At 39.8% G+C, this 59596-nt stretch overlaps 1 protein-coding gene across 1 annotated transcript; it reads right to left on the bottom strand.

The window, feature by feature from the left end:
* Positions 1–8278: 8278 nt before the first annotated feature.
* DCDC2 (doublecortin domain containing 2) lies at positions 8279–58412 on the bottom strand. Its single transcript, XM_068200161.1, is given in 11 exon segments — positions 8279–9046; positions 10323–10510; positions 10513–10660; positions 23524–23580; positions 23583–23626; positions 37642–37828; positions 39303–39357; positions 40190–40333; positions 44469–44600; positions 44720–44796; positions 58323–58412. Coding segments are annotated over 11 exon segments (1164 nt in total). The 5' UTR covers positions 58347–58412; the 3' UTR covers positions 8279–8938.
* Between the last annotated feature and the right edge of the window lie 1184 nt (positions 58413–59596).

The following is a 59596-nucleotide window of genomic DNA, read 5'->3' on the forward strand; positions in this document are numbered from 1 at the left end:
TAATTGGGGTGGGCAGTGTCAACTGGCCAATGAGGGAGGCAATCTAATGTAGATTGGTAGTAGTGCTACAGAGCATCATGGGTTAAGTCCTCCCTATCAGCTTAGATGGGGAAAATTCTATGATACAGTCTTCATAGCAAGGCTTTGGGGATTTCCCTGAGGGGAGGAGTCAGAGGATTCCACAGGAGACTTTACCATCTTATGCCACAGGAGAAGCAATAAGAGCTTGGTCCCTTGCAGTGAAAACCAATTAAAGAGAGACGATTGCAGCACATGCAGCCAGCCTGTCTTTAGCTTAAAATCAAAACAGAATAGATGGCAAAGAGTTTGCTCTGATCTCCAGGTGATCATGTAACTGGAAAGTGATAAATTGAGTTTGTTGGTTTAAACATGTCTTGTGTTTGACCGTAGGTCTTACATTAGATGTAGACAGATCTTTGCCCTGACATGGAGCATTGTCTGAGTCCTCTGCCCTTCCTCTGCCCCTCCAGCAGCAGTGACTGCCCTCTGAGGAGTGCCTCAGCATGGCTTTCTGAACTAAACTCGCTGCTCTTCAGGCACCATATGTGTTTAGCCAAAAGTATGACAGGAAAACATTCTCCAGACCACACAGAAGTTCACCTGCCTGAACCACTGGCATAAACCTTGAAGGCCCCAGCTCAAAAGCAGCTCCAGACCTGATAGCCAGATTGTTTTGTCTCTGCAGATACATTCATGGCATCTGTGTTGAGAAGGCTCTGGTCTCTAGTTGTCTGGTGTATTGCCAAGTCTCCTCTTGCAGGCTGTCTGCGAGCAAGCGAACAAGCAGGCATACATAAGGCAGGTCCCAAACCTCTCTCCAGGAAGAGTGCAGACCAGCCCATCAAGTCCTTATCTTTAAAACACCCAGCTGTGGATCACAGATGTAGGTTTAGAAGAAACTCAAAGTGTACACTAAAATATCTCCAGATCTGCTCTGTAAAGAGGCTGCTGGCCATGTTTCCTGTGCACATCAGGCCTGTACTGAGGCAGACTCACAGTGCCTCAGTGAACTGAGGCACACAGTGCTGAAGTGCAGAGAACAGAGGTGTCAAGGACTGCAGTCTGCATCCCATGTGGAAGGGAACTAACTTAGCACTGGCTCACTGGTCCCCTGCTTCTCTGCAGGGCTGAGCAGTTAAAAAACCAAAGCTGCTGGGAGCATCACATGGAGGCCAATACCCACGGACACATACACCATTGACATATGTGTCACATATTTTGGTACAGGAGCCCTCATAAGGCAGTGTTCTGTGTAGTTTTTTCACCTGCTGGAAGCTTCCAGAGGAGTAGGCATTTGTCTGAGAGTAGTGGCAAATACCACTAAGTCAGCAAACCATGATCTGCTTCCCACATGCACCAGCCTGGCACCTGCCCAGCCCCAGCAGCCATGCTCAGGGCCCTCTGCAGCACCAGGGACAGCAGCAGAACACCCAAGTGTAGACAGATGCTAGTGAGTGAAAAAAGTCTTAACACCAATATTAAGGTCTTTAACTACCCACCCCCCACTAAAACAAACAAACATACAAACAACCTACTCCTTTATGCAGAAAAACATCTGCTTCAGTTTCTCCACAGAAAATTATACTTGGGAAGTTTCTTCCAGGGAAAGGCTCTAATCCCCATGAGCAAGCACAATGCTACTACAACAGAGTCTGCCTCCCTTCGCACACACTCGGGACCATCTGCAAGCAGCAGATGTGCCTGAGGGTGAGGCCCCCAGACAGAGGCACCCAAGAGGCTTAGCTACCTTACCTTCCTTGTCCTGGGATAAGCCACCTACAATCACAGGGTCAGGGTACTTTGAACTATGAACTCTTTGCTCATCTTGAACTAGGCCTTATGCTGCATGTAAAGGAGAAATACTCTTTACCTATGCCTTTCACTGCAGAAGGAGACTACTTTTAAATAGTGAATGCAAATCCTAGCCCTTGTCTCATCAAGGTAATTTCTGGTTTTTGCTAACTCTGTGGGGTTCAGTGGGAACAATAAGAGAATGATGGGAAGGTGTAAAGCTCTGGTTACTCTAAGGATGCCAGCCTTGAATTAACAATTTATAAGGGAGAATGTGGTACAGGCATTCTTTTTAGTAGTATCTTTTCTTCCAACCAAACTGGAAGAAGCAAAGACAGCAGAGAAGCCAAAGGATGAGGAGATTGTATGAAGTGATGAAACCACAACCCATGGCATCAGAGGAAGCAAGGGCAACGTCTTTGTGAGGATACCAAGCTGAGTATCCAAAGTGCAGTGGCAGTGTGACTGGTTATCTCTGATACCACCACCTCATCACTGACACAGGGGAGTTTAAATCACTCAAATCTCTAGTTAAATCAGAGGTCCTTCCCAATTAATACAAGGATAAAAGTCTATGTATTACTGAAGTCTGAACACATTTTCTTCTCTCAATAGTGGGAAAATTCACTCACCTATGTGAAGACAAACTTGAAGTACCACCCACCCCCTAAGTACTTGGTAATAAAATAAGAATTTCCTCCTATCTCAAGCACTGATTTTATTGAGCTCCTTGGTTCTACAACATTCAATTGATTAATCCACAAAACTGCTTCAGTTGAAGGCTGGACTGCTTATTTCTCCCTTCCTGGGGCTGGTTGTTCCCATCTTCTCCAGCAGGAGTCCAAAAGACTCACACCACTTTACCTCTTCCCAAGCTGACACAGTTTCCAGCCACTGGGATACTAACAATGTGGGAAAGTCTTGCTCAGCTAGAGAGTAAGGGGAAATTGGGAATTAATTTCTTAATGACAAGTATCTATAAAAATAATCTCATTTTTAAAAATTGCTTCAAAATAAATAGTGTAATATTGTGAGGCAATGGTGGTTTTAGCATTTGACAGGAATTGTCCTTCCACGTGTAGCATTTAAATTGGAATATGCATTTCTAGAAATTCTTTTTTCATTCTACTGTGTTGAATGGCCTTGGAGAAGAAGGAAACATAAATGGTTTCTTATTTAAAATATTAAAATCTGAACAGGATTTTTTTAGTTTCTGATAGAGATAGGATGAGAAAGAAGAAAACAAGAATAGCCCTAAACTAAGATCTGAAAGCAATGCAGTGAGTTTTAAGAAATGTACTTTCCCTTAGATCCTTATAAAACCTTTTGTTTAATGTCTCAACATTAAACACAGTACTCCACTATGGGGAAAAAGTCACATTATTCCGAATGGTGAGTACAAACTGCTCTTTGCTGCCAAGCAGAGAGGCCTTGATGGGCTGAAGAAAGGGGTTGGCAGGAACTGCCTGCAGCTCAACCAGGGCAAGAGCCAAGTACTGCACCCAGGTGTTACAAACCAGTTTAAACACAGAGGAGCCAAGAAAAAAATGTCTCTGTGAATAAAATGGATCAAACCCCAAAAGGCTCGAAATATACCCCAAAGCTTGATTAAAACCAAATGAAGTTATATGTTGTGCCAAAAAGTTGATCTATTTAATTTAATAGTAAAAGAGGCAAAGAGAAAGAAAAAGAAAGAAAGGAATAGAAAATGGGGGAGAGGGTGGGGATGACACAGGGAGAGAGTGACTTGGATTAGGTAGAAACATATCACCCTCCCAAGGGTCCCAACAACGTCTCCTTGCTCCCCTCCATCTGTGGTGAGGGTTCCCCACCTCCTGCTGCTGAAAAGTATAGAATTCAATGGATTAATGTACATTTGAGCTGGGTGGGAATGCCCACGTACCTCCCATGCAGGGAGCCAGTTTGACACTGTCCCTTGCAACCCTTGTGAATCTGTTGTGTCATGTTTCGGTGCTCTGGTGCAGGATCTGAAGACTACTTTGTGGAGGGTCCTTTGGTGGGCCATGACACCCCCTCTGCTGTCCTTCATGTGGATGTGGCTTTTCCTGGGGTGAAGGGGCCCCAGAGCTGAGCTCCTCTGCACAGCAGAGGATGGGTGCTCACTGCCTCTGGCTGGAGGCTTTTTTACCATGCAAAACCTTTCCTCTCCCCCTCCTTTGGTGTAGGGGTCTGTTTGAGTCTGGCAGCTGATAGTCGTGGGGCTGTGGTCTCCACCTCAAGGGTGCCAAGCTTGGTCCCTCAGTGAATGTATTCTTCCCCCAGCCTAGACCTGAGTCACTTTATCTTATTTCTATCAACGAGCAGTGCAGGGCCTTAGTCAGGGTATGATGGTCTTCTCTGCTGGTTTTATACAGTTTTGCTACAATAGGCAAAAGTAATTAATGAAGATGTTTAAGCCACAAATTACAATATTTCAGTCTCCAACACCAGGGAGGGACAAACCCTTGCAGCAACAGATGCTGGGGCACAGACAGCTCTGAAGCAGCCATGCAAACACCTGGGTCATGAAGGACCCCAGGATGAGCCCCAATTTGAAGGTGTCAAAGTGCCCTTGGGGCAAAGGCAGCTGATGGAACCCTGGGCTGCAGTAGGCAAAGCTCTGGGAGCAGGTGTGCAACTTGGCTCCCTGTGCAAGACAGACACTGGCCATACTGGAGAGAAGTCAATGAAGTCAATGTGCCAGTGCCTTCCTCAGCTCCATGCCAATGCTCATTGGAAGGTGGGTCAGTCAGAGCCAACAGCCACCAGATACAGCAGGAGGCACGGAGCAGTGCTGGCAGGAGGTATGCACTCCGTGATTTCCGTATGCAGAGCCTGGCCAGGGAGCTGCCAGCCTGCCAGCAGGGAGGGATGGGGGCACCTCCATGTCCTAGATCCCTTGGTCTAGGCTGGGGGACAGCCTGGCAGAGGTGCAAAGGGCTGCCTTTCACCCTCCTTGGGCTGTGCCCCCAGAATGTGCAGCCAGTGGAGTGAGCTGGTGTAGGAGGGGTGAGGGAGGGAGGAAAGGTCCTGCAGTGTTTCTGAAGGAGTGGAGAGGGTTGGGAACCACCTGGAACACCACCATATCCATGCTGGCAGTGCTGGGAGGAAAAACCTGCCTTACAGGGCAGAGAGCGCAGGAGGGCAGGGAGTCCCAGCTCTGCCACACAGGCTGTAGATACCGGGTGGAGGAGGCTCATCTGTGGCTTTCTAAGCACAGTCTGGTTCTTGCAGGACAGTCCCAAGCAATGTCCTCTGACAGCCCCATCTGACAATGCTGGGGGACTTTTCTGCTCACCAAGTTAATACTAAAGACCTTTCAGTATTTTGGTGTCATGTGTTGCACTCTAGACTTGTATTTTCTTTCTTGAATTGTCCAAATCCTGTCCACTTCCTTATGGCCCCCATAGCTTCCAGTAGCTCCCAGGCCAATATTTCCTTTTTACTTCAGTGTTTCAAGAATTCTGAGCTTGGTTCAGCAAAGCACTGAAGTGTACACACAACATAAGAAAATATGTCACTCTTTTTATGAGTTTATTACTAAGTTTTGATGTATATAAGATTATATAATCTTGTATAATTATAGCAAATTTCAGCTACAACCAATAATATTTTCCCATTGTTACATTATAAGACAATTAAACTATTAATATGCACATGAGTTATGTGTGCAGTGTGTGTGAGCGCATATCAAATGCCTTCAGTTTCAGCACTCACACACATCTGTAAGTTGATGGATACAAATGTGCATACACAGAATAATCTACAGAGAGCAGATGGCTCCACTGTCTATTGCCATATCCACAGCACTTCTTTTGATTAAAACTTAGATTGAAGGCTGTCAGACACCCAGAACAAAACATCCTTGAGTGCATCCCATTCAATCATTCTGATTGCAATTACTTAATAAACACACCCTTCCTGGAGATACGTCTATTTGGGGTAATCAATCAAAATACCCAAGCAACAATCCTCTCCCTATATTTTCAAATAATCAGAATACTCATACTGTTCCATTCTTCACACAGGTTTGTTTCACTGTACTTTATATGAGACTGAGAAGGGATTATATTTTCCTTATTTTCACCCATTCTTTTCCACAAACTAACTTTATTTTGGCTCTGACATGTCAAGGCACCAAAGCATTAGTTAAAATTCAATGAAAATTGCAGTCCTATGGGATTTAAGTCTATGCTTTAATGCTTTGCTGAAATTAGGATTCTCTGCAGGGAGACATGCAGAAGTTTGGTAATTTTCCCAGGAATTGACAGTAAACAGATAAAACTCTTGTCACCTGATGAGTACATTTGCCTGAACAGTACCCACATACCAATAACCCAGGCCTAATCTGAATTGTGACATTAAAAAACTCCCTGAGCAAGTTTAACTGCACCAATAGTCTTACATTTATAACTATGTATCAACTAAATTGTCAACATATTTTCTTTCACAGCTGCAATAGGAAAACTACCAAATCAGTTTTTTGTTGTTGTTTTGTTGGGGGTATTTTTTTTAAAAGTTTTAGTTATGGGAGAATCCTATCAGCTGCAAAATCACCAAATTTATGAAGTCAGTAACCCAAATACAGATTTAACATCAGACCTTGATATGAGAGAAAACACAGGAATATCAGTACTAGTTCTCTTTAATAGCAAATTATTTTTTAAAATAAAAGCAAAACAAGAAAAGAATTCTTAAAAAAACCCTCAGAATTGTTGTACATAAACTTAATAAAATAATATTACATAAACTTTACAAAATAATGTATTTCTCAGGTAAAACTGAGTTAAGCCATCACACACAGCAGATCATGACAGAGAAGCTATTAGCAAGACCACCTGTATCATTCCTGTTTAATTTCTACTAGAATTATTTGTTAGGCATAAACTAGTTTCCTTAAATATAAGAACCTGATACAAAATTCATGTTGACAGTGTTGCAAAGTGAATGTTAAAATGGTTACATCTCCATTTCCAAACAGTCTGATTTGCTTTTCTGAAGAAATGTATCGTGTCTTTCTTACAAGAGAACAGACGAGGAAACATTTTCAAAGTTGAGTAACACAAGAATTTCATATTCCTGTGAAGGAAAATTATAACATTACATTTCCCTAGAATTTAGTTTAATCCTTTAAATTATTCCTATTGATATCTGTAAGTCGAAAGACTTCCATTTCAGCATGGAAAATAAGAAACTTTTGGAGAAAGGAAAGAAATTATAGAAACTGCTGGCACTCGGAAGCTATAAATAGAAACCAACAATAAAGGCACCTGTGTAATTTTACCTCACTATCACCCACAGTTATTTTATCCATTCTGTTTCAGGCTTTTGTTGTTGCTGTTGGGGGGGAAGAGCTGGTTAGTTTTTACTTCTGGTTAATTATAAATGTCTTTTTAAATCCCAGAGAAATCAAATATATTTGAGCATAGGCTTAATTGCTATCATAAAAAAAAGGAAGTATGCATACTTTGCTGAAGAGCTTGGCTAAATTACGAGCTTATTTTGAACTGATCACAAATGCAATATTCCCTTCAATCTTTGGAAGACAGCTCAACAGAAGCAACAGGTTTCATAGTCAGAAGGTTTCTAGAAGGTTTCACAGAAAATTCAGAGATGCCACAGGGCAAACTGTTCTGTGATCATACATTTTTAACATGTCTTTTATACTTACATTGCTAAAGCACCTGAAGGATCTCTACAAATTTCTATTACATTGGAAAAATATATTTAATAACTAGTAGAAGAAGGAAAGATGTTTGTTTGAGTTTCAGTTATGACAAGTGGTTCTCCACATTCCTTAAACAGTGCTTCAAGTTCAATTTGTTCATAAATGTAATTCTTGTCTTAATGGCTTGAAATCAACAAAAATGACATTAACTTTCTTGTACTAATAATTTACTAGCATTACCAAAAAGGAAACCCACTATTTCTTTTGTATAATTAATAAAATTATGCTCAGGGCTGTATTTCTATGAACTACAAATTATTTCCATTACTAACAGAGAAATGATAAGAGCAATGGAATCAGTGTCATTAAGAGAACTAATACTGTGCATCAATCCCTTATTTACTAATGCATATTAAGCCACAGCCTATCAGGAGACGGTTTGCTCAATAGGATAATGACACACTTCCAACCATTAAGGCTATGCAAAGGGTTCATAAATGCAATAATTGTTCCTGACTTTTACAGAAAGCTGGGTGGGCTCATCCTGATGTCTCACATATTAAAATGACTCCATCAACAGCAATGGTTTCATGGAAATTTCAGTCTGAATCCAGGCATGTGGGGTTTTTTATTTCATTAATAAATTAAGCTTCACTTAGACTGAATTACAAATCCATTCAAATTCAAATTTTTAAACTACTTTACTATGTACTCTTCCTTTGTTTTTTTGTTCATGATGACAATAATTTACTATTTAGTGAATCATTTCAGGACAATCAACAAAATTTTCAGTTTTAAATGGAAACAAGCTGTCCACATGTATTCATAGTGCTAAATAAGTGCTATATATGCATGCAAAACCTAATAATTCTAATTAACATACTGAAAATAGACTATTTAGTAACATTGAACTGGTCCCTCATTATAGTAAACCATTTTCTGTGAGCATAAATCCATTAGTTGAGGAACATATTCTAGTTATATCTTAATGTTATACCTGGAAATTATACCTATCATGTGGAATTTTAGGGGAAAAACTACACATGTCCTAGTTTAAAGGTAAAAATTAGTTTCTTTTCATGAACAAATTGACAAAGAAATTTTGACATTGAATCTGGGTGGGTCTCTTTTCCTTTCCCTGGAACAGTTTCATTTTTGTGGTTGTTCTATTGCTGTTAAATATCTGATACCACAGAATAGTTCATTGATTTCTAATACTAGTATAAAGTACTCTTGTATTTCCCCCCCCAAATCCTATCATAAAATCTCATCCTGTAAAAATAATTCTATATGCTTCTAGTAGATATAAATGCTTGTTTTTCATCAGTCCATAGAGCATCATCATCTCATGACCCATTATGTGGGTACTCAACCTTCTTTCTTTACCAATCACAAAAAATAACACTTTATTTAAAGTGTTATCTTTTTTTCATTTTGTGCTCATTATATTTTTCTTCTTTATGCAACTGCTGCATAGTCATTGCTCTGGTCATTCTTTTCACTTTCTTGTGGGCTAGTGATTGTCACCCTTGGACTTGTGGATGTTTTTTCAAGACCAGGATCAACCTCAGGAAAAAGGACAGGCACTGCTAACGTCATCAGGTACCAAAGATTACACTTCATTTCAATACAGCATTAAACATGTCATATTAAAATTTCCACAAGGTATTCTTAATGTGAAAAAAAATGTTTTCCAAGAGTGATCATGTCAAAATTTTCATTTATTTTACAATAATATATCTTCCAAAGGAGAAAGCACTCACATTAGAGGTTCCCCCCTACAGTTCTTTCATCACGCATCCAGCTACCCACATATGCATTTAAAGTGAATGCTCACTCACTTTCTCAGTTTCCATAAAAAACTTCAACTTACCTAAAACAAACAAAAAAAAATTCAAATATATGAAGCACAGAATAAATTCAGAGACCAAGAAAATGTCATGTTACTCATCTCTCTCAAATGAAAACTATTCTTGTGTGTCATATAGGAACAGAAGAAAGCCCAGTTGCAAAGGGCAAGAAACCATTCCCAGTGTCACAGGAAGCAGAGGAAGAGACTGTTTTTCAGCAGCCTCTAGGCATGGAATGTGCAGCAATTTGCTCTGCCTCTGACACTCATGAATCACACTCTTCCCAGACCTGGATTCTCCACATCAGACAAAACACTTTGTTTCCCACACTCTGTGAGCTGGTCAGTTCATCTGACAGTCAGGGGAGTTCTCCTTATTTATATGGGTTGCATCCTTCCATCTAAGCCAACAGCATATTACCATGTATCCTAAATTAACAGGATATTTGCTTTTAAACTGACTAAAGCCCCTTGCTTTGAAAGACCTTGTTCATATCCACTGTATTTTTCAATTTCTAAGAAAAAGAGATGAAACTTCCACAAAGCAATGGCAAAAACTCTTTATGAAATGCAACTTTTGGGAAAGTCAATTAATCAAAATAATGAGACACTAGTATTATGAACACACCCTTCTGCTCTGTCCTAAAAGATAATGTAGTGTAGAAATATATAATGATTCTGCTTTTCTGGAAACTGCAATATTTTTTTTCATTACTTTTTTTCCAAAATTCAGCCTACTAAGGAAAGTTGGAGATGCAGATTCATCAAATAGTGAGAAACATCTGCTCTCTCAGTTGGAGGGCATATAATGTAATTACTGATGTAACTGATCTATATATAAGAAAAACAACTTTCCCACAAACTGAAGTTCTCATAAATGGTCTCAGGACTTTATCAGAAATTCACTAGTTAGAGACCAGATGAGAAGCATAAGGCTAAGATGAATGAGGAACAATAACATAAGAAAAACAGTTTGAAGGAATAAACACTCACCTGGTTCTGACTGCCAGAATCCTCTTTTATTTCTTCTTCAGGCTGAAGATCACCTTGGTAGTTCAAATGCTCCATTCCCTCACCATTTCCTTCATTGTTTTTGCCATTTAAATGGATAAGTTCCTTTTCCTCTGCCTTGTCAACATTCTGTGTTTCTCCTGCTTCATCTTCAAAATTTTCATTTAATATTTTTGGTTTTTTTCAACTTCAATTTTTTCTTTAACAGTTTCTCCGCTTTCCTCTCCAGTCACTTCTGGATATTCTCTTCCATATGCCTCCTCTCCCCTGTCATTTTCCTCTTCTACATTTTCTTCTTCATCTACAGTTTCTGCTGGTCTCTGGTGAAAGGAAAAGCAGCAGCATTATGAGGTATTTTAAAACAGAATGTTCCATGCAATTCTGAAACATGACAGACATCAAATTCCCAAATATATCATTACTGAGGAAGAAGTATGCCAGTTTGAGGTTTGTCTATGTGGACAGAAAATTATGTTCCTGTACTTACACCACATAATGCCCTTTTTTTCTTCATTTCCAAAATGTGTTGGTGAGATTTAAATTTATTACATAGAGTTTAATCCATTTGACCACACTCAAAACAACTGGAATGAGCTAAATTTAATAGACACAGCAACATCTTACTCTGTTCCATCAGTTCCAGGTTCTCTGACTTTCTAGCATTTAGTACTGTCATGGTTTGACACTGGCGCAATGCCAGCGCCCCCATGAAAATATACTTTTCTAAATAATTGCTGTGAGATGTGATCAGGAACAGAGCAGAGCAGGCCCATCTTAGTAACAAAGGAAAGAACTTTATTAAACTACTACTACTAGAAAAACTACAAACACTAAATCCTGGATGAAGACTTTCTAAAACACCCCTCCTCCTCCCACCTAATTTCTAAACAAACTTAACAGTGAGACACCACCCAGGATCTTGATCAAGTTGCTACCCTTCAAACATTCAAATACTCAATCTTTCAAGGGAGACAGGAGTCTCTCCTGTGCCACAGACTCCCCAGGAAACACAGTTGCCACCCTTGTGTTTCCATGTCACACATGGCAACCGCCCGGAGAAAATCTGCCATGGTGACACTCTCCTCTCCATGTCACAGTGCTCTCACCACCGGGCATGGACAGACTGCTCATAGGGCTCCTTTAAGGATGCTTTGCTATGGACCAAAAGAGACAACAGTTCAGTTTCTCATTTTGGGACTACAGTCCCCCCCATTTTCCCCTGGGGCTGAGGGTCCAAGAACAAAGGTCTTCTTCTCCTCTTCTTTTTCCTTGAAGATAGAGGGCTTCTCCACATTTTCTCTCTACTCCTCTGCTGGTAATCACTGAAACAGGTCTCCTGGCACACCAACGCACCACCCTAAGTGCAGCTTCTGTTAGGAGAATTTGGTTCAGTCTATGGCTAACAAGAGAAGTCCAGCCACAAGCCACTCCATCATCTCCTTCCAACTCAACAATTTCTTCTTCCATCATCTCGGATCCCAGACTGTCTCTCTTCTACTTCAAATCAAAGAGGAGTAATATTTTACAAAGCCTTCATTTCTCAGGAAAGGGTTAAAAGCTCAGACTCCCTGGACGGCTGATATCTCTGCCCAGCAGCCGACTCCCAAGGCCAAGGCTGGGCGCCTTCCCCCCCCCCCCCCTCTTTCTCCTCCACGCCGGCAAAGTTACAGGTACCGTCTGGACTCTCTATCTCTTCCCTCTTGGGGGGGGGAATGACAAAGACATCTCCGCTTCTCTCCACCCTTCCGTCCACAGGAGCTGGCTCAGTTCCAGTCCTTCTACCCCTCGGCTCACCTCGACCAGACCGCATGGCTTCCCCTCCCCCACCCAGCCCCATGGCTGGGCAGGGGAGGTCTGCACAGCACCTTGACCGGAACCAAAAAGAGCGAGCTCTTGGGAGTTCTTGCTTTTAACCCCCTGTGTTCTCAGAGGCGTATCCCTATCTTCAGTGGTCACTTCAGGTGCCAATATCCAAACTTGACCACTGATTGGTTTGACCCAACTTCCTGAAAAAAAAAATCACTTCCATGTCAAACCACGACAAGTACATACTTGTTTATAAAGTCCTGTCACAAGAAAATACCATGTATTACTAGCCCACAAACTGTTCCCCAAGAAGCATTTTACCTATGGACCAGGCCATGCCATGACCATCGGTCTTGTCTTCTTTGAATACACAGAAAAGTAGTTTGAGAGATGAGGTAGACCTACCACTGGTCACTTCCAAGATATCATTCTCCTTCCCAAAGATCCCTGTGTAGGGTGGATTGGTTACGTTTTGCTGGACATTTGCCAGCAATTTTTTCCGACACAGAATTGGACCAGCAGCCAGAAGGAACAAGAACTTGTGTCACCTTGTGGAAGAGTTATCAGAAACTCATTACAGATAAAGCTGCTGGCAGCATCATCTCATGACAGCTTGGGAGACAGATGCACAAATTGTCTGGTCTTTGTTATTTGCCTTCCAGTTTCAGCTTTGAAGAGTTACCTGAGTATTCAGTCCATCAATGCTCCCACCTGCTAAGATTACTTACTTGTGCTGAGGTATGAATGAAAATAAAATGAAAAAATCCCACAGGAGTGACAAGGTGTCTGCCTCCCCCCCAGCCTCATCAGACTCTAAATCTAAAGCAGACAAGCTGAGAGCAATAGATTATCTCTTAATCAAAACTGTTTGGAATTTTACTGTCCTCAGTATCTCCTTTATGCAAGCAGCTATCTGTGACAAAGAAGTAAGTTGTCTTCTAAAAATTTATTTTCCTCACTAATCATAACATTTCAAAAGCATTCTCTCATCATCTTCAATGTATTAATAAGAGCCAGTTCAGTAAGATCAAGAATTTATTGAAGCCTCTTGATGAAACATCTTAACTTTCCTTTGATATCTAATGAGCAACATAAGACAACTTTATTATGTCAGTGCACAATGCCATATTGGCACAGCTGCAAAAAGAACAAGTTATTGTGTTGCAATAATTCACAGAATATGGAATTACCAGGAATACTACACGGATACACAACCAGGTAAATAATGGCTCCATAAATGACTTTTGAAGTAGGGTCATTTCTATGTGTTTTTTATTCGAGCCTTTCTGACTCACTTTCATCTAGTAACGTCAAACTGGCCTTATTACTACTAAAATAAAACTTTAACAAGCCATGTCTTTACAGAAACCTTCAAAGAAGGCACCATCCAAAGCAAACTTGATCCAACCTTTGTACCCTGCAGCACATAAAGATAGCAAAGAATCTGTAGATCCATAAATTCTCAGAAGTTACCTGCTGCTCTTAGACATATTATCTACTATTTTTCTTTCAGTCTGCTAAGGAAATTAGCAGCTCTGGTTTCTGACCACAAACAGGGGAGGGTGGGACAAATTACATGCACCAGACACCACTAGCTAAAAGTGTGTTTGGTTTTACTTAATGACTCCTGCTTGCTATGACATTACACACAATAAATGAGGAGAGGATAAGAAAAGTCAACACATACTTTCTCAGTTAACTATTGTAGTCATCCAAGACATGACAATTTCCAGCTTTTTGGTAGTGAGTACAAGCAGAAGTGAATATATGCTCTTGCCTGCATGGCTTTAGTATGGTGGCTCATTCTGGTCTGCAGAAGTGTGTAGGCTTTATGCCATGGTGTAAACATGTATCCCAGTGCTTTAACTGGTTTCACTGCTGTGGAAGCAGTCTTTGGCATGGAAGCAAAATGGACATTTGAGGGAGAGTGACTTTCTAAGTGCTATACTATCTAGACTTATTTGACCATATCTGTCTAAAATAGGTGTGGATGCAAATTTCTGAAGTTAAATCTGAGCAACATAGAATATAAACACAGCATTATTGAACTGTACCCAGAAACTCACTGAAAGCTCACAGAGCATAGTACTGGCATGAAATAACTTTCAAATTTCAACTAATTTAACTTGACCAATCAAGCTAAATTGCAAGAAAAATAATAGTAGAAAACAAGATGAGTAGAACAACTCCCATCAGTGCATGTATAATGGTTTTATAGTAACTGAAAATTTCAAGATAACTGAGCATATTACTACAATGTGATTATTATTACAGACAAAAATAAAAAGCCACGTTTTCAACTAATAATTGGAAAGCAAAACACATTCTTCATTTAATCTCCTTTCAAGCTACACTACATAAGAACGGACATTTCAAACAAGTTAAAAATCAACACTGATTCAGAGCAAAAGACTTTTCACAAGGTAATCTGAAATGTAGTATGGTTCCCTCTGCATGCGGAGTCAAAGGTAGCCTTTCAAATGTGGATATGACCACTGACTGTGCATTTCAGACTGCACAGCAGACCTAAGACAGGACTGTAGGGAGGAAACTGAAGGCCAAAATCACCCACAAAATAGTACATTGCTCTTTACATAAAAAAGTGTGATACTTTCTACTGAGATCTTATTGACCTACTCGGTATGCATAAATTAGCATTCTCTATTTTAAGTACGCTTTCTTCACTAAGAGATATACTTAGAAAATTTTGGATTTTTCATATTTAGGGAATGTTTATCTGCATATATACATGCACAGAAGAAAACAGAAAAAGGGAGAAAACAGAAAAAAGGGAGAGGTCTTAATAGTGCAAAGCCTGTAAATTATGTACATGCTTAACTTTACCTTCTTGAACAGTTTCAGCGATAGCAGTGATCCTGAAATAGTGAACTAAAGCCTACATTGAAGTACTTGGTGGGTCAGGATGTAATTTAAAGTCCCCTGGAGTCATTGGGAACCTTTTCATTGAATTTGATGCAGTCCAGCCATACCTCCACCTACGACTGCACAAATTGCCTATTACATATGCACCAAAATTACCACAATCTGTGCTCCCTCAGTCAGAATAAACCAGGATGGGCATACTGAAAGCAAAACAGGTATGCTGACTGAGACCTACCTATACTTGCAGAAATTATCAGACTCAAGTCAGCAACAACCTTGTATACTGATGCAGAAGCAGTGACATTTCACATCTTATTTTTTAGCTTTTCATCAGTCACCTTTTAAATAATCAAAATATTCTCAGTCAGAACTTCCTGAATGGAATGAACTGGATGGATAGTCAAGACAGATGTGGGACTGCTCTTCTTGTTGCTCAGAAGTCAAGAGTTCGGCCTTTGGCCATTGTGTTGGCTCACAGGAAATTGTCCCTCATATCTGTGGTTCCTATAAAAGCTCAGGGCATCTCAAATGCAGAGAAACAGCTCTGGATATATCTCCAGGCCTGAGTGCCTCTATCACCTCTTTGTAACACAGTTATCATAAGGATATCAAGGATCGTAACAGAGAACAAAAGGCACATCAGAAATTCCTGTTGATGACAACCAGCCAGTTGTAGCCCAGTGTAACTGAACATGGATACTGTAATGAACTACAGAATAAATGTTCCTGCATTAGTTTAGTCCTGTCTACACACCTCAAAAAACAACAGCACAACTTGAACATGGACTGGAGAAGCATTCTATTCTTTAACATAATTTTCACAATCAAGTGAGTTCTAGCGCAGGGAGCTTTTCCAGTCACTGTGCTAGATTATCCCCATTCCTCCTATAGCTAGAACTAATCACAATAAGCTTTGTAATTTTGCCTTTTGAATGGCTGGAAGAAAATAGGATGTAACCTTCCTTTTTGCACTGCTGGCTTAATCTTTTAAGCGAAGATGATGCTTTTGCAGTTTCACGCTTGAAAGCACATTACTTAAAATAACTAGTTTTCAAGCCACACCTGTGTGAATGTGAGAACAGTTCTTTGCTTGTCATGGACTAGCAATAAAAAGACTCACTGACAAAAGACTTGTATATGTACATTGAAAAGCACATTCAACCAAAGACATGCAGAAAAACTGAAGCAGTTCTCAGCTTCTTGGACCCAGCTTGCCTTCTGGAAATCTCCTGACATAACTAACAGGTTGATGAGAAACAGACCCAGTTTCATTTTGCATTCAAGAAGTATGATTGCTTGACAGTATTTTTAATCTCAGCAAAAACAGAGTGTTTAAAACAGAAAGACGTATTCTAATTACACTCATCATGCTATCATTCATTAAGAGCTACATTACCAAATGCCATCATCACTCAAAAGCAGTAAGTCAGGAAATCTTCAGACATAGAAGCATTTGGCTTCTTTTCCTCTAGGGATGCTAATGCAAACCTCTCAGTAGGTTTGTACGTGACTGATACTGAAAAGTACAGTATCACAAGTCATTTAAGGCAGAAATTATTTTGTACCATTAATATAAAACATAATTTTGCTTTATTGAAGTAGTTTGGAAATGTTTACTTGGCTAATGGTCACAGCAGACAAACAATAAGGTAGACAGCAAAAAACTTAATGGTCATGAAGAGCAGCATGAATACATCTCACAAATGCAGCAACAGGAACACTTGACTTTGATTGCACCAAAGATCTCCAGAACAGAGTTCCCCTGCTCCTACTCAGGAATGTTTTGTAAGGGCACTGCACAGATTCCAACAGCGAAACATTTTGTTCCTGAACCAGAAAGTGTTGCTAAGTGACAGCAGCCCTCTTCTCTTCCACATCATTTACAAAACCCAGGCTCTTAAAAACAAGCAAATGGATAGTTAAGGTTCAACTGTCTTACACTTCCCACATAGTTCCCATATTTGCACAAAATGCACTGTTGTTCCTGAAGTCAAAAAGTCTTTATCCCCACGACATTTAAACTCCAACTTTTTTATGAGATGGGTGCCATTTTTTTACAGCACATACAGCACCTGAATCCACAGAGTCTAATTTTTCATAATGTCACAGCACCCAGAAGTCCAACTAGAATGAATGGAAACTAAAGAACTTGAAGTGTAGAAAAAACAGCTTTTCAAACTTAGTTCATTGGTTTCATTGTCTAGTAACTGGAAGCATACTTCATTCTTTAATCATAATGCAGCCATGATATAGAAGCCAGCATCTTTGAGCACTGCCCTCTGGGGGTCTCAGAATAAGAGGGATATAGACCTCTCCTATGAAGACAGACTCAGAGAGTTGGGGGTGTTCAGTCTGGAGAAGAGAAGGCTGCACAGAGACCTCACAGCACCTTCCAAGGCCTGAAAGGGGCCTTAGTGAAATCTGGAGAGGATCTTTTTACCAGGGCATGTGGCAACAGGCCCAAGGGGAATGACTTCAAACTGGCAGAGGGCAGAGCTGTATTGGCTATTAGGAAGAAGTTCTTTACTGTGAGGGTGGTGACAAACTGGAACAACTTGCCCAGAGAAGCTGCAGATGCCCCATCCTTGGAAGTGTTCCAGACCAGGATAATAAGGCTCTGAGCAACCTGATCTAGTGAAAGGTATCCCTGCCTGTAGTAGAGGGGTTGAAATGAGATGATTTTTAAGGTCCTTTTCAACCCAAACCATTCAAAGATTTTACGGTCTTTTCATAAAATTAGAAAAATATTTTCTAATATGCTACTAAATCAAAAACACTTTTTCCCATCTACTTCAGGGACCCTCACATTTATTTTTCCCCACAATATTTTGCATGCAAATTTTTCAATAAAATTTGCCTAAACTTCATTTCCTATAATAAAGTATGACCTGCTGAGCATACCTGCAGATATTGAGAAAATTGTTAAGCATTTTTAAAAGTGTCCTACTGAGACTGCAAAAATACAAGTTAAAGCAAGTAAGTTATGCAATTTGAGAAACTGCCTGCTCTAGGATTGCTGAAATTTTTGAAAACAGGGTTAGACAGAGGAAACTTTTTTCAAAGTGGTATCAAAACTAGTTTTCAAGAGATTTGCACTTCACTTAGAAAAAGTGAAGGCTCTTCAACTGTTGGCCATACAGGCCTTTAAAGACAAGGTCAGGCATTACTACTACAACTTCATAAATCACAGTCACCCAATGATGCCTTGAGAAGGTGCTCTCATACAGCCCAAGGTGTATCCATTAAGGCCTTTCAATAAATAGCTACTTTATTATTTAACTCTGTCTAGCCTCTGTTCTATGTCAGCCTTCTCAGAGCACCACAGAAACCAAGGAAAGATCTCCCTTCTCATTCTGAACTGCAAGGAACCAATCAGAGTAAGTTTCCCTATCTCACACAGACAAACAATAACAACATTAAGTGTAAATCAGTGGAGCTGAAAGAAGAACATGCAGTGAAAAATATTATCTGCTGGCTTGTCAGCACTCAAAATTCATAAGGCTTAAATTACAGCTGCATCATTTGTAGTGAAATTTGAGCATAAGAAGTTCTGCATGCAATCTTTCCAAATGCCATTTTGAAATCCTTACTGATTAAGTGCAAAATGTTTCCTCATAAAAAGTTGTAACCTTTTTCATCAAAGAATGTCACTTCAAGCAGTCAGCCTCTTGTAATGTTGAATCAACATAAACTTTAACATTTTGCCTTCGGCAATGAGCAAGATAAACATTTTATTCTGTTCACTGAGGTGAATCTTGGGTCTCTAAAGCAAAATGTGTACTCCATAATGACAACTGCAAATGAAAGGTGCAAATTTTCTGCTACTGATGATATACTCCAGCTCCAGCTCACCTAGGGGAGATACACAATCTCACATCACAGCCCAGGAAATGGGAAATAATGAATGGAGAACTGCATTAATCAGTGGACATGTCTGTAAAAGTGGAAAGTAAATGGATAACGAGAGAGCCAAGAATATGAACATCTACAGAAAAAGTCCAAACCAGTGCTAGATAAAGTTTTTACAAATAAACATAGAAGGAGAGAATCAGATAGGGATGAGGAATCTAGAGGGGGAAAATAACCCAAAGAACAAACCAAAACCCAAATGGAGTCTCTTTCTGCATCACATCTTAATAGCCAGTAATCATATACCCCATGGCGAAGCAGGCTGGCACAACAACATGCCTGAATTCCTTATGGGGTCATGCACTGGATTACTTCGGGTCTCATAACTCTCCTGCTTACTCCATCTCCCAAGGGCTTGGCATGGGAGAAGAACAACCATACTTTTGGAAATGAATAAACAAGTGCAAACTTGCAGTGTTATTTCAGTATCATCACTAGAAATTGCTGCTTTTATATTTTTCTGAAAGCTTCAAAAGTTAGAAATTTTTCTCTCAAAGTTACTTTGAATATATTTTCATTATTACCAGCAAATTCAAAGTAACACACTTAATTACTATCTCCAATAAAAAACTACTACTGTTTTGCTGTCTCCCTGTCAAGAACCACCTTATTCCCTTGCTATTTGCACAACTGATATCATAGTCTGTCATCAGTCACCATGAATGTTGACACAGTGATGCAAACAACCAACTTGGAGTAAGCCTGCATGTCAAAAGAAGAAACTAATCATTTTGCATTTGGGAGCTGAAGTCTTGGTAAAGAATATAGAACAGAAAGATCTGGTTTGGTTTAAGGCAAAATATTCATTTTTTTCTTCCTTGATGTTCAATTACATCTGTCAGCTAGTCTGGAGTAAAGCAAACCCTGTTCTTTTAATGTATTTTAGCTGGCAGATAGCATTTTACAGAATAGGACATAAGCAAGAGTCTAGCCAGTATAACGCTAGGTTTAGTTAATGGCTAATCTGGCATTTGTTCAACTGTGTATTTCAAAGAGTGAGACAGAGAAGGTGCATAAAAAGAAAAAAATATGAAGCTCTATCTTCACCATCTCATTTATGTGGCTGATGGAAATGATAGCCTATCAGAAGTGTCAGCATTCTAGTGAAAGCTGGCATGTAAATATTTACGCATTATGCATGATAGTCAAGCCCTAGCCGGCTGTCCTTTCCCATATTTCTAGCAATAACAGACACTGCAGTGCAGATAAGAAAAAGCTAAAAAGCTTTACATCATGTAATTTAAAACAATTTAAAATAGTCATTGATATGAACCTGAATATGCAAAATGCTAAATTCTTCTAAGGTTAGAGTGACCTTAGTTATCTGGGAATAAAAAGCACTCAGATACTCAGAGAGGACATGATACTCAGAAGGACATGGCTTCTTGTGAGATTACCAAGGAAACTATACATGAAGTTTTAACATTATATATAAACCATGGCTTTTTTTGTAATAAATTTGGGTCCTTTGTTTGGCTTTTATGGAAACATGGAAATCAGATCATTCATTGTGCATGACCGATTTTTTTAATATTTTCCCCATCAAGTACACCCGCCTGCAGTTCCTTGTCCAGATAGCAAAATCTGTTGGTAGCAAGTGAAAAATATTTCCATCTGAACATGATGAATGGACCTTGGTACATGAGCTTAGAGGTATTCAGCAAGTTCCTAGCACTGCAAGCATGTCAGCACATCCGATGCTCACTGGCAGCTGTGTGAACAGTTCCACTGCCAAACAGAGAAGTGGTAGTAGAGAGGTATTCCCCTTCCTAGGGATAGTCACCATTCATGGGCAGAGGCAAACTGGTGAGACACACAGAGCTACTGCCTGTGCTGTAGGATCTCTGTGGAGAAGTAAGGCAGCTGTCTCCAGGGTTGGATTTCAGATGAATTGCAGTTAGCCTAAAAACTAAGGCCTGACAACCCAATTTACACAGCCAAATGTTCTACACTACCCAGAGGAATTCTTTACACACCTCCAGAGGCCAATAAACAGACTAATAATTTCTGAGTTTGATTATTACATTGTCAAGACCAGAGTAGGATGTGCTTCAGAATGTCATAAGAAACAAAGATTAAGACAACAGCCGGCATGTTCTTGCCCAGTGTCAGTGCTATGAATATAACACAACACATCCTAATTATCATGACACCTCACCAAGACAACCACAATTAACAGGGCTGATGAGCCCAATGGTGTTCATTATAATAAGACTCTGAGGCTGGGGCAGATATGTGCTGTGAGAAGACACAGCTGTAGCATTCCTTCTATCAGTGACCTAGACAGTCATGTTGTTGTTGCCTCTATCACCTGATTCATGTGTCTTCAAGAACAATGCCTATAAAATAGCTGAGCAACATTCCTTCCCATTGAAGTGAATAAATAATGAGAATGATCCTTCTTAGCAACAGGAGCCTAAGATAAAATCTGTATTTTTTTAGATGGTATGGTGAAATAGAGATTTTTGGAGTTCATTTGAATTAACAAAATAAATTAAAACATTTAAATTTCAGTTTGTAGAATTATGTGTTGAATTTTAACCTTTTACTTGAGAAACCTCTGCCATAGTACAAAGGGCATAAGAAAATGCAAATCTCTGAAGCTTCTTGCATAAAGGACAATGCCAGAGAAGACCAGGAGATGCAAAGAACCCAGATAAAGGGGCTCCTCTGTCTCCAAGCTTATCAAGACTGACAGACCTACTCAGATAGGCACCAAAGGACCAAAAGCGCATGCACAGAGGAGAAAAGTTCAAGAGTTCAAATAGGAGGAAGACCACAATCTTCAGCCTCAGAGACCACCAGAGACCACCCGCGCGACCACCACAGCAAACCATGCATGCCCAGAAGGGCGTGGACCTATTTAGCATGAGAGGCGAGGACAGGCGGGGCCAGGGGTTGAATAGGCATGGGAAAGTTGTGCAATGTATTGCATATGGAACACCTTTGTGAATAAAGATGTGGGTCAGACTGAGGCTCGGGGCACAAGTTTTTGGAGAACTATCTCACTTGTGCCGGGCGCTGACATACATACCCACTTCATAACTATATCGAGTTGTGGAGTCTATTTATTTATTCCGCAAATTGCTTCAATGGTGTCAGTCTTCAAAGTGGCTAATAAGTTCATACAACATCTATTTCCCCTCAGGTATTGTTTTTAAAAGCAGAACACAAGCTAAAGGTATATATGTCTAGTATTCTTTCACACAATACAAATAAATTGAAAAAAATCAGCCAACTAAATAGTAAGCACTATTAAGTAAACAGCTAAATTGTGTCATAAGCTCTAGCCCGTAAACTTTTTAGTTTGTTGCTGTGCTGAAGTTTCTGCTGTTTCTAAATATCTCTCTTCTGCTGAGAAGGAGTCAAAGCTGGACAAATACTCTAGATGCAACCTCAGAGATCAAGAGAGATAATCAGTGACTTTGATGTGCTGGCTGTGCTTGTACTAGCCCAACTTGCATATTCCACCTCATCCCCACAGGGAACACTGCTGACTCAGCTTGCCAACCACAGGAGCTTCATGGCCCTTTCTGCAGCTCCTTTCTAGCCCATCTGTGTCAAGACTGAACTGAGAGTTAACTGCACTACAGGTGCCCAACTTTGTACCTCTCTTTCTTGTGGAACTTCATGAGGCTAAAGTCATCCTATATCCTTCAAGCTGTTGAGATTGCTCTGAAAGACAGCCCTGCATTCACTTAATAATGACAGCTGGGCCTGAATAAGGCTGTGTCCCACACCATCATCTGTGTTACCCATGAACATACTATAATGTCTCAGATCCAGTATCAAACCCTGAGGACCACCATATGTAAATAGGTGCCAGTCAAATCTCAACCAGCTGACCTTTTAAATCTCACCAAACTAGCCGGTTTTTCACCTATCCTTTAGCCCACAAATCCACTCCCTACCGTCATTAATGATATTTTCCTCCCCATACTTACCACACTTCTTCCAATTTCTCCTACAAATACAGAAGTCTATACTGAAAGCAAGATAAAGGACAGTAACTGCTGTTACTGTTAAGTTCAATTTACCTATTCCTTGTATTACTTCAGTCCATAGGAGTGCAAATCAAAGTACAAAAAGGGAGATATAATCTTACATTTAGTTATCAAGACCTATTTATTGAACATAAATCTTAGGACTAAAAAACTGGCCAATAAAGCACCATGTTGCTCCAACAGAACAAAGAGCTGTCAGCTTTAACAAAATTCGGATAAATCAGCACCTGTTGTGGTCCAGGACTGGAGGAACACTGCTCTACCAGTATAAAGAGACTGCAATTCAGTTGGTAGGATGTAACAGTAGGGAGTCCTGATTCTCTAAGGCTCTATAAGAGCTCTCAGAGCAGTTCTGAAGCTGATGAAAAGGTAACTGACATTTGACATATTAACACAGAAAGGGAGATTTGATAAAACTTCCAAAAAAGAAGCAGTATTGTTGAGCTTACAGTCATCCCCACAGAATTATGCTGTACACTTGAAAGAAATTGAGGAAAGAAAAACAACACATAATCTGTAATCCTTAAAAAAAAAAAAAAAAAAAAAAAAGCAAAGCCATTTATCTAAAGCTTGATCACTACCTGGTCCAGTGGAACTTCCACAAGGGTATCTTCATCTTCTTCCACTTCAACTGTCCCCCCCATATTTCAGATCCCTCTCCTCTGTTTTTTCAAATATCTTCACCTTTAACGGGAAAGATACAGTGGAAGGAAGTGAAGTCCAATGGTGACACAGTGTGGCTCAACTACTGAACTGCACATTCAATTTTGCTTCTGAGAACAGCTTTCTGAGCTGACCCATCATTCCCCATACAGTTATTTCAAGGAAGTCTTCAGTCTCCCATTACTGTCAATCTGTTTTTCTTTCCTTTTAACAACAAATACTTACATACTATACCACTTGGGGAAGGGGGGAGAAAAGACAAAGGAAAAGGGAACTGAACAAAGTTCTGGATCTGAAGTTTCTTCACTTTGGGCAAAGGTCCAGAGTGAATCCAAACTAGATACATTACAACAACAACATAATACTTCTGTTTCTACAGTCAATTATAGTATCCTTTAGTAATGAGCATTATAACATACATCTATCAAATATGTCAGTCTCTGAATCAAAACCAAACATGCTGAATCAGGTTAGGATTAAAAGATTAAGAGAAACAGTTGCATGAGTTCCACTCCTCAACTCTGGGCACATTCATGTAGATCTATGGTTGAAACTCCACATCCGCATTAAAAACCACGTACTCCTGGAAAACAAAGATTAACAGTTACATTTTGCAAAGATTTTACACCATTTAGTTTTAGTAATTACTTTTTCCTGAGTATAAGAAGTAACTAGAGGTCTTAAGTTTCCAGCACAAGTCTTACAGTATCAGCTAATTAGGAAAGTGACTATAGGTACCTACAGAAAACAATTTCCAAGTGATGCACGATCCCCTATATTTTCCCCTAAACTGAAAACAGCCCAGAAACTAAAGGCACAAGTTACTCCAAATCATCTCTCTCTATTGATCTAGGAAAGATGAAGATGTGTCCGTATCAAACATAATATGTAACTACAGTAAAAAAGACAAAAAAGTATTTCCACTGTTTGTGACTGCCTCCTAGTTCTCCATAAAAGGATCTGAATTTGGTAATATCAACTGACCATGCAAATTGACCTACATAGCTGCATGCTGCTAAATGAACATCTTTAGTGTAGCACAGAACCACTTTGGTGGAAAAATAAGTAATAAAACCCCAAGACATAGAGAAATCCAGAGTCCATCCATGTAAAAAGTCAGCACTGACTACTCTGGTAGTTTTCCAGTTACTTTCTCATCACTATGAGAGCAAAGGGAAGAGTTTCTGAGGCACCATACCACTGCAAATGGCTGACTGGAGGGGAGGTGGCAGATGGCCTTGGACAGTGGCCTGACAGCTACTGCCCAGAGGACCAGAAATGAAGGCCATTCTCACAGTTTAAAATGAAGAGGCAGAAATGGGAGTTTCTATGGCACATCACAATGAAATTATGAAGTGGTACTGCTGTGTGCAGTACCCAGGAGAGAGATTTCCTGATGGAAAGAGCAGCTTGATTACCCAGGCATCAGTCCTGTTGGAACCTACCCACCCTACCAAAAGATCCATACTACTTGTCCTCTGAAAGTATCCCTGTTGGAAACACCAGAGGACTCTTAGCATCATTGGTTGGACTCTTATCCTAAATAACTCACACGTGTTTTTCAAGACCTCCTTTTTGTACTTCACATGAAAATAATAATTTTCTTCTTTCATTTCCTTTTTCTTGGGGTTTATTAAATACAATGTATGTCCATGGATGTTCCATTGAAGCCAACTGAGGACATTCAATACTTGATGGCAGTATGATAAATCTCGGACAATCTACCTCTATATATCTTGTTACAAATCCTCTTTGACACAAGACTTGTCTGGGTTTTTTTGACAAAATCAGCAATAAAAACATGGAGTGGCTGAGAATAACAAAAAAAAATGCATCTGAAGAGATGCTACTTGTACTTTTTCAAATAATCAATGCACTTCACATTTCCCATTTTTCTGAGCTCTGTAAGAGACAGAATATTCTGTTTCTCTTACCTGGTATTATCATTTTTGCCTCTCACAGGCACTTGAGTTATAGATTTCAACCATATTCTGAGAGGATAACATAATGTGCTCCCTAAAAGCCACCATGAAGACTCTCCTATTTCAAGGCCTTCCCTTAAGTATGTAAGTAAATAATCTTGCCTTAGATTCCATGGCTCACTGAACTACAAAAAGTCAACTCAGTGTCTGAAAGAACTGCATTTAATATCTCCATCCTTCCATTTAGACTCTGTAATCCATTTTGCCTTCAAGGTCCCCAAGTCTTTCAACCAAAATGGGGACTGTCTGGCCTCTAGAGGTAAAAAGGATTTTGGTGCAGAGGCAATTTTCATCAGGTTTTTACACCAGGGCAAAAGAAGGAGTACAAGGGAGAGGAACATGTGTCAGCCCTGGAGGCCAAATCCACTCAAGAGCTGAGGATTCTCAATTTTAAAGCATCTCTTCTTAGAAGAGCAGATCAGGCTCAGGGCTATGCTGAACAACCCAAGGAGAGAGACATACAATATTTTGAAAAAACTTATTCACGGAACCAGAAGGGAGCAGGAGAGAGGAAAGAAGACTGTAAGTTTCAATAAGGAATCATATTTCTCATTTAAAAGAGAGTGCCCAAAAATGTAGTAACAGCAGGATTTCAATAAGCAAAATCTGAACTCTCCATGGAATTTCCTCCAAGCACTTTTTAGCAGGTGTTTGCTCAGAAAGCTGGCCATAAATGAAAAGACATTAGTTGAAAAGAACTCTGCACAACACTGCAGGATCTCTTGGGGATACCACTGTTCATTGTCTTACACATAAAGCATTCTCAAGAGAAACAGCACTCCTGTTCTTCCACAGACTGAAAATATTATGTAAGGAAAATAGAACATTTACAAAAAAAAGGGAAATTAATTATTTACCTCTGCACAAACATAAGAGAATGGAAGACAGATGTCCAAAATACATGTACATTTGGGGAAGGAATTAAAATACTTAGGTGTGAAATCTGCCAAAAGAGATGAAGGAAAAAATTACACTAACTGAAAAAATGGGGAAATTGTAATACTTGAACAAAACGTTCCAAAGGAAATGGAAAGGAATGCAATTAGTCTTACATTAGGACACACACTGCTGTCTTTTGTTAAAAAAGTGAAAAGAAATACAGAAACTGCAAAATTATTTACATAAAATTAATTTGAATAAATGGAGCATTATGAAAATATCTTAACATATTAACATTATTAGCATTGCTACTCTATAGCCAGAAGTATTTAAATTTTCTGCATGTGAAGTTACAAATATCTGGAGGATGGAACCTGAGTGAAAGGCCAACACATTTCTTGTTTGTTTGATTCTGTGTGAAGATCTTGTCAATAGGAGTTTGCAGGCCACATTAATCACAATTATCAGTGCTCTGAATTACTTCCAAGGAAATGTTTTCATTTGGGTAACTCTGCCTCATATTTTATAGATAATGCTTTTTGGTTTAGGAAGAAAAAGTATGAAAAAAATCTTATTGATGCAATATTTAACATCTCTGTGTCTGAATCATTAGTCAGTTTCTTCACATGTCTCTAAGGGAGAAAAAACAATAAAGCATTTTAGAAAATGCCATAAATTACATGAAAAAACATTTTTGCAAGTCTTCACCCTGTATTGTTATCGGCTTCTATTGCAATCTCTGCTGAAGCAGAAATATGTAGTGTACCTTGCCAAAAATAAAAATTCCAGCACTTCCATTAAATGGAACATTTATGACTACTCCAAACAGTTCATACAAAATTGTAGATTAAACATGCTCCTCTTTTATGGGTCAGCTCTGATTTTCTTTTGCCTCAAACTACCTGAGAACTGACCACAGAAAGGGCCATGGCAACACTGGGGCAGAAGAGTTCTGAAAGTGGATAAGAAAGGAAGATATGTCTCCCTGCAGCATTGCTGGTAATTATAAACAGAGGTCTTATTTCAGTTAGGTTCTCAGTTCTCCATGCCACAGCAAGTGCAGCTTCTGTCAAGAGGCCAAGCAAAATATTGAAAGTTTCATGATCTTCTGTGAGGATATTTTTCCATGGTGTCCAGACAAAAATAAGATACTGGAGTTTTTCACTGTGTGACAGTAGACTACCTTGAGCCAAAAATCAGGACTAATTTTATACCCTAAACAGAGAGAGTTAGGTAACCGAAACATCTCCCATTATTTCTGATTATCTTAAAGCAGGGTCATGTTCAGCAATTTAGGTAAAAAGGGGGAAGAAGAACCTGCAGAAGGGCAAAGAACAGATCATTAAAAAGGAGCAGCCAGGTGGAGAAAGAGAATATGCAGAGGCTGGAGGATAGAGACACTGAGGCAGATGATGAAGGCACAGTGATGTTAGAAAAAATATGTGGAATGAGGAACTGTATAAGAGCAAATAGAAAGACGAGGAAATACTGGTGAGAAAAAGGGAAGCAATGGGGTCCAATGTATTGACTGGAAGGCAGAAAAATGACTTTTAGGGAGTAGAAGAGTAGAAGCTTGAAAGAAGGAGAGAGGGGAAAAAACCAAGTCAGCAAGCACCCAAGCCAGTTTAAGCTTCCTAAAAGAATCTTCCTTCAGGAAAGCCTTCGAAGGGGAATGCTGTTGGACTACTACCTACCAGCAATGGAATGTTTATGTTCCCATGTTACCACACACACAGAAGTGCAGAAAAGAAAACAGCAATAAAAAAAATGCTCCTTGTTTTCAGGCAAGTATTTTTACTGATTTTTTGTTCATATTTATTTCTTCAACAAACAATACTTATTAAGACTCTGGAGAGTGGAAAGAGTTCTTACAGGATTTTTGGTTTCAGGCTGAAGAGTTGAATGAAAACTGCAACCGTAAGTGCTTTCTCATAGAGTTTCTTCAAGAATTGTGCTCTCTTCTGCCTCTTCTACACCTCCATAATCCCACAAAGAGAGACAAAATCTCAAGAGGATCTAGATGGCTTAAAGCTCTGAATTCCTTGAAGTCTTGTCAGGGTTATCAGGAAAGGGAACATTTGGAGCCTGGTAACAGCCCTCCCAAGGAAAGGTAACTATTGCGTCAAAAAAGCCATGGACCAACTCAGCCTGCCCCAGGTAAATTCAAATGATACAGGTGTTGAACCACTGGCACCTACTTTATGGCCAACCTCTACAGCTAGGAGCAATGAAGCCACACAAACAGTAAGAAGAAGAGAAATTTTCAGCTGAAAAAGGCAGTGAAATTACAGGAGCAGGATGTTACCACTACACTTAGTTTTTGGTAATTAGGCTATGGGTGAGAGAAAGGCACTGTGGTCAGGTTTGGATGAGAATCTTGGAAAGGATAATGACTGGTAAACAGGGGGTGAGGTTTCTGACTCTGTACTTGGCCTAGGTCTATCTCAAAATAAGCAGCTCAGGATTCAGCTGCTTTCACCAAAGATAGAAGGTGGTACTGTATTCCTGCAGAGCTGTTCAGCTCTGTGACTTTGTTGCAAATGGACAGACGAAACCAGTTCAATTTAAGACAATTTTAAGACTTCTTAATGACTTGCACAATGACTCCTAAAAGTAAAAGACCTTCATTTTGAGAGTTACTTACTCTGTCTTGGCTCTTACCCATACCAGCTCTTGCTGGCTTTGCAGCCCTGGGGAATTCATTTATGTGAAAGGATTCTGCTGCCCATTCAGAAGAAATTTCTAGCTATTTTCTAGGGTTTTTTTTACCTGTTAATCTCCTGATAGGTACAGAACAGATAAGTTTCTCACAAGAGCAAATTTATAAATGTTCAAAAGATTTTGACTAACAACATTTCACTGGTCACATTTTAGTAGTTGTCTCAACACAGAAGTGTTCAGTGTATTGTGCATTCAGTTCAGTACGCAGAGAAAGAAACCACAAAGTGGTGCATGTATAATCAAGCAAGTGGCTAAAATCAAAGATCATTTTCTATTTGATGCCATTCAGTATTTGAGCTGGAATTCTTTGTATACACTTTGATAAACAAGATTATATGACTTTATTAAATATCTATTAAGTTACATATTAAATTATCTCATAAGAAATCTGTACTTCTTTTTAAATAACTAAACACAGGAATAAATAGCTTTTATATAAGCTCCTTTCCCAAAAATCATTAACTGAAACATTTATTGCAGCAAAATTTACAAAATTATAGAGATATTAATGAATTTCAAATTTTAAACTGATTAATATTTAGTAGTAGAAATTTTAAAAGTCATTGTAATAATAATCGGCACTGAATATTTTGTGGAAATCTGAGCCATTTCATATCTGCAAGCTCTATATGTAAGGAAGGAAGTTAATGTGACTGTAAAAAAATTAATGTGACTTACAACAGAGGCTGTGTCATAAAAACAGTAAGTAAAATTAAAAACAAAATGTAAAAAATAAAAAATGGCACATAAAATTGAATAGTTTGCTGTGAAGAAAAAGGAGGACATCTGTTTATGCCTGCATACAACATAATTTTATTTTCTTGTTTTGTGTGTGTTTTGGGGTTTATTTAATTTAAAAGTATCACTGTTGAACAAGGCCCATTTCCAACAAAGAGCCACTGTTCAGCAGCCCAGGTTTGTACTCTTTGGCAAGTTCATAATTTTACTGAAACCAATTCAGACCAAGACAGCAAGACCTGGGGTTCTGTACAGCTTTCCTTATAAGTAAGGGTTGGCATTTTTCTTCCATTTTTTTTAGCCAATAACAAATCCAGGAAATTGAGATGACTGCTAACTTTTAAGACCTCATAATACTCAAAAATAGATCTGAAAAACTGTGGAGTGTCTCAGCCCATCTCCACTCTATGACTTCAAATCACAGAAAGAACTCAAACCCCACAGTCTATTAATTCTAGAACGTCTTCTACAGTTTATATAGGGAGTTATTTTGCAAGTCATGTGACCACAATTAAACTACTGTATTTGAATGGAACAGGCTTTAGATGAGGGCTCTCCCCTCCAAAAATTTTCTGCTACACTTCTGAATTTGCTAATTTCCTGATCAACTTCCTACACATACTCTTTATAGGATGTGGCACAAACCAACAAATTAATAGCTTGGGGGTTTTTTTGCTTGATGGTGGTTTGCTGTCCTTTTTTCTTTTTTAAACCTCAACCAAGCTGCTGATAATTAAATGTACCTTTGGTGTGTCACTTTCATAAATCCAAATTCTGCTGAACCAGATGCACTAGTCTAAGCTCTAAACCTCACATTTCCAATTGAAATTACTGTTGCATACAATATATTCAATGTTACTAAGGTTTCTGTGAGTGCAGTGGAAGTCTGATTATAACACTAATAGTGTGCCTTATAGGTTACAAACACCAAAGCATCAGCTCACAATATACTGGATTTGCCCTGAGACATGGTGAATTTAAATCTTGCACAAAGAGCTTTCAACTCTAGGAAATTCTTTAATCACCTTGATTTAAGAGGATTATGACATGAATCAGCTGTAATATAAATGGCATGCTGGTGAAATTCTTAGTGTATTAAAAAAAAATAAATTCAAAGTAAATACACAGTTAGCCCAACTAAACTCAGTTGGAAGATTAGGTTAAGACTTAAATACACTATGTGCATAATTCTTCAGATGTTAAGACCCAGGAAACAATCACTTTCAAATAGTCTAACACTCAAGAGAAGATGCCATACAATGCTAAACTGGCAGGGGAAAGGACAGCAAATAATACATGAAACATTTGCTACTATGAACATTTTCTTTTTATCTATTTCTAGGCACCCCAAAATATGCATGTATAAACTCACTGTGCAGTTTATTGGTTTAAAATTAATTAATCACTTATCAGTAACAACCAAATGCAGCCAGCTAAAATGCCAAAAGTCTTTTTCAATGTCCATCAGGAAGAAATAAAATTATAATTAAAATTAAATAAAATTCCTAAGATAGAGATAAATGCTTCCCTTACTCAATCCAAAGCCTTTGAATTTGAAGGACTGTTTTGGAATAAAACTGCAAAGCCAATTTAGAAACTGCAGTGAGCCTTCAGAACAGACAGTGGAGCTGTACTGATCAAAACAGTACTTGGGAGTCACCATTATCTCTGTGTTCCTGAAGCTAGCTTCTAGTTTGCCATGAAGAGAAAATTGCCATTTCAGAATAAGACTCCTCACTCTAAAATGAACCTGAAAAAGTCATCATTCAAAGCAGCAAGGAAGCAATCACATACCTACTTGATATATCCAACACTTCAGGACCCTTCAGCACTTCAGTGAAATTAGATTTCTAATTTCACTGTCAGCTGAGAGGATAAACCACTCTATCGTGGTTTGACATGGAAGTGAATTCTTTCAGGAAGTTGGGTCAAACCAATCAGTGGTCAAGTTTGGATATTGGCACCTAAAGTGGCCACTAAAGGTGTGGATACGCCTCTGAGAACACAGGGGTTTAAAAGCAAGAACTCCCAAGAGCTCGCTCTCTTTGGTTCCGGTCAAGGTGCTGTGCAGACCTCCCCTGCCCAGCCATGGGGCTGGGTGGGGGAGGGGAAGCCATGCGGTCTGGTCGAGGTGAGCCGAGGGGTAGAAGGACTGGAACTGAGCCAGCTCCTGTGGACGGAAGGGTGGAGAGAAGCGGAGATGTCTTTGTCATTCCCCCCCCCAAGAGGGAAGAGATAGAGAGTCCAGACGGTACCTGTAACTTTGCCGGCGTGGAGGAGAAAGAGTGGGGGGGGGGGGAAGGCGCCCCAGCCTTGGCCTTGGGAATTGGCTGTTGGGCAGAGATATCAGCCGTCCAGGGAGTCTGAGCTTTTAACCCTTTCCTGGGAAATGAAGGCTTTGTAAAATATTACTCCTCCTTGATTGGAAGAAGGAGACAGTCTGGGATCCGAGATGATGGAAGAGGAAATTGTTGAGTTGGAAGGAGATGATGGAGTGGCTTGTGGCTGGACTTCTCTTGTTAGCCATAGACTGAACCAAATTCTTTTGACAGAAGCTGCACTTAGGGGGGTGCGTTGGCGAGCCAAGACACCTGTTTCAGTGATTACCAGCAGAGTAGAGAGAACAGAGGAGAGTTGGAGAAGGTGCGGAGAAGCCCTCTATCTTCAAGGAAGAAGAAGAGGAGAAGAAGACCTTTGTTCTTGGACCCTCAGCCCCAGGGGAAAATGGGGGGGACTGTAGTCCCAAAATGAGAAACTGAACTGTTGTCTCTTTTGGTCCATGGCAAAGCATCCTTAAAGGAGCCCTATGAGCAGTCTGTCCATGCATGGTGGTGAGAGCACTGTGACATGGAAAGGAGAGTGTCACCATGGCAGATTTTCTCCGGGTGGTTGCCATGTGTGACATGGAAACACAAGGGTGGCAATTGTGTTTCCTGGGGGGTCTGTGGCACAGGAGAGACTCCTGTCTCCCTTGAAGGACTGAGTATTTGATTATCTGAAGGGTGGCAATTTGATCAGGATCCTGGGTGGTGTCTCACTGTTGGGTTTGTTTGGAAATTAGGTGGGAGGAGGAGGGGTGTTTTGGAAGGTCTTCATCCAGAATGTAGTGTTTGTAGTTTTTATAGTAGTAGTAGTTTAATAAAGTTCTTTTCTTTGTTATTAAGCTTGGGCCTGCTCTGCTGTGTTCCTGATCACATCTCACAGCAATTATTTGGAAAGGTGCATTTTCATGGGGTCGCTGGCATTGCGCCAGTGTCAAACCATGACAAAATCTGATTACCTGCTTTTAAGATATTGTCATCAGCAGCCCCACTAGTCACACAATCATTGTGGGGGTCCATCTCACCCAGAGACAAGGTGAGAAACGAGGACAGAGCAAGGGAGATTCTCTGCTGGCAGGGAGACTTTTCAGAGCACTAAAAGCACACCCATTAGGAGAAGGGGAAGAGCTTGAACAGCCTGTATTCTGCCCTTTCAAGCTGGACTGGATGTTAATGCAGGTCTCCAGTGTATAAAGAGGTACTGAAAACAACAGGTGAAGCAGTGCCCCCAGGAAAGGGAATGTACCCTTTGCCTGTCCTTTGGATCCCAACATACTGTCCCAGCAGCATAAGTTCCTTCCAAACCCAAAGGGAAGTATGACAGGTCCTCAGCAGACATGTAAATAAAGCATACAGGCACGGGACAATATGAGTACGCACACAGCATGTCTCGCTGCCAGAGGAAGCCATGTCCACTTATTTGTATTCTGAAACCCAAAGGCCCAGTATCTTTAAATGGACTTTTTCTGTTATATTAAAAAAAAAAAAAAAACAAAAAAAAAAACCAAAACTACAGTTGTAGCATAGCATTCACATTAACTTGTAATGAATGCTTAAAATGTAAAAAAAACCCAATATTCTTTGCTCTGTTAAGTTCTCAGCACACTTCCATCATTTTAATGCTAAGCACACTACATTTGTGCAGATTATGCTTAAAGGCTGCATGGCAATAAAGAGAACAAATTATGAAATAAACGAAGCATCTGAGATAGTAAATAAAAGAAAGAAAAAATTGTCTTTTTGATATCAAAATGACAAGGTAAAACAACAGTTAAAAGAATCCAAAGGATAGCAAAAAACTTTGGGGAAAAACAAATTAGAGCTGACATTAAAACTCACCAATCCCTGTTAGAAAAATCCAAAAATTAATAGTATCACCTGAGCCTTGAAATGGTGGTATTTGGGAAAACCCTGATGAAAATGCTGATAAGTGAGAATGGGACTCCAATGAAATGACTGAACCTCTAGGTTCTCTTCTAAAAAAAAAGCAGTTCTAGAATTAAAAATGGTACCCATAATTAAGACTGAAGTGTTCAAAGGAACTCAAGGAGGTCAGAAAAAAAACATGGTCAGAACTACTCCCTGGGACCCCTTGTAAGTGGCAAATATACAGGAAAAATACGGAAAAAAAACAGGGGAGTTAGAGACCGAGAATTTGTTGAGAGTAAGTCTCTCAGAAGCAGGTAGAATACTGCGGAATGGAAGTGAAGCTGACGGATACTGGGAGCCAGGAGTCTTATTAAACATAGGACCTGAGCCTATCAATCAACCCCATTCAATAATCAGCAGGATTGCATATTGGGCAGGAGGAACAGAGGTTATGGAAAGAGCAGGACCAGCTTCCATACCCACATGGTCATCTCATTAAATATTCATCTCTGTTACAAGGCAAAGTGTGGAGCTTAAACAGACACATCCCAATCTCCGCAGAAGTTGATCCTAATATGTTAAGACCTCTATTGAAAGAAACCCCGATAACATTGAAAATGTTTTCAGTAGGTGACAAGATAAAATAGAGAAGACAAAGAAAAGTCAAAGAGGAGGTGTAATGCATAATGAAGTGTTACAAGATCCCCAAGATGACCTATCCTCTTGTGCAAGACTCTTGCATGACACAGTAAACCATGCAAGGGAAATGGGCTGGGAAACCCATCCTGGAGAACAAACTTAGGCCTTTGAGAGGGGCCCAAAAACTGAAGTGCAGAGACTTCCTGAGTGCCAGGTGAGGACTTTTAAACATACCCTGCCTGAGACAGAAGGATCAAAACACCCCTGAAGCAAAATGAGCTGTGAAGGAAGGCGGTAGCTTTACATACTCCCTATGCAGCTCTCAGGCAACAACTAGCAAACACTTAGTGAAAAGAGTGCAAAGGGGAAACATGAAAAAAAAAAAAAAAGCTTTCACAAAAAAAACATACCCGCAAGCCTTTGAGAAGAGGAAAACAGATGAAAGAAAAACTTCACAAAGTGCTGGGAGAACTTCAGGCTTTATCACCTGGTGCATTATGACCTATCAATGGACTGATAAGGACAAGCCCTGTATTTACTTACCAGTAGGACCTAGAAAACATCCTTTTAAATATGCGATTGATAGAGGAGCTCAAATTTCACTAAACACCCCAAACGATGCTGAGAAATTAGACATAAGTTTTAAAAGAAACAGGGCCCATGCACCAGAATTTAATGAACAAAGTAATTTATGTTATACTGCCAAAGTCTGTTTATGTTTACCTGGGGAAAAACAATGGACCTCACACACCCTTGCAATCACAGAGCATGAAGAAAATATTTTAAGATACAATATCTTTAAAGAAGAATCTTGGCAATTGCCCGATGGGAATATCAAGCCCACAAAAAGTTTTCTGAAGAGAATGAGAAAATTTTTTCAACATCTGATGGTTTTAAGCATGTACTGACAGGAATAAAAGTGGTATTTAGACTGTAAGCTGTCACTAAAAGCAGGTATGCTAATGCCAAAGCTACTATTTCAGGGCTCTATAACTGCTTTTCCAGTCTTCCTGTTCCAGATTACAAAAAAAGTGTCAATAGATCACTCTTGACCAGCATGACGGTATAGCACTGAGACACAAAGGAGAGTATCAAAGGAATTTTTCATATTATTATGAAATTATTATTCTTATTATCCCCAAGCAAACAGGATGGTGGAATGTGCTAATGGTTTGTTGAAAAGCTACTTTACACCTCATGCATCTAGATGTGACAAAACGTTACCCTCTGTATTATATGAGATAGATAAATGACAAGGACCATGGTATAATGCTTACTTCTGCAATGCTGGCTTTCTGTCAAGGGCAGTCTTTGACAATGAGGGTTGGCTGGGCAAGAGGATACTCACAGAGCAGCAGGGCTCACAGCTCCTGCAGCCTGCCTGGCCTGTGCTTCAGGTCACTCCATCTTGAGGTGTGACCGGAACAGAATGCACAAAAGACAACAGAAAGACAACAGCATTGCAGGAGATGACCCTTCAGAGTCATTGTAGTACCTTTTCTTTTAACTACTTCACTACAAGCTACTGAAGTTCTGACTACAGTGGAGCTCCCACACTCCACTGAGTGAGTCAGAAGTAAGTGAAAAGACTTTAATTTCTCAAGAGTTAGAATAATAGAATAGTTATGATCATCAAGTCTAACCGTCAACCCAGCACCACCACCACCATGTTCAACATTAACCCTTGTCCTCGAGGATATATCCATACTTTTTTTGAATATTTCCAGGGATGGTGACTCCACCACCTCCCTAGACAGCAGGTTCAATGTTTTACAACCCTTTCTGAGAAGAAATTTTTCCTAATATCCAATCTATGCCTCCCATGGTGCAACTTGAGGCCATTTTCATTTGTCCTGTTGCTTCTTACCTGGGAGAAGAGCTTGAACCACACCTGGCTACAACTGCTCACTCCCACTTTTACTAACAGGTCTTTATATATGGAGGTAAAATAGAGGATCACAGAAAGAACCAAGAGCTTCTCCGAAAATACACTTGAGCTCAAACTAGACAATCGGCTGCCTGAACAGCTTCTCCTAGTTACACAAGACTCACAAAGCATGGAAAAGCTGAAGTGAGACACACTTCAATGAACTTCTTCATTTCTTCAATAAACTTAGAGGCTTTCCAACCAATTCTGTCAGCAGGTGGTGGAGCAGCAACAGCATTACATACAGAGACATGAGTATTTTCCCATATATGTTCTACCTATCAAAAATGGCCATACATATAAAAAAATATATATATATTCTAGATCTTTAAAGAAATGGGGGGAAAAGGGAATATCACACTATAAGATAAGAAAAACAGTTTCTCAAAGAGGATGTTTATGTCTAAATTTGCAAACTGCTGCCACTGCTGTCACAGTACAGAGAAGGGCAAATTCTGAAAGGGCCTCCAGCAGGTCTGCTGTAGAATTAGTCACAGCAGCTACCAGCTAACTGGAGTTTCTGTCTGTATTCCTCCCCCAGCCTCTAGTTGTTTTGTTACATGGAGTCAGGCAGGTAATCAGGGATTCTCAGGGACAACGAGGAGTCCTTTGAGAATACCAGCTCCTTTTCTTCACCTTATTGCAGGGCAGAACAGTAGGAAAATGGTGAAAATATATTTTTTATTTTCCTTTACCAAAAGCATAATGATAGAACCATATGAGCTAACTTCCAAGATATACTAAAAATCATATACTGCATCTTGTGCTCTGTAAATGAAGCCAGGAAGGTAGTGGTTAGGCACAGGTGCATTTCCTAAGCAGAAAGTACTTTGGCAATTCCAGTTTTCCAGAGTAAATGGACAATTCAATAACTATTCAAACGTGTGATTCTACTATTTCACTGGTTTAACTGAAGACCAAAAGCCACTATGCTACCACAGTGTTTATCTCAGTACTGACCATTATCCTGAAGGACTCCTGTGGAAGCTTTTACTGTCTGCTTTACTTTTGTAGAGTGGTTCGAAAAGTGTCATCTGGACACAGAATTCTCTGGATTCTGGCTTTTTTTATCTTTCCTTTTGTTCAGCTGAGGTAAGAAACTGTTTTCTCCCCAGTCACTGGTAGATTTAGACTGCCAGTCATTTCCCTGAAAAGAAGAGGATGTAATTATCAATGATAATTAAAAAGTATATTTTAAAATTTTCATTAAGCACTGCTATCAGGTGTGAAAGAAGCATAATAATTTACAATTAGTACATTTAAGTGATATCTTAAATCATCCAGAGAAGTATAACTATCCCAGTGTATGACCCGACCAATTAAATTCTCAACAGCTTCCAGAAGAAAGATCACATATTTACTAGAAGAAAATAATGTTTTATTTAATGAAAAGAATGGCAAGATGAATCTATGCATGCATGCATATTATATGCAGCTATGTCTCATCCATATGTGTGGACACCCACAAGATACAACACGTTAATATGACTTGTTAATAAATCATTGTCTGTGTAAATGAGACCTGGGCATTATTCTAAGCATCAAGAGAAGCTGGAGGAGAATGACAGTCTTCACAGGGCAGTAACACATTCAATGGAATGTGAACAGAAACTTGTATGTTTTATTGCTTACTTCTTTTTAGCGGCTCCAGAGACTTGTTTTGTTTTGTTTTGTAAACAGTGAATGGACATGATCGACTACCACAATTATAATGACAGACTGTGAGCCTGATTCCCTGCTGTCTTGTACTTGTACAGTAAACTGCACTTGTGGAGAACTGGTGAAAACAGATACTTATATTCTGTTTTGGTACTAAAATTAAATCCACAGAGGATCTTCTTGTAGCAAGGTGGGGTTAGGCTCTTCTCCCAGTCAACAAGCAACAGGACAAGAAGAAAGGGCCTCAAGCTATGCCAGGGTGGTTCCCGTTGGACATGAGGAAGAATTCCTTCACTGAAACAGTGATTAAGCATCAGAACAGGCTGCCCAGAGAAGTGGTGGAGTCACCATTCCTGGAAGGGTTTAAGAATCACCTGGATGTGGCACTTGGAGCTATGGTTTACTTGATACAGTGGTGATAGGACAGAGATTGAACTCAATGACCAGGGGGGTCTTTTCCAACCTTAATGGTTCCCTGACTCATTTTGTACACATATAAATAGCTATACAGGACACAAAGCAGTGAAGGATCAAGCTCTGTATGAAGTGGTTACCTAGAATAAAACATATCAGATTGCAAATTGGTTTAGGGCCTTTTTCAGACTCAGGGTTCAGAAACACAGTTTTCTGCAAAATGTTTTGTAAAAGGTTCTGTGTTTTTCCTTTAGGCATCTAATTTGAATAAATAAATGATATATATATGATCAGGTTTCTAGGAAAGACCTCAAGCCAGCAGCTGATCTTTCCTATGGAAGCTTTTATCAAAAACAAAGCAGCTTATCACAACAATATTTTCTCAGATTTCTTCTAATTGACATTGCAAATAGCTACAGATTCATCAGGCTTTAATAAGCATGTCACCATGTGGCTGTGGATTTTTTTTCTTCAGATTTAATTAAAACCCAAAGGATAGGGACTTCCCAACTCCCAGAATTTAGCTGAATTAGAAATTTGATACTTACGCTGCCTTTAGACTTTCGAGATCCCACAATTGGAGGTAGTACAGAGGTTTTGGAACTGCAGGAATAAGCCATATATTAGAATTGTGTACACTGTCACAGGCACAGACACTGTGTATCTATAATCAAGGCAGATAACACCAAGATGGCTGTGGCAACAGAGGTAATTGTTTTTTTCACTGCATGTTTTCTCTAAGCATCACTCATTCTGTTTACTAGACTATGTTTAAATGCATAATCATTAACTTATTCAAAAAGTGCATTACCCCACAACACATACTTTATATACCAAAACCTTGCAGAGCAGTACCCAGTGAAATTACTATGTGAATGTTCCTTACAATTTCCATTTCTTTCCTTTTATTTCAATGAAATGGTTCCAAATTTTCATCTTTTCCAAAGGTACAAAAAGCAAAAATTTCTCTTTACAGACACCAAGTTTAGGACTCTATTATGTGATTGTTCTAGCCTACAAAAAATAGACCCAAACATAGAACAATCTTAAGGGAGTATATAGTTCACAAAACATTACTAAACAAGAGTAGACCTAAACTGCTGTAGCTGCACCCAATCTCATTCAGCTCTACACATTTGTATCCCAAGGAAAAAATAATAGGATTACTTTGACTTGGATTAATTTTTCTCAGATGCTAATTTTGTGATACATGATCAAAGGAATGCTTATGAGATGAACGGATCTTTTGAATTTCCATTTCTGCTTTTGTTATTCTTATCTCAGCTTTCTCAGAAGCTGACAGTGAAGTTTTGCATCCATACTAACCCATGCATCATTCTTGGAATAATAATTTTGTACTTTTACTGGTGGCACTTTGTAAACAAATTGACATGCACAAACACACAGAAGTGTATCACACACCTTTAGAACTTACCCCTGTGGCCTTCTCATTGAAGATTTGGACAGCAGATCACCATATGGCAATTTCTTAAACTTTTCTCTACCTACTGCAACATAAATTTGCCCATTCTCCAAGTTTGACCCATTCTGAACAAGCTTTCCATCTATAGTGTAGAGTCTGAAAAATATGAAAATGCTTATTATAATAAACCTTAACATTCAGTTAGGTGCATTAAGAGCACTGAAAACTATGTTAATCTAAACTCACTAAATATATGTTGAATTTCCAGATATGAAACCCAATAAAGTACAGCGGACACCATACAGTGATCAGTAACTACATTTTTAAAAAAACCCAACCAACCAAAAAAAAAAAAAAACACCCAAAACACCCACAAAAAAAACAGAACAAACAAACCATCAAGGAAAAACAGCAAAATAACTAAAATCAAAGTGTTTATAGAACTAATGAACTATGAAGTGTTATAATAGATTAAATACTCCCATAATTTCTGGAAAGAAATAAATTAATTTATATTTCTAAGGTCTTCAATAACTTTTCTGTGTTACTTTGGAAGGAATCTATTCCATGAGTTCCCCACCCCCTCTCCTACCAAGTTCCACCTTCTATCTGTACTCAGGGAACTATGCAGTAACCTGGGAAGAACAGGGCATTCATGATTGAAAGCCCTGTCCACCTAACACAGACCATGCCAATATTGCATTTATATTGTTACGTTGTGTAGATCAGAAGGTTGGAACCTGATGGGATTAACAGGAAATACAGTACTACATTAAAACCAGAAGCCATGTATCTTGGGCACATACCAATAATGACTGTGTCTATTACACCAGGTGGATATTTACCATAATGACGTCTTTTTGAGAAGAAAGAAATGCATCAGGGACTGGTGGGGGGAATTTACTTCCTTGTCAAGTTCGTGATTTTATTTTAGCATGGTCAAAAGTGAGTAAGGAGGAACATTCAATAACAAATTAGCACTTTCCTACAAAGTATGGTTCAAAACTCAACTACATTTATATTTAATTTAAAAGTCATCAATAACAACTTTCAGTAAAGTCTTAAATGCAGGAATGTTGAATGCCTCTCTAGGGAACATGTTCTAATATGTGATGACCATTACTGTAAATTTCTTTTTTCTTCTGTTCAAGTCAAATTTCATGTATTTCATTCTGTGTCCATTGCCTCTTGTCCTATCCCTGCACACCACTGAGAAGAGCCCAGCTCTTCCTTCTTCACTCATACCCACCAGGTATATACACACATTTAAAAGATCCCTCTCCTCCTCAGGCTGTGGAGTCCCAGCTCTCCTCACACAACAAGTATCTTCAAGCCCTTCCTCTCTGTGGCCCTTTGCTGCACATGTTCCTGCATGTCTTTCTTGTATTACCCTCGTGAAAGTCCCCTAATTTTCTGTGTGTCTCCTGCCACATGGGAACACGTTTCTAAGTGCAAAGACTGAAAGACTGAAAATTTGGAAGATGAAATTGCAGCTATTTTAAATCTAGATCGCATTGCTGCTTCCTTAAGAAGAGGTATGCTAACTCTGGAGCACCTCGTTTGTATTACTTATATTTATTTCATAGTGCAAACATTCCACAGGCATGCCAGCAATTCAAAGAGCAATTCATGTTTCACTACCATAAAGTCTACATCAGTTACACACAAACAGTGAAAATAAAACAAGCTATCAGAAAATCAGCAGGAAGCCTATTTTTGAATTCATCTTGCTGTGTTCTGCTAGATTGCACTTTGCTTTGGGAACTCGAGGGAAAAAACAGAAAATCAGTGTAGCACAGCTTCAGAATTGTTTATATATTTGTATTGGGATGCAGATATAGAGGGGTACATACAAAATAATGGGGTTTCTTTTGTTCCTGATCTTTCATTTTGCTTGTGCTTTAATGTTATATTTAAAGCACAGAAGTTGTTTATTTGATATAACTCAAAAAATGTTACAGATTACCTGGCAATCTTTAATTTTAATTTTCACCCTGAAAATAATAATCATAATAGTGAAATCAAACATAATCTGTCTCTGAAGATGAAAATGAAATCAAAAACTAATTTTTTAAAAGTGAATCTTCAAACAACTAACTAAATGGACTTAACAAGCACACACAAGTTTTGTGACACAAATTTCTGAAGCTACTTTTTTACAGTTTCTGAATTTTGAAGCCACAATTTTCACCCACCCACTTTGCCACAACCATTCACAGACCAGCTAGGCTCTTTCTGGCTTTTATTATGTAACAAAAATGTCTTTGTGGTCACTTCTTCTGAGGATGACCTAAGTTTGCTTTGTGAGATGTCAGTGGACTTCCACTTTCCCTCCTGAATCCAATCTAAAAAGTAACAACCAAAAGAAAGCAAGCATACACGCTGAAAAAGGGAGACAGCAAAGACACAATTTCTGGGACAATGTCCCCGAATTCCCAGCTGCTGATGCACCCAGTACCTGCCCATCAGGTTGCTGCACCCCATCCTCATCAACAATCTGGCAAGCAGAAAAGCTGCTTTCCCATCATCTCCCCTCTCATATTTCTTGCTTGCATCTCTATTCCGATCAGGGTGATCAATAATTTCTTTTTTAAAAAGCCCCATGCGAAACTGTGAGACTTGGTAGCTTTTTAAGTCTTTTAGTAACATGGAAAAGAAAAAGCTGCCCTGTACATAATGCAGGTTCTTGTAAGTCCACTTATCCTTCTTTAATGAGAAATTATATCTTCCCAGCATCAGTGGTCTTACCAGATCTCCCCTAATGCTAATGTAGTTTCATTAAACCCCAGCAAGTAATGTGTAACTTATTAGAGAACTACAATCACTTTACTAATGGATTTAATATGTATTTCTAATATTTTAAAGAAAAGAAAATGAAAATTGAGTTAATAGAAAACCAGCAAGGGGAAAATATTAAATAATTAAAAATGTCATGTATATTATCTTATTTTTGAAGGATTAAAGATGAGCACTGAAGGGAACGTCTCAAAAGGAATCTTAGTTATATATTGAATGCTTTCATATATAACATTCAGTTTCACCAGAGTGACACCAACTAATGAGAATAAAATGTGAAAGGTTTTTAAATTGCTAAACAACCTGAGAGCAGAAAGAATTGGTATGTTGTAAATGTCTTTCCTCGCTTTGTTCACCTCTGAATTACACTAGCAGAGAAACAGATCCAGAAAGTTTCAACACATGTAGGTTTACTTTGCTGCAAGTGAAAGCCTAAGCAGCCAGCTAATAGGAGCAAAGAAGTGCAGGGCTGAGAGGAAAAACTTGGTGAGAACTAATATTCAACAGCATTACCTCAATCTTCTCTCACTCTTATCAAACAGGAAAGCAAGCAGAAGAACTAAAAGACTACCTTATCTTCACTGTTTTGAGAAAGATTTTGCAAGCTTAGCCTCAGACATTGCATAGGCTGTGAAGAATGATTTTCCACAAAAGGTCCTTTCCCACCAGATGAAGAAATTTCTGTAATGTGCTCTGTATGGGGCAACACTGGAATGTCGATAATCTGCTTGCACAGCTTGAGAACCCACTTACACTGCAGTGTTTCTCACAGACATCACATCTATCATTTTTCTCTAAAACTTGTAACAACTACCAAATGCCATTTTAGGTAACTTATTTTACATTGTAGAAGCCTTAAGGGACCGAAACCTACCCATCCAAGAGGTGACTTCCTATTCCTCGGATACCTCAACAACTCAGACTAGCTCAGATACTGGAACTGGCAAACCCCAACAACAACTTTGGCCTTGGCTTTTATTAAGAGGTTGAGGGCCGAATATGAAGCACATCCTAGTCTTGCCCCAGGTATACAAACCCCAAAGAACCCATAATAATCTCGTTGAAATTGTTTGCTCCAATGAATTTAAAGAACTATCAAAATTAAAGAGTAACACACAGCACAAGTATCTCACATTCAAAATATCTTCACCAACTTTACCATGCTCGTTTATTTTATTTATTAGTTCTAAATGTATTGTATTCTTATTGTATTATTACAGACCTGCTAATTAAATAATTAACTAATAAATAATAATTTTTAAATACCAGTTTAAGCAAATTGCAGATATTCTTTTTTTTAAATAACAGTTGAAATGAAACTTGAAGGTTACTTAGAGTCAACTTATTTCCACTTTATGGCCTTTTGATGTATTTTAATTTTCTTAGAGTGAAACTTCCCATAAAATAAGAATTATCCATTATATCTACCTATGGAGTTTTAGAAACATATCTAGGCATATAAAATGTATCTGGGAAATATTTGGCTTCCTTATACCTGTGAACTGCTTCACTTCTGAGGGTAACTTTTCCTGCAACCATTTCAAGAATATGATCCCAGTGATTCAGTGTTTTCCTGGGAATGAGGAGGCGCACTGCAGAACTAATAAGGTCTCCATTAGCAATCAGGCTGAAATAAAGCAAAGTAAAATAACTTGGAGGAGCATTTTAAACAAAGCTCACCTGAAGTGAACACACTACCACCACCACCCCTGAAAGGGCAATCCACTAAGTGAAAACTCTGCTTACAAAATAGTGTAGGGCTCCTGGAGAGGCTTTTGAAACCGTGCTGACACAGTGATCTTGCTGTGAGTAACTGGCTTGACCTGCAAGAACAAAAGAAGAATTAGAAGTTACACAGTCCTCATAGTCAGAAAAAGTTTACCCTGACCACCATCAGTAAGTGGGACAGCATGTCTGTAAAGCATGCATTTTATTCCATTCCAGCTTCACCTTCTACAAAGCCCACATAATTACTGCTGTAGTTTTATGTGTGTGCTGAGTAACAACCACAGCACAGCATACCACAGTGCACCATATCACAACACATGGTTTCCACTGAGGAGACAGAATTGTATGAACACTTTGGTTGTTCTACACACCCAAAGAAATACTCCCAAATGCTGTTCTTCCTGTCTTAGTCTTTATTGCTTATTACCATGGTGCAGGCAATTTAACTATCTTTCCTTTTTAACAATAAATGACACTGCTAGATCTCTCTGCTATAATAACTATCTTTTGGTCTTGTACAGGCCTTTAATCCAAATCCATCAGGAATTTATAAAGGTTCCTGGATACTTTGCTCATTTTAGAGGAATGACTCAAAAGTGAGGCGAACTGCAGATTTTCAGCCTTCAGAATAATACGTAGGCTACCTAAATTCCAGAATTATTACCTATTCTCTTTTGAACAGACACTGTACTGAGATCAACATTAATGTTGTTATTCTGAACAGAAAGTTCAAAAAAAAGGTTAAACCCAAACTCCAAAATCATTAGATTTTTTTTTTAATTCTTCATCATTAGCAAATCAAAATAAGGTGTTAAACCCAAACAAACATTTAAAAGTTATAGTACATTGTTATAAACGCCAATCACTTGTTTCAAAAATTTAGAAAGTTTAATAAAAATAAAATAGTTATAAAAATAATACAAATGTAGTAATAAAGGTTACACAATTAGAGTTAGGACAATTAATGAGACAATAACAGCAAAGAGTTACAGCCCGGGCTGGGTACCCCTCTCTGGACAAAAGTAAGCCAGGAAAAGGGGGGGACCCTGTTAAAAGAAATTTTACTCCTTAAAAAGAGTAATCTGTTGCATATACAAAACACTTTATGAATATGCATATATTTTATTTAAAACAAGAAATCCATCTGGTACGTGTCAAAAATTTTCTATAATCCCCAGGCGCCTTCCAGTCTAAGTCCAGCTTGAAAAAGTTCATTTCTGTTGATAAGGAAACCCATAAACTCCTCTCCTTTGGAAAATTTATGGGTTTCTGTAATTGTTATCTCTGTGCAAAGAATTTTTTTATTATCTTCTCCTTTTCTTGAGCTAATTAAAAGAATACACACATAATTTCTATTTTAACTGCTAAAGCTTACAAAACTACATTTACTATATTATTAAAATGTTAATACAACATAACTTTCCAACCTAGCATAATACATATAGTAAATATCTGCGTAGAGCCATATAATATGCATTTTTCACATACATGCATTAACGAGTTGGCTACATTTCTAAAATAAAATACCGTAAAGGCTTAAAGTATTAAATAGTCGGTGTGCAGAGACATGCTTTCAAATAGATGTACAAAGTTTATTTAAACTGGCAATTTTCCAGTCACTGTGTAAAGCAGTCTAATGACATGGCATGTTGCAGTTTTATCACACTCCATGCTAACTTAACCAGTACTTCTTGTTTAATTTGTGGGAAATAGTCTGAATTCCAGTGCTTTTAGTCTTTGCTTGGATTTTCACACAACCTCATTTAGTAATGACTAGAATGCTTTCCAGATCTTTCTTGTGCATACACTGAAAAGAAAGGTGCTCAACCTAGTAGATATTCCAAATGGGTGAAAAATTATTATTAAAATAATCAAATCTGACTTCCCACATGGGTCAAAGAATTTCATACAGCAAATTCTGCACCAAGCACATAAATTCTGGAGGTGAGATAACAAACTTAGGAGAAAATGAACCAACAAAACAAAAGCAATAATGGCATTCCTTAGTGTACAATCATTTCAAGTAAAATACAATAACAGGTAAATCTGTTGAACAAAATCTGCTTTCAATGTCTGCTGAAAAAGAAGCACATTTATTCTGAATTCAAATTACTTCAATTTTGTGTTTTTCAAAGGCCCTTTTGAGCTGTGTAGCCCTCTCAAATATTAGTTTTTTGAGAGACTCAGAGGACATAAAAGCCCACAGTGGTCATGGATGGAGAAAGGCAGAATCAGCCTTTGCACAGCTCTATACACTAAAAAGACTAAACAGAAGCAATCAGCCCCAGAAGGGCACAGTTATTTGAAGGTCAGTGCAAAAGGATATTTTGGCCAGAGACAAATACAAGAGGAGAGACGGCAAGGAAGATGCTACTACTGCATTGTGCCAGCATTGCTTGCAGACCAGACTAGAAAGCAGACTCCTGGCATGGCTGGGGACCTTCCCTTTACACAAGCAATTCACAAGCCATTTGCATTTACTCCTTAAGATCTATTTTGTAGATGCATGTTTGTTTTGGCCTCATACAAAGAGAAATTTTGTACTAGACTGTACATAAGCTATGCACTAATGCCTAAGGTAATTGCAGTTCACAGTCCTGCTGTCAATTCCAGTGTGATCCGAATCAGGTGAAAGATTCACACCTGTCGCTATAGAGCAGGACTGTAATGAGAATGACTCCAAATCAAAGGCTAGAGAATGAAATCCGATTTATTTCAAATGCACCACTCTATATATAGAGACCATCATGCGGACTAGTTTCATTGGTCTTAGAGTAAAAAAACATCTCACACCATTGGTGTGCAGTGAATGATGCACGGTGGAAGAACATATCTATAAACAATGTGAACAACAAGATAGATTAGAGAACTATTTACATTCTTTTCCAATGGTCTCCCAGGCTCTCGCCTGGTTATAAAACCTTCTCTTTTTCTCTCTGACTGAACTGAGAATATCCACATTCCCTACATTTTGTTTACAAAAAAGAAAAAAGAAAAAGGCGGTGTTTGTGCCCTCCTGCAGGGCCCTTGCAGGAAAGAGAACAAACACATCTTGAGAGTTTTATCAACTCAAATCAATCAAAACCTCAAATTGGATATTGACTCAGAACGGTTGAAGAGATTCCAAACTCTTATTATAAATTTCAAGAAATCAATTACCAACTCTAGGATAGTAACAACTCATTGTCAGTCTGCCAAAGGACTGGCAGTCCAACATGTCAACACCCATTTCCCAGTGTGAGCAGATGCCCACATGACAGAAAAGAAGGTATTAACAAACACGTGCACATACCAAATCAGCCAAATTCGGAACCTGGCAAGATGAGTAACATCTGTTTGCCACAGTTGCAAAGCCTTTAGGCCTCTGGGATTTATCCCAGCCAATAAGGTGCAGCAGGTCAAGCCTTGGTTGGCATTCATCAAATTGCTTTCGCAAGGTGTGTGCACTTGATAGAAGAATCATGCAAGGCTTTTGGCCCATGCAGTTATGTACTCAATGAACAACTTGAGTGACAAATTTGAAATCAGGTCCAAATTGCATCCTCAAAGCTTTCAAAGCAACTGAGTGATATTGACCCAATTCAGAAATTGACCAAATTCAGAAACACTTGAGAAATCTCTGAAATGCCATGGCCACAGACCTTAATTTAATCAGTTGGGCCGAGGCTGTCGTGGCTTTCCAGTAGTTTGAGCTGCCAGTAAAACACAGCTCTTTCCGCCATTTTTTTTTTTTTTTCCCAAAAGAGCCAGCACCACCTGCGGGCTCTAGGAGCCTGCGGTGCTCGGCGAGGCGGAGGACCCGGTCCAGGGGGCCGGGCCAAGCGTCCCAAACCTGGCCGGGGGGGGCGGAGAGCCCAGGCTCTCTGCCGAGCCAAGATCCACGCGGTTTGGTCCCTCCCCCCAACTTCTCATAGGTATCACTTGGGGCACCTGAATCTGGGGTCCCTGGGACACTCCATGGTCACCCGCAAATGGGCGACTTATTCCAACCTTATATTTCGGTGCACGCCCCCACCAGGCTGCGAGAATCCCGGTAATTCCTCCGGCTTTTCGCCCTCCCCCCACCCCACCCGGCCGTGGATCAAGCCACAGCTTCGCGGGACCCCGCTCCTCCCGCTCTACGAACAGGAGCAGGACGCGCGGGGTGCGGGCAGGGGAGGTTTTCCCGGGAATATAAAATTCCACCCTGGTTTTAGGGACCTTTGTACCATTAATGCTTGCCCAGTACAAGGGGCTGCTCTTTGCTCCCGGTGTGTTTGCGCTGCCCCGCGATACAACGGCGATTTCGATCGCGGCCCCATCCCCATCCCCAGCCACGGTAGCAGCAGCAGTGGCGCTGCTGCGGACCAAGCCGGTGCTCCCTCCCGCTGCCTCTGCCTCAGTGGGACAGAGCTCGGGGCAGTCTGCGGGAAGCAGAAGGAGTGGTGGGCTGGATGCAGGCTCTGAAACAAACAGGCTGGATGTGTTGTCCAGCACAGGGCTGCCTGCCGTTGCCGGCGGCGAATCGCAGTCGGCTTCAGGCGGCGCGGCGGCGGGAGCCGTGGCGCCCTGCGGGCGCTCCCCGCCCGCAGCGAGCGGCGCGGGGGGGGCAGTCTCCCCCACGCCGTGGTACGCCGCCAGCCCAAGCGGAGCGGGCGGTGCGGCTTCGGCGGCGTCTCTCGGCGCTGGCGGTCGCGGCGGCGGCTGCGACAACTCTGCCGGTCCCGGGGTCGGCGGCGGTCGGTTCGGCGCCGGCGGCGATGTCGGTCCCGGTGTAGGGGGCCGTGGCGGCGACTCTCAGGAGTGGCGCTGGTAACCGCGGCGGAGCGGCGGCTTCTCTCGGCCCCGGCGGCGGCGGCGGGCTCGCTCCGAGCGGAGCGGTGGGTGGAGCGAGAGGCAAGGCTGCTGCTGCGGCTGCCGCTGAAACGGTGGGCGGAGCGGCAGGCGGGGCGGCGAACCCCGCTGCCGGCAGGAGTGGCGCCATGGCAGACGGGGCGGGGAGGGCAGCCCCCGCTCCCGGCGCGGGAGGCAGTCCCACAGAGGGTAGGACGGAGAACGAGGTGGTGCTGTCCAGGATGTGCTGCTGCACAACTGACGCTGGTATCTCAAAGGATATCAAATCCGCCGGTCCGCACGGCGCGCAGGGAGGCGCGCCGGGAGGCAGTTGCTCCTGTCCCGTTGGCAAAGCAGAAGCCCCCGCGTGCGGCGGGGAGCGTGCCAGGGGATGGATCAGAGTCTCCATTGCCGGTCCCAGCAGTACAAGAGGGCAGGACCCGTACATCTGCGCAGGCTCCATTAACGAAGGAGTCGGGGGGGCTCCAGCCCCCGCTGCGCCATGGACTGCGGGCGGCGCCGGCCTCCCCGCGAATGCAGTCCGGAAAGGGGGATGCTGCGGAGCCGCGGGCGGTGGCGGCGGCCGCCGGTCCGGGGCCGCACCGTGCAGTCCTTGCAATGTCGGGTGTGCCGAAGCTGATAGTTGCGGCAAAGGCACCCCGGCTGCCGCCTGGAAGGCGGATGATGTCACCGGCACCTCGCTCAAGGCGAGGTGCGTCTGCCCGTCCGAACGCGGCGCGGGCTGCGGCGCGGTCTGTGTTCGGAATCCCGAAATGTGCCGGTCGGAACTGCTGCCTCTCTGGGTCTTGCCACTCAAGGCCGTGTAGATGCACCCCCAGATTGCGAACAGCATGGACGCTGTAGCGTCCTTTTTGCGCGTCTCCTTCAGGACGTATCGGCCCAAGTCGCGCCAGAGTTTACGATCAAAGGCGCGTTCAGGGTGTGCAAGGAATCCATGGTCCCGAGCCCAACTCAAGAGTGTGACGAGCTCATTATCAGAGACCTGGACCCCTATGTGAGGGGCGCGAGTCCGCCACGCGGTCAAGAACAACCATTCAGCCGTAGATGACTGGTTCCCCATTGTTAGGAAACCCTCCCTTAGCAGACGTCCACTTCAAGAGATAGACAGTCCACTACTTCAGGGAAAACCGTCCCGCTCAGCCCTCGGCTTCTAAGAGCCGATCTGCAGTCCAGACAGGACCAAGCCTTCTCCAGAAGGCACGCGGTTTTAGCGTTACCTCTCTCAGGAGGGTAAAGGTGTCCGGCCGGAGCCTCCAGGCTCCCGGCGAGCAGCCGCAGCCGCAGGGCGACCCCCGCAAGGCGCCGGGGCTCGGGTCTTCAGCCGAGGCTGCAGTTAACAGTCGGGGCTCACCCGACCCTGTTCCTTCAGGGTAGGTGCAGTTCACGAAGGGTGTCACCAGATGTCGCTGTAACGAGAATGACTCCAAAGGCAAAGAGAATGAACTCCGATTTATTTCAAATGCACCGCTCTATATATAGAGAACATCGTGCGGACTAGTTTCATTGGTCTTAGAGTAAAAACATCTCACACCATTGGTGTGCAGTGAATGACGCACGGTAGCAGAACATATCTATAAACAATGTGAACAACAAGATAGATTAGAGAACTATTTACATTCTTTCCCAACTGTCTCCCAGGCTCTCGCCTGGTTATAAAACCTTCTCTTTTTCTCTCTGACTGAACTGAGAATATCCACACACACCTACTACTACAGGCTTAGAAAGAGAGTAAGAGGTTGTTATCATACAGCTTATTAGGGGAGGAAATTTTTTTTTTTTTGAGAACTGCCAAAACACTTAAGAGCTCAGCCATTCTGGCAGAAACATTTGAAGCATATTCTTCAGAGTATAACTGGTCATTTATGCCACCAAAATTTGAAAGGAAAATTTACTGGGGAAAAAAAATACCTTAAACTGCTACATCTGAAAACATTTCTATTGCTGCTGTCAGCCATTAAAGGGTTATTTTCTCAATGTAAGCAATCTAAATAAAGAGGTTCAAAATACAGGGGGAGAGGGAAAGATAACTTTCTAAAGATTATGCTACTGGAGGCTAATACAAGACTGATTTACTTCCATAGCATCAGGTCCTAATGTTTAGGCTCCAAACACAGGTTGCACACAAAATGGGAGTTACTGAACCTTGGATGCCCTTACATCTTTCTTTGTAGCTGACAGGTTGCCAGGATAGTCCCATATAAAATATCAAATACATAAAGAGTAAAACTATAAATGACTTTTTCTAAAAGTTGAATCCACATCCATTCCTGATGCTCACTTATACTGCTCAAGCTCTCCCACAGTCTCTCCAAACTAATTTCAAATTAAGTTCTCTGATGCAGTCTGCAACACTCAGGTTCCAATGCTCCACACTTTACTGGAAAAGCTAAAACGCATTCACTAAGCATAAAGGAGCCCTTTAGGATAGCCCTAGGTGTGTCCTATTACTTGGTTGCTCCTGCAGGCTGATGAAACCATTAATTTTGGTGTAGGCTCGTCAGAAGGCCATCAAGTGATTGCATGTAGCCCAGTCACCAGACCCTGGAGAAAACAATAACCTGATAGATGTTAAGAGCCCATTTATTATTTGAAAGACTGCCCCTAATAGATACTGAAGTATCAACTTGGAAGTTTGTCTTTTGGGTTGCTCTCTGAGGATCACTAATATTTCTGGCAGCTTTCTGTGCCTTACAAGTTTAGGCTTGTTATTATACAAGCAAACTGCAGGGGATTATAACATGGGGCCAGCTTGGGCCAAGACTAAATATTTGTCTGTTATACCTAAGCATGGCTTAAACTGGAACAAAATATAAACTTGCATTGTTTATCTAACCCTGTTTAAATCAATGTACCTTCTGTATTTAAAAAAAATGAAGAGAATATGTTAGTGCAATAATACATTTGATAAAATGAAACTACAGAAGTCATTGCAAGGAAGCATTCTCTGAAGGCATGTTCTATACAGATCACACTACACTGTGATTAAAAAAGAAAAAAAGGTAAGAAAAAACCCACCACTTCCATACTATACACGTTTCTTTTCATTAATCTGACTGTTCTGTTTGTAGAGTTAAGAATAACTTCTGTCTGATCAATGTTAAGCTATTTATGGTCGTGAAAACCAAGGCACCTAACTCCAAAATACAGAAGTGTACCTTAATAAAAGACCAAGTGCTCGGCCACAGTAAATCAATTTATTTCCTTTGAGGTATATGGAGTTCCACTAAACCATCCCAGTGGAAGACCTGGTCCAGGGGTTAATTAAAGAATACATAGTTCTGCTTCTGTTATGTTTGTAAGAAGCACCACATTGTTGCAGTGTCTGGAATAGCCTGACCCCTCTGGCACTGCAGAGTTACATATTAACAACAAAGTGGTCTTGGGTGAAAGTTTGTGCTTACATAAAGAGACCAGCATCACTAGCCCCCAAACCCCTTTATTTTCTTTTCATTTCACTAGAGACATTCTCTGATGATGTACATCAGCACTTTTCCATTTATGTCAGCAACTGCAAGCAGATTTACATTAATCAGTGGTTTGACCCCATTATGATTTTATCTTTAAATTTTGTACATTTTCAGTTTGTTTTAAAAGATCCATTTAAGGGCAGCTTCTATTTCCTACTGACAAACATTGCCAACAATTTATAATTTGTGATGAGATGCTTATCTGAGGTATTACACAACAATACATAGCAGCAGCACAAACTGTCCAAGGGAGGAAGGAGAAACTCAGAGAAAACTTTATGTAAGCTGGAAGCAATCAATCTAATGACAATTAGCAAGGCAGCAAGAGCTACACAGTTGGAAATACACCATGGGATCACAAACATTCAAAACCACTATAATTTTTATTTTTCTATTCTTTAAATAAAAGTATTTCACACAGAGTGTCTTACAGCAGTATGGATTTTCCTTACATAAGAGAGGAGTTACCATCTGTGAAATGACTTTGCAAAGCACCTTGCAAAGTCTGGGAAAAACAAAACAGCTAAACTCAGCACAGGTTAGGTTCTGGGAATGGGAAGCACTCTGCAGTGTTTGAGAGCTTTGTAAACATTTGAATCTCAGAATGCTTTTTACAGAGTCTCTTGGGAGTCCAGCTTTCATCTTTGGTCATAATACACTGGGGTTGATTAGCTCTGAGTGTCTCCCAATAGCCTTTTTTAAATACAAACACACAGCACATCAGCATCCAACTGAAGCAAGGTAATAAAATCCATGTCCTCACAGCTGTTTATTTTAAACAACATCCTATATATTTTTCACTTACATGCTAAACATAGCTATATTCTAAATATTTACAAAATTTAACAAACACAAACACAATACTTAAGAAACACATACAACACATTGCTCAGTCTACTTTAGGTACTTACATCTTTCAGTGTTGACTGGTGGGGAAAAAAAAAGCCCAAAAATAAAGGTAAATGATCAGCAGCCAAACCATTACCTCAGGCATACTGTCATTTTTGTAAGAAAACCATTTTGAATTAGTCTGTGCATATCCACATGTATAGTTGAATACAATGTGTGTGTATGCATAAATACATGCAGACTTTAATACAATTTTCATTAAAGAAATTCTGTAACATTTATGTTCAGCTGACTACATGAAAACACATTACAACAGTAAGCTTTCCTAAAGCTGTTACAGCACAGGAAAGATCTGTTTCACAGAAATATGACTTTTTTTTTTTTTATAGGCATTTTTATATACATTGACAAAAGATGCAGAGTCAAATTCATTAAATAACTAAAAACATGCCACTCCTTTTTAGAACACTATGAATGGGCTTGCTTATGCAATCTTTCTAACTCCAAGAAATGTTACTTTGGGAAGAGAATGTCACACATATGGCATTAAATGGAAATCATCATTGAGAATGGCTATTCATGAAAGTACTCTGAGCAAGGCACACATTGGTTTGAAGTATACAGATAAAAATTAATGGTTTTCACGTATTTCTTCAGACACATGCTAACCAGTAAAAGATAATAAACATAATCTGTAACATGGAGATGTATCAAAATTAAGTTTGTTTTGTTTGGTGTGTTTGCTGACCCCACGCATAGACTTTTTGCTTCTATGAATGCTGCACTATATTTCTCAACACTTATTAGAAAAATATAGACTGGAAAGTGCGCCAGACACTGAAAACTACCCAACCTCCTCCTGCCTACTTGGGACTTGCAAGAAGTGCATGACACTTCACAGAGTCAATCCTTATATATAAGAAAAGCATACAGTTCATTAATTAGTATTTTAACTAATTTCACTAATTTTAACTAAATTCACTAATTTAACTGGCCTCTGAACATGCCACTCTATATACTCAGTTTCTAAAAAGGTGATTTTTATGCACTTGAGAATAGGTTCAAATAGAAATGTGCCATTCTTAGCTTTTCCTTTCAGTGTTCATGAAATAATTAGACATAGGCTAAATACAGAGGTCTGGCAGCACTTTTACAGTGCTGCTATGAATACATACACCAGTTACCCATAGCTAAGAAAGGTATTACTAATGGATTTATTTCCTTTCCTAACCAGAAATGTCCTTCTATCAAAGGAAGCAATTAAACAGCTGCATGATTTGCAGAATAACATGTATTTACAAAGCCACACTGGACAACAACAAAGCAAAAGTCAAAAAATTAAATGTGTTTGAATGAGATGCTCTGTGCTGCTTTGATTTGTACAAGCTTAAAAGCTGGCCTTTCTTATTGCTACCAATGTAGTCCTGGATGCTATGAACATCTCACTTATTACTCACGTCACTTTATATCTAACCCTTCGAAGCTTTAAATATTTCAACACAATGTCACATTCCAAATTTATCAGCTCATGCAATGAGCCATGGCCTTGCCAGATTGTTACAATTTCCTGTTTGTTAATCAATGTGCCCAGGAAAATTGAGAACAAATATTTACATTTCCCTGGGGTAGAATTGGGGTCAAAAGAACCAAAACCCCATTGATACACACCATCACCACCCTGTGATGTGAAAGAAAGGAATGTTCAAGGTTCAGTGATCAAAACCAAACTGGAACAATAAGTTTTCTAAAGCTATTACAGCACAGGATACATGTTATCTATTTCATAGAAACATGATTTTTTTAATGGACATTTTTTATACATTGACTAAAGCTGCAGTCACACTCACTGAGGTGTTTGCCTAGTACAAAAAAACATTTCAGTTATCCTACGCAGTAACTACCTGGATAATCCACATTTCCCTGGCTACTTTGCACTGCCAGATGGTTTTTTGGATAGTACAAACCAGCCTTGAGCCAGAGACTACAAGCCTTTTTACTCTGTTCATATAAAGCAACACTCAAACTGCTATTAACTGAGCAATAGGCCAAAAGACCACAGCTGCACACAAACTTCTTAGCCTACATATAACATGGACAAGCTGGAAATGAGCTATTCCACAGCAGACAGTCATGTAGTGACTAAGGGAGCCTTCTAGACTGTAAAGCTCCTACAAAATTCCCAGAGTGTTTAAAGCCAACCTGTTCACCTCCAAGGTAAATTGCTCTCCTTTTCAGTCGTGGTAAGTGAAATGGAGTTTATGCTCTCTGTACATCTCACCTCACCTATTTAAGCCCTGGAAAGAAAAATGTTTCAGTCTGGATCTGCCATGACTTCGGGATATTGGACTAGTGGCCAAATCTTCAGCTAAGTGAAACAACGGCCTCATCTGCCCAGACACACAGCCTACGCAATGCTCCAAAACAGATCATATCTGTGCTCCCTCTGGATCCCCAGAATAGCTCCCATTTCTTCTCTGAGTTGCATGATGCTGTACCCACACTGCTTACAACACACACAATGATGGAATCAACAACACAGTTTATTCAATCAAAATAGATTCTGACATTAATTTCTGACACTGACATGATAGTGATGATTCTGACTGATCTTGACTCTCACATTTTGTGTATTTACCCCGAATTCCTTAGACTAATTAAACCACAAGGAAGTCTCTGGTCTTTATGGTTCATCAGAAGGACCTGAAGCTAGGAACAGTTAAACAGCTGAAGAAAAAAAATCCCCCAAAAAATCATTGTATTTTCTTCACCATTTTTAATCGAAGGCAAAAGTTGTTAATGTTTAAAGTAAGTAAATTTAATATACAGCAACAAATTATCAATTAGACTAACACATGCCTCATTAAAAGCTTCAGTATTGGCACCTCTTCTCTCACTCCTGACCTCCTCACAGGCCAGGAAGACCAACTACTCCACTGAACAAGGCAGTTGTTAATGAAGGAAGAGAAGAGCTTTCAAGTTTCAGATCAAACTCAATACAAACCATGGAATTCTCCTGTAGCATGAACCAAAGTCTTTCTGCTGCTCAAAAATTCACTACATCCATTTGTAAGCAAGCTGCTAGTCAAAATACTTGAAACTGTGCAGTTCAGATAATACAGAAGTATATAAAGAGAAGTTTTATGCATCCATAGTTCAAGTAAGAAAAAAATGGGCACAGCTTATCTTCTAACTGGGTGTCTGGGCAGTTCTTCTCTAATTCCTCCTGGTATTAGGCTGTGAACACGCAGGAAGAGTATTTGTTTTGTATGTCTTGTTGTGCTAATTATGTTACCATGATACTAAATACCAAACAAAGGCATATCACATTTAACTATTAAAGATGTTGCTCAGGAGATTAAAGATATATATCACTTTTTAAAAAGCATTTTAATAGTCTTATTCCTTAAAATACACTTACAGCAGAACTAATAAATTTAGCTGAGAAAATCAGAAAATTCTTGCCCCGTCTGTGACACCAGCAGTAGAAGAAATCAAACAGGTCAGATACGGAGTAGCAAGAGGGTTTAGTTTTGCATTCTGGCAAAGGAATATGGAGTGGACCTTTATACAAGACTTGTTACCAGCCATACAGTATTTTATGTTTAGCAATTTTGGGTAACACAAATAATGTTTGAGTTTTTTAATCATTAGGAAAGAAGCTGGAAAGGATATCTTATGTAGTTATGTTGTTTTGACATCAAAAGGCTGTAATTTGCACAGCCTGGGATAATTTCTAATATCTATTCAGTCCCTTTTACAAAACTATCTTCTGAACAGAGAAAATATCCATGAACCATTTCTGACAGTTAGATGTTAAAGTGAATCAAGAGCCCAATAATTGAAAAATGACAAGATTTTCCTTATGATTAAACATGTGTATTGTCAAACATGATAAACAGTAGTTTTGAAATAAAAAATAATTATAACTACTGTGATTTTCATGAGAAGGTACTTGAAAAATAATTACTCTTATCAAGTTAGATACAAGGTATCAGAATGAATATACCAAAATAAATTGTGAAACCAAGACAACATCATAGATTTCTAAAATGTAATTTTTACAGATAAGTGCAATCGTACTACTGCTCAGAGACAAGTGGTGACTTTGTCAGGCAACAAAAGATGAGGAAAAACAATTGCCATAAATGATACTAGAATAATTTAATTCTGAAATATGGAGGAACTGAGAGAAACGCAGGATTTGCAAGTCTTCAAAATAATTTTATAGCATCATCTTAAATGCTTTTGGGCAAAATTTTAGTGCTAAATTCATATCTACCAAGTCTCAAACATTGTATTTTCTACTTCACACTCCCCTGTCATGGTACTTGACTCTTCTGTCAGCACTGGACAACATGGACCAGGACCTGTCCCAGGACTTCACCAAAAACACAGTGACCTACACTGAGATTTGCCAGCCAACTATATCTGGTCCTCAAGACCCCCAGCAGCTGCAGAGTGATGGGCTACACCTGGAGACCACCGGTAGAAGACATTCTGTCAGGCACATTTTCACTCTGCAGTCACACTTCATCACAGGCACAAACATGTTCTGTGAAGCTCCCTAGAAAGCAAAAGCACTTTACTCCATGTCCTATCCCACGTATGTGTTATCCAGAATGTGACCAATGTGAGAACTGACAGGCACTGGATCAGAAAAAGAAGTTTTAAATTTTAAAAGTGTTTAGACATTGACTCAAATCCTTGTGATTAGTAAGTGTTTCCACTAGGGAGAGATGTTCTGGAGGTGTATACAGATACAAATATGCAGGTCATACATGTGGGATAGCTTTGAGGAATCTTTACTAATCCTCAGAAGAGTCATTCATAAAAATATTGATTCTTCCATTCAACAAATACTTCTACAAATGTGACCACACCTAAACCAAATAATCAAACAAGAAAATACAATTGAAGAGGAGTTCTGGAACAATAAAATAAGCTTATGTAAAACAGTGAAAAAGTGATTTACCACTGGGAAAATGTGACAGGGCTGTGTCAGAGGTGCCCACACAATCACCTTGTCTTAGAAGTCCAGGAGAAAAAGTGAATTGCAGACAAAAAAATGCAATGTTCTTACTACCTAAGATCAACCAAGGGCAAATGTTTGAACAGTAGAGTAGCCTACTGCAGGCCTGCTATGGCCTTCTGATAACAGATGCTGTCTCATACAGACAGTATAGTATAACCTTAATTTTTTTCTCTCACTTGTGAGATACTGATTCTTCAATATCAAAATACTTCTGCTTTTCTTCTACGTGTAATTCTTTGCTGTTACAATATCACACAGCAAAGTTCATTTACTACAGTGTGTTCAAAGAGTAGGTGATCATAAGAAGTCCAAGAAGAAAGGAAGCTCCAGCTGAACATATTTTTATGAAGTAAAGAGAGTTTAAAATAAATAGCTGCCTACAGGATTTGCAAATACAAAAGCTCAGCTGATTCTTCTTCAGCTTGCTCAGCCCCAATGGCAAGTAAAATTCATATTTTTGAGTGCAGAGGGAGAGACCATCTAGATCAAACAGTGCCTAGAGAAATATAAATGTCCATACTTTCCCCATTATAATTGGAAAATAATATTCAGTACCTTTTAAAAACAATTAAGCTTATAATAAACAACTGGTAACTCTGTTGGTCTGTATTTTCTCAAGAGAGCAATTGTTAGATTCCTCAAGCACATCATTTAACGTGTATTTGGATTTGCACATCAGCTTTGGTACAAAAGGGATCTCTCTTGAAAAACAAG

This window comes from Anomalospiza imberbis, chromosome 1, assembly GCF_031753505.1.
Source record: "Anomalospiza imberbis isolate Cuckoo-Finch-1a 21T00152 chromosome 1, ASM3175350v1, whole genome shotgun sequence".
Lineage (NCBI taxonomy): Eukaryota > Metazoa > Chordata > Aves > Passeriformes > Viduidae > Anomalospiza > Anomalospiza imberbis.